We start from the raw sequence: 72,089 nt of genomic DNA, 5'->3' as shown, positions 1-72,089 counted from the left end.
GTTGGGAAACCACACAAATAATATATATAAAATAAATAATCTCATCTTTTTTCAACCCACACATAGATAATAGGACAATAGTTTAAACCACACAACTCATTTTATACTTCTTCCTATCATAATATAAAATCAAATACAATTTAAACACAAACAATATGCCATGGTCATACAAAGACTAGACTCTCCTAAACTATATGCGTGTGACATTAGTAAAAACATTTGTTTTATGCCCGAAGGTTGAGTAATATTGGAGTACATGTCGGGTCAAGCCATCACAACACTCTCACTAAAAGGATATACTACTAGGGTCTCATTGGGATAACTGAGTCATGCAAGATTCTTCATGCATCATCACTTATCAAATTGTAATTCATAACACTTCATGCTTCATGATTTATCACAATCACTTATCACTTATCTCAACATGAGTATCACACATTTACACAAGTCGCATACATATACACATAGATGAAATCAAGTCTAGAAACAAGGCTATGCTCGATGAGGCACATCCAAGATCCAGCGCGCCTGAGGCTGTGAGCCTGTGGAAGGATCATGCTCGATGTGATTCTCCTTGCGCTTGACAAGATACATTAAAAGGACCTCTAGAGCTCTCGCGTCTAATGTGACCAAGCCCACTTCCAACATGGTTGAGACTACAAGCAATTCATGGTTCCCATGCGCGACGAGTTCAAGCTAGTACCGACGTGGTATCAATAAAATGGGATCTGCATATTTTGCAATTTTTCAAATACAAGGACTCTACGATTTCTATGAATTTTAATTTATTAAGGGATATCTATATTCTAATTAATCCACGTTTTTAATCATGCAATTTACATTATTTTGCTACTCAAAGGTTTAGATAGATCTTTAGGATTCTCTCGGCAACTCCCAGACACTCATATATTCACAATTACACACAAGTCTTATGATACACACATATATAATATTCAGAACATCCAATTTCATGACGAATTACACTAGATTTGGGTTTAATCCCTCACCCACATACATATGCATACAACTTATGGATTGAGGGTCAATCCTGCTATCCAATAGCTACCTTACTCCCCTAAGCGATGTTCTCACCCCCTTTACCTTGATCTATGCTAGCTTCAAGATTCTGATATTTGAGTTCCTTTTCTAGCTGCCTCCGGTTCACCTTCGTTTTCAAATCACAATTATATGGCTAGATTACAAGTGAGGTAACCCTAGAGCAACTCACATATTTTAGAAGAAGCCCTAACCCTCTCTGGTACGTGTAGCCCATTAGTAAAACCCAACTAATTCACCTCTGAATTTTGAATTTGAAAAGATAATTGCTAATAATATCTTATCTTTATTCCCTCACAACATATTATCCCCATTTAGTTAATTAAAAAATATTTTTATTAATTTATTATGAAAAAATGGGATGTTACATTATAAATTTACAAATTGATGGTAGTTTAAATTATTTCACTTATTAGCCGGTCCAACCTTTGGCCATTTGGCTTGTCAAGCTTAGTGGGCTAAGTCAAAAAGGTCCAATTCTATTTAGTTAGTGCTTTTTAAGACCTAATCTAGCCTAATTTGTAGGCCAGGTAAAATGAGTCATAGGGCATTTATGGAATTGCATTTATATTATTTATCTTATTAACTATTTGTTTGATTAATTTTATATATTTTGTGTCTTGCAAAAATACATTAATGTTTTAAAAGTACATAAATAATAACTATATTAAGGATTAATAAATTTTTTTAGAAGTGTTAATGTGTCATCGACTCATCACTAACAATCATAGATAACACTTAGAATTGTAACTTAACTTTTTAAGGAACAAAAAGTAATTAAAAATGATCACATAAAAAAATAAGGACTAAAAATACTAGATTCAATTTTAATGGGATGAAAAACAATTTTTTTTATTGGAATCAAAATCAAATCTAGATAATTTTAAAGAAACTAAAAATATATTTAAGTCTATTTGTTTCTGTACTGTCCGGGCGGCGAAGCCGAGCTCCGAGCTCGGCATCACAACGCAACCCGACCTCAGACGCGCACCGCGTGGCATCAGCTCGGCATTTAAGTGAATCATAACTGATTCCCGAGGATCTCGCCCCAGACGAGGTCCGTTATCTAATCATATTATATCTTATCTCAGGCCCAAGGCCCAAGGCAACCCTAAATCACACCAAGGTACGTGCATTACTTATACGAGACTAATATTCACACAAACACTAACTTTAGCATCGGAGTATCTTTTGCAGGTACCATCCCCATCTTGGAGCACCAACGTACCAGTGAAGGAGGCTCACCGATCTTACCTGGCGGATCAACTCTACAGTAGATTTCCAGTAAGAACATTTGGCGCCCACCGTGGGGCCGATCGAGACAAGCTCTTATCGGCCACGCTCATGGTATTCACCAGAAGCCATTGTAGACGCGCAATAGACGACGCAGAACATTCAACTGCCATGGATAACGAAGCCACATTGAGGAGACTGATCGACCAAGTCGAGCAGATGCGACAGCAACATGATGCCGATCTGCGCAACATACGTGCCAAGCACGAAACTGACTTAGCGGCAATGTGGATCGCCAATGAAGCCGACCTGGCGGCGCTGCGCGTCGAAAACGAGCGTATTCGCGCTCAACTCCCTCGATGCCCCTCTGACCATCAGCCCCAGGCGAGAAACCTCCACGAGGGAGAAGCACACTCAGTCTCCCAATCCCGGACTACAACTAGGGTTCCAACCCCCAGACTTTCTTCACATCGGTCTCATGCACCGACGCACAAACCGATCCATGAAGTCAGCAAGGCCCCTACTCATATCGCAGGAGATCAGGCAACTTTCCGCCGCCACCCCTTTGTGGATGGCATCATGGAGACACCACTCCCTCATGGGTGGAAGCCTCTCCACCTTGATCGCTACGATGGCACGACGGACCCGGATGAGCACATCGACCTGTATACAACGCAGGTAAACCTCTACACTAACAATGATGCTATCTTGTGTAGGGTGTTTTTGACCTCACTTAAGGGGGCCGCGCTCAACTGGTACACCCAACTGCCTGCCGAGTCCATTGACAACTTCGGCACCCTAGTCAGGAGGTTCACTGCGCAATATGCGACGAGCCGACCTCACCATGTCACTTCAGCCGCCCTGGCTAGTCTCAGGCAAAACGACGACGAACCACTCTGGGCATTCATGGAACGATTCGCTGCCACCTCGATCAAGATCAGAAACCTGAATCCCGAGGTCGCCCTACATGCCATGCTCATGGCACTCAAACCCGGGCCATTCGTCGACAGCCTGTGTCGCGAGTCTCCCCACGACATGGACGAGCTCCGCGCTCGCGCTGCAGGTTACATCCAGATGGAGGAACACTCCGCCTTTTGTGACCAGGTTCGCGGAAAAGGACCAGCGAAGCCAGAGCAGGGGCACAACGATAAGATCAAAGTCAACAATGACAGCCAGTTCAAGAAGTCGGCTAGGGCAAACAGAGGGGGAGAAATGATTTCTACACTCCCCTGAACGCACCTAGAGTCCACATCTTGGAAGAAGCCAGCAAAAACAACCTACTCGCCCTTCCGCCACCAGGTCACACTCCCAACAGCGCCGACAAGTCCAAGCACTGTCGGTACCACCGAAACCACGGTCACACCATGGAGGAGTGTCGCACGCTCCGGGACTGTATCGAAGAGCTCATCCAGGCAGGCCACCTCGGCTAATATGTCCAGCGACAACAGGGTCACCGAGGAGGCTATGGAGGTCGGGGGCGTGGCAGAGGCCGAGGTTCAGGAGCTCGCACAGACCAATCCTCTGGCTCCCAACAAAATGCCGGCAGTGCAGTGCAGGCTGAGATAAGCCAGGAGACAGGGACAACCCCCTTACGAGGAGTGATTAACACAATCGCAGGTGGTTTCGCTGGGGGAGGCGCCAGCAGCTCGGCCTGAAAGAGGCACCTGTGGAATGTCAACTGCATCCACTCTACCACCTCGGCCTCGCACCAAAGCTCACCGCCGATCTCCTTCTTTGACGAGGACTACGCGGGGTCAGCCCAAACCAAGATGATCCCATGGTTATCGTGGTGGAAGTCGCCAACTAGGAGGTACAGAAGACACTCATTGACCAAGGAAGTTCGGCAGACGTCCTGTACTAGCCGACGTTCCTCAGGCTAGACGTCCCCCATTCTCTCATCCAACCTCACACGGAGCCCCTAGTCGGCTTCGCAGGAGAGCGGGTTCACACTCGTGGGTACGTAGACCTACTAACAACTTTCGGGGCACCTCCGGATATAAGGAGAATCATGGTTCGATACCTCCTCGTGGAGGCCAACACCTCTTATAACATCATTATCGGGAGGCCAACCTTGAATCAGCTTGGAGCGGTGATATCCACTCCACACTTCACCATGAAGTTCCCAGGGAATGACGGTAAGATCATCTCCGTCAAAGCAAATCAGAAGATAGATCGGCAATGTTACGCCGAGAGTCTGAAGATCTCCTTGTCCGGCAAGCAAAGCAAGGGGGGTCCCCCACAGTAGCTCCTTAAGTTCCATTTCTTTTTTCTGTATGAACGAAGTTGTGCACTCTTTTCCCGCCTCAGTCCTTGACTGAGAGGGTTTTTAACGAGGCACACAAAAATGATTAATAAAATCACTCATTTTGCTCAATCCATATTCTCATTTATTGATTTTATAAAGGACGAAATCGAACCTTGCTAAAATTACGAGGTCGAGTACGAACCTTAATACTGTTATCCGAGGTCGAGTCCGAACCTCGCTAAAATTACGAGGTCGAGTACGAACCTCGCTAAAATTACGAGGTCGAGTCCGAACCTTAATACTCTTATCCGAGGTCGAGTCCGAACCTCGCTAAAATTACGAGGTCGAGTACGAACCTTAACACCCTTATCCGAGGTCGAATTCGAACCTTGATGAAACACATATTACTCTAAATCCAAGGACGTGTTCGAACCTTGGTGAAATGTATAAATTTAAAGACAAGTACGAACCACTTATCCAAGGATGAGTTCGAACCTTTGCAACATGCTACTTAACAAACATACAAGATCGAATCCGAACCTTAGTGCAATTCACTCTACTTCAATTTGAGGTCGACTTTGAACCTCGGCGCTAATAAATCAAGGTCGAACTCGAACCTTCACGGAAACACTCACTCAACGATAAACCAAGAGTGAGTTTGAACCCTGACTTGGTCAACATAAGGCAAAGGCATCACCGCATACAAAAACATACAACAGACATCAAACGTGTGCCTCAAAATGCGCAAACAGTAAAAATCAAGAGCAAACGTAAGCAAACAAAGAAAATACGTATATACAAAGCCTTGTTTATGGAGTTCAATACATGAAAACAAAAGAAAAATAAAACACAAAAACATTAACCGGCCTACGCAGAGGCGTTTTCACTAGAGCTACCCTCGAGGTCGTCCTCCTTCACCAACTTCCCAAAGCGGACTACCTTCTCCACGTGCATGGTAGAGAAGTCGAACCCCGGGGCAAGAAGCCTTGCCTGGCGAGCTGCCTTGAGGAAACCGCACTTATGCTCAACAATGATAGCTTTTTCGGTTTCCTCCAGCTTCTTCTCCAGCTCTTTTCTCTCCGCCTCCTGCCTCGCCAGCTCCGCCTTCAAGGTGGCGACCTCCTCCTCTTTGCCCCCAATCACGACCTCGTCGCAGAGGCGCTTCTCGGCCGTCGTCGCTAGCTTGCTCTTCAGAGAGGTTACCTCATCTTCCAAAGAGCGAACTCGGCCACGAGAAGACGTCACCTCATCTTCGAGGAAGCGCACCCGACTCCGGGATGAGGAAACCAACCCCCGCAGCTTGCCCACCTAAGAAGCATAGTTCTCGTTCGAGCGCAGAGCAATCTCCAGGGACTTCTGCACCCTCGCGAGATCCCCCCTCGCAGCTCGGAGCTCAACACTTAGGACCTCGTGCTCCTCCTTAAGAACCTTATTCTCCCCTTTCAGAACCTTGTTCTCGTCCCTCAGGGGTTGAACTCGGCCCCTCAGTCTGGCTAGGTCCCCCTGCTGCTTGGACCACTGAGGCTTCCAGTGACCCACAATGGCCATAGCCCTCTGCAGAAGGACCTGGGCGGCGTCAAAGCCATCCACAGGCCCGACCTCGTCTATCAGCCCATGGTCTTCAGAGCTTAGCGAGCCTGGAGGGAAGAACTTCTCAGCGGTCACCCCCGCGCTCCATAGCGAATCCATGTCAGCCGAGGCGCTCACATGGTCCAATCGTACCTTGGAGAGGCCCCTCCCAAAGCGGTGGGCTATGTATCGGCTCCGGGAATCCCCCTACGACGAACCAGACGGTGGCGTCGAAGCTGCAGGGGTGGACACGGGGACCTCAAAACTCGGCCCCTTGCCACGAGCCTCGGCAGAGGCAGAAGCCGGCGTCCCCTGCTCGGCAACTGGGGGGTCGGTGATAGGAATCTTTGACCTCGCCTGTAAAAACCAGCACCATGTCAAAAAAGGAAAAGGGCAACATACGAGGAATCACAAAAATCAGGGTACACTACCTACCTCAGCAGCATGGGCGACCTGCGCGGCGGTTGGGGTCGCCACCTCGGCAACCCGGGCGGCCTGCCCAGCAGCCTGAGTCGCCGCCTCGGCAGCCTCTCTTGCCTACGAAAGACAGCCCTAGGTCAGAAAACAGAAAAAGCACAATAGAAGAAAACAAAAAGCCGAAGAGACAAGGCACTCACCACCTCGGCAGGATGAACAACCTGCTCAACAGCCTGAGCTATCTCCTCAACGGCCACCTGAGGAGCCCCCATGGGCGGCGGACTCTCAATAAGGTCCATCGCGCCAGCATCGGCAGCTTTGGAGGTCACCTCCTCGACATCCGGAGGGGCGGAGGTCCCCCCAACCTCCTTCGCTCCCCTCTTTCTTTTTCGGTTAACCCTCAGGGGGGAAGCATCCTCCTCTTGGGGCTCGGGGACCACGTGCTCGGTGACATTGTAGCGATGCTTAAGCTCGCGCCACAAGTTCTTCCCCATGATACCTACAAACAAGAAACAAAACACATCAGCAAATGTAAGCTACACAAACTCTAAGCCACCAAAAAACGAAATACTCACTCTCCAAGCCCCTCTCCCTATACGCCGAGTTCGCAAGCGACAAAACGAGCTTGCAATCCAACGGACGAGGAAGCGCGGCGAGGTTCTCGATGGCAGCCGCCTCTGAAGCCGTCAGCTTCACTTGGCCCACCCCATGAAACCTAGAAGGTCGGGGGCACCAATAGAAGGGAAATCTCGGCAGCCCCCGAAATAAAATGCCCCATCTTCCAAGGGGTCAACGTTCACAAGAGCGACTCGAAAAAACTCTTATTTGAAATTTTTGTACGACTGGGAGTAGAGAGTAAACAAACCCCCATCCCTACTCCCACTCAGAGATAATATGCCGTTTGGCGGAACGCCTACCTTCAACTGATAAAAATGAAGGAAGATGGGAAAAGACACCTCTATCCCCAAAACTGTACACAGGACTTGAAAAGCCCTAAAAAAATCCCAACTATTGGGGTGCAACTGGCAAGGAGCCGAGTTGACGAAGTTCAAAAAATCACACTCAAACTGAGTGAAGGGAAGACAGACACCTAAATCTCTAAAAAAACAATGATACATATAGAAATGGGGAGGGTCGGTAGACTTCCCCATGTACACACCCTCACCAGCCTGACAAGGTTCAAGCCGGATCATCCAGGAAATAGAAGGGTCACAAACCTTACACGACCGCGGGATCCCGTTAACCTCAAGAAAGGACCAAAAAACGCTCTGGACCCCCTCTATCTCACGCTTGACCCAGTCGTAGCCAGGGATGCCTGGCTCCGGGCCCCGAGGCGGAGGCGGATCCCTCTTCTCGGCAGCGGCTCTCCCGGTAGCCACCGCCTTACCGCGCGCCTTGCCTCTGGCAGGCGCAGAAGAGCCAGCACCACTCCCACCAGCCATTAAAGAAAAAGAAGATCTGGGGAAAAGAAAAAAGAGAACTGTAGAAAGGAAGTACCTGATACTCCTCCTCAGAAAACAACCCTAATAATGACGGGGTTACCGGAAATGGAGACGGAAAGCGAACGAAAACGAGAAGGCAAGGATCGAGAAGACACAGAGGGTTATCGTACCCAAGAAGCCAGAGAGTAGAAGAAAGTGGAATGAATGGGAAGAGACGCGGGAGAGAAAAAGAAAAGGGTTTTTTCCCAAATTTCAAAACGGCCATGCCACGTGTCAACCTAAGGGCACACCTGACAACACATTAATTGCAAGACCATCATTACATGACCGTCATTTCTCGTAACGCGCCACTTGCAAGTTTTCGGGAAATGAACAGTTATGACACATGACATCTCAACAGGCAGGCGTACACGAAAGGTCACCTCCCCCCAGCGAGCTCGGTCTCAACTCCTCGACCTACGGTCTTCGGAGCTCGGGGGGCTAGTGTACTGTCTGGGAGGCGAAGCCGAGCTTCGAGCTCGACATCACAACGCAAGCCGACCTCGGACGCGCACCGCGTGACATCAGCTCGGCATTTAAGTGAATCATAACTGATTCCCGAGGATCTCGCCCCAGACGAGGTCCGTTATCTAATCATATTATATCTTATCTCAAGTCCAAGGCCCAAGGCAACCCTAGATCACACCAAGGTACGTGCATTACTTATACGAGACTAATATTCACACAAACACTAACTTTAACATCGGAGTCTCTTTTGCAGGTACCATCCCCATCTTGGAGCACCAACGTACCAGTGAAGGAGGTTCACCGATCTTACCTGGCGGATCAGCTCTACAGCAGATTTCCAGGAAGAACAGTTTCTATTGTCTTAGTCTTTTTATGTTTTTTGAATTGTAAAACTGAACATTGTATTTTTTAATTTTCTGTTATTAAGTTATATATCTTTTACCTTTTTCTTTAGAATATTAATTCGTGCTCACAAAGTTACGTCTGTTAAGTTTTAGGTATTCTATGTAATGTCAATATTAAGAGCTTCAAGGATGTTTCATCAAATTGTGTGAATTAAAAATCATATATTTTTATTAAAATACTAAATTGAGCAATACAAATAGAGTAATAATTAAAATAATTAAAGAATAACAAAATAAAGTTTTCTAATAAACCTTAATATAAAAAAAGATAAAAATAGAATTATATTAAATATTAAGAATATATATATGATAAAAAATATTAAACTACTGACTATGTACAATAAATTAGTTAAAGATGTGCTTCTAACCTTTTTATTTTTTTATTTTTTATAATGTGGTATAAACTTACACCAACTATTAGTTTACAACCATCAAAATATTAGAATAATCTAGTTTATAAAGCTCTTTTAATTTGATCAAACTATTTATAAACTAGTTATCAAACAAATTTCAATTTTAATTTAGCTTAAACGTTATCCCAAATACATTTGCAGTAATTACTGAAGATGAAAAACAAAAACACTCAGTTCCTGCCAATAATGCCTTCCATAAATTTGGGATAAAATAGTGTATATCAAGTTTTTAGTTAGCGTGTGGATAAAATGATGGATAGTTGTAACAAAAAGAGTGCAGAATACAATGTCCCAAAAAAATATCAAGAAAGATGAAGTTTAGATCAATCATTCATATAATCTATTTTCATGTCTACGGACACCAACATAAAAATTTCCTTAAAATAAACCCCGAAAAGTATTCAGTGAACTTTATATATAAAACCTCTTAATTTAGCTGATCAAATTTGTTGTGTTGTGATCAACAATATCTTTGGAGAAATTTGGGTTAGTAGAATCTCTTGCAAATGCTGAATCTTCAAGTAACCAAGTTAGGATGTCGGTATACTCTTGATCATAAATTAAGTCACCAGATTGTGAACCATAGGGAACTAGTGCTTCTGACCCTGGTGCAGACAAAGATCTCATATCACCACTTGTGAAACCTAAGTTGTTTGCATCAATAGTTTGAGGTGATACTAAATCATTATTAATATTCTGGGTGGCAAAAGATGGCTGAATATTGATAGGACTAATTTGATGATGCATCATTGTCTTCTGCTGCTGTTGCTGCAATGTATCCTTGAACACTCCATATATAGATGGATCCATGATTGGCTGAGAGAAATTGTTGACAATGGCAATGTTAGAAGGATGACCATGTGTCACACCTTGTTCTTGATTGGAATGGTTAGCCTCTTTTTCTGTATCAAGGGTTGTCAATGTGTCCACTCTCACAAGTGCACCAGATTCTGTGTTTGGCAATGCCATCTCATTAGATGTACTCTTCACCTCATTCTGTTGCTGTGTTGTTCCATTAGATGTACTCTTCATCTCATTCTGTTGCTGTGTTGCTCCATTAGATGTATTCTTCATCTCATTCTGTTGCTGTGTTGCCCCATTAGATGTACTCTTCATATGACGCTTATATTTCTGCAGTCAATATTGCAGTCACAATGCCAATAAATTTTAGAGAAATGCTATCTTTGTCATAACCAAGTCCAATTATGAAAAATCAAATACACAAAACAGAAACTAACCTGCAAATGACTAGCAACGTGATCTCTTGTCAAACCAGGGATATTCATCACTTCAAGAATTTTCTTTGGCACAGCTTCTGAAAAATAATTAAAGAATCAGACTATACCTTATATAAGAATCACAAAACCGCCAAAGAAAATTCAGTGACTGTCTGAACAGAGAAAAAGAATCAATAAAGAATCATACTATCATCCCCAATTTGCTTCACTGCCTTGAGAAATTCACGATGCAGCGTTGGTGTCCATATTACACGTGGCTTTTTTGCTGGGGGTTGACAAGAATGTTCCGATTCATCGGATTCTCTTGAACTGCTATTGTTTTGGTCTCTAAATATTTCTGTGGCTTCAATAACAGTAGAAGAACCAAATTCAGAATTATTATTCTCCAATGTGACAAAATTCTTGTTTTCACTAAAGGCTTTCCTAGCTGCATGTATCCACATGTTCCTGAACTGATTCACATGCAAAGGCTTATTCCAATAATCACAAGCCCCATTTCTCACAGCCTTCGTCACGGAATCCTCAGCATTGTCAGCAGACATCACTGCACATTGCACTCGAAAAGTAAATCAAAGTTCCAACCAATATCTATACACACAAGAATTTGCAGAACAAGTATAGTTACAGACCGATAACAGGAATTCGAATATCCTTCTTGGCATGTTGAAGGAATTCATGGCCATCCATGTTTGGCATGTGAAGCTCCATGAGTATCACATCGATGCAAGTCTTTATTTCCCTCACAAGATTCAAAGCAAATGGAGATTCGGTGCATGTGACAACTGCACACAACATAGAAACTATTTCATCAACCAAAAAAAAGAGATTAATTCTCTGTCCAAGAAACAGTGAACAATTATCTTACCGTGATATTTGAGTTGACTACATATTTGCTTAGTGAATTCAAGAACTGAGGGGTCATGATCAATTGCAAGGACCCTAAGACCAGCTGGGAATTGAGAAACCTCAGACATTGCTCGGTGTGAGACTAAACTTGGTCTGAAAATTCTTGGAGAAAGAAAGCAAGCGAAAGAAATTGGAGATTGTGGTTTGTGTTTCAATTTCTTAGTTAAAGGGAAAAAGTATTCTCATAAAATCAATGATTTAATTAATTTAGAAAGTAGTGAATCTAGATAATATTTTTTTTTTGTAAATTGGTAATAATATTTTTTAATGAAATGCAAGGACACTCAAAGTAAAATAAAATACTAGTTCGTTGGGAAATCAATCAAGAAAACAACACTAAAATCAAGCAACAATTAGATTTAATTTGGGTTGAATTTAAAGCAAAAGGTACTATTTTAATATATAGATATATAGTAACCAATTTAAGATTATTGTGTTCATATTTTCTCGATCAATCTTTATATGTATGCATATATCTTTGTATGTATGTAAAAATGAAGAAATATGTTTGGATGAAAACACTCAAGTCAAACGGTGAAGTATATGTTTTTTTTCCGAGGGAAAAAACATAAAAGAATAATTTTTTTTTTGTTAAACTACTCAATTTATAAACACCCAATTAAATAGTAGTGTTCAAAATCAAACTAACCCAAATTGAAAACCAAAAATTGATCAAAAAACCAAAAATAGATCGAAAATATCAAACTAGTGATTCAGTTTTATTTTTTGTTTCTCTAGATTGCATGGTTGAATTCGGCTCGCCGTTTTGAATATGAAAGCGACCCAAATCGAATAAAATAGCACTGTTTAATAAATATATATATATTTTTTTATTTTCAATTACATACAGTAGATACTAGATATATGGCATTGATTGGGTACATTTGACATGTCTAGTTAAATCAATTTTTATATATTAAACAAGATTCTCTGTCTTGTGTGAGAGTGTTGTGGATTTTTAGAATTTTTAAATTTTTTTTATCTAATTTAATTTTTATTTATTATAATTACTTATGAATTAAATTTTAATATTTTTAAAATAAATTATCAATAAATAAAAATAATATTATGTAACAATATAAATTATTTATTACAAATATAACTTGTAGGGGTGGACAACGGGTGGGCTCAGTCGGGTTCGGGTGAAAAATGTTCAACCCGTTGTAAATCGACTTTGGAAAAATGTGACCCATATCCGACCAACTGAGCTTTCGGTTTGAGGCAGTTCGGATTGCAACGGATTCGGATTTGGGCGGGTGGGTACAATAAGGTTTGAGATTTTTTTTAGACCAAGTTATTTTAACGAAAGTGAAGCTTAAAACAGTAAAAAAATATTTTTAAAACAGCGTACAAAAATAGAATGAAGGTAACAATAGATGATGTAAGTAGATTCGTAGATGAAACATTTACAAACTAAAGAAGCAAAAACAAAAGATAACAAAATCCATAGTTGTTACATGCAAAAGAAATCCAAAGTTAGATTACAAAATCTATAAGAAACCACTGTCGCATAAGTTGTACTCAAAATAGAGATAGTGATGGAGGAAGCCCATGGGCCAAGGGCCCAACTACTAGGGCTATGGCAAGGAAGATACAAGAGGAGTGGGCCCAAGCTCAACGAAAGCCCATCACATTGTTTTGTTGGGCTTTGGTTCAAGCCCAAGTAGATTATGGTTAGTGTAGGATTGGGCCTTAGTGCCTTGTATTTCTTTTGGGCCTTGTATTTCCGGCCATTAGAATAGGAATTACATTTCATGGTCATTTAGATTTAGGGTTAATTTAGGTTAACATGTACACTTTCATTTGAATGTCATTAGTATTTCATTTGAAGGTGCATTTCGGCCATGTGCACACATGCACATGGTGTGACCGAAATGCAACTCAAATGGATACTAAATCACATCCAAATGAGTGCAGATGGAGGGGGTGGCCGGTTGGCACCAAAATTTGAATTTTAGAATTCAAATTTTGGCGCCTAGAGTTAAGTAAACCATACCATGGTTCTACTTAACTCTAGGTAAACCCAACTTAAACCCTTAACCTAATTTCTCCTATAAATCTTCCTATGGCCGAGTATTGTAACACTTTGGATTATTTGATGAGTTTTTCTCTCTTAAGAACTCTCCCTCTCCGAAGTCACCTTTTTCCTAAAACTCTACCCTACTTGAGCTCCTCTCCTTGTAGAGTTAGGGAATTCTCTTCTTCTTCGGACTTGGCTACATGCAAGCTTAGGTCACATTGTGCTTCTTGGAGTCTTCTTCCTTGAAGAACTTCTAAGGAATCCCGGAAGCATTGAAGAACTCATGAGATCTCCAAGTGGAATCTCATCAGATAGGAAGATGGAAAAGAAAGATAGAGAAAGAAACAAAAAGAAAAATCTAAAAATAGACTAGTGTGTTGAGAAATTGAATGAGGAAGGAGAAGACAAAAGAAATATCTAGGTTATGAGAAAAAGAAAAAAAAAAGTTACAAATTGATGGCTATATTATACTTGAAATAAAGACTTTTGAATTTGGACCATTGTTGTTTTTTAGCAAGTTTAAAAATTTAAAACCGAACCCGCTCAATATAACCTGTATAAAATTAAAATTTTAACCCGATTTACCCGTAAAACCCGCCTGAACCCACCCAAAAGTAATATTTTTTATCGGGTTTTTCGGGTTCGGTTCGGGTCTCGGTTTTATGTTCACCCCTAATAACTTGTATGTTAGATAGTACCAATTTATACAAATTTTAAATATGATTTATACATTCAAACATAATATTTATTAATATATTTATTAATATATTTTTAATTTTATTTTTGACAAAGGATTCTTAAACAAATAACATGATATTACATATATTTAACTATTTTTAATTTCACAACAAAAACTATTTTTAAATAGCAAATTTTTGAAGTTGTAAAAATCAAACCAAACCAAATTACAAAGGATTGGTTTGGTGTGATTCAGATTTCAAAATTAAAAAAATTAAAAAGAAAATGAGTGGTTATTTAAAAGGTGAGAAATTTGAAATTTGAATGCAATTGAAATAGAAAAAGAGAGAATGAATGAATAAATAAAACATTATTAAAGAGAAAGTGATTAGAAGTAGTTATAAGATAAATTAGTCCAAAATTTGTGTCTATTAAAAATAGATATCCCCTTTATCATAACTAAAAGGAAAAGCATTTCGTGCCTCTTAATATTTATTTTAAAAATAAAATAAATAACAATAATAGAATGAATACTTATTAAAAAAGAATTGTAGCTACAAAAAAAATATTGATTTTTTTAAAATTTTTTAATAACATAATGATATAATGGTTTACCAAATGTAGAGACTTTTTAAAGGAGTATCTTTTTATACATAACTATATATTATTATTATTATTATTATTATTATTATTATTATTATTATTATTGCTGTGACATTCTCTACCTCGCATGTTACCATAAGCATATAAATTAAAATATAAGAACAAAATTCGTAAAAGAAAAGTTAACTAAATAAAAGCAATTCCTCAATAGGGATATCACATAACAATTAGAACCACGATGCTCCGACCTGAATGTTGAATAAAGATAAATAACACCAAATGAAGTCTAACATCATGTACTAAACATAAATAAATAGCAAAAACTCAAATTCTAACTACGTCTCTATGTCACATCCTATTAAAACATAAAACTCAACACAAGATCTAGGCCTTGTCTCCAACATCATCAATGTCATCATGACTTTCACCTACAATAAGAAGCACACAAAACACAACAAAGAAAAGGGGAGTGAGAAACATCTCACTCTAACTTAATGCAAAACATAGTCAGATAGCCAAACACACAATATCAAGAGATAACAACCACAAGATATAACAAATAACAAGATATAACAATAATGAAGTAGCCTAGCATATTTAGTCAAGAAGTCATTATATAATTCATCACACAGTTACACATTAACACACATAATGCAATGAACATGAACTTTAATGTGCATATGCATCTAAAGTCAGTTAAATCACATCATGATGCATTACCCTAAGGCACACAAAGAGTAGCCTAGGAGAAATTGTCAGGTCACACCCTTATCACACTTTATATTAGGAGAAGATACACCAGGATGCGTTGGGATAGTTGTGTAACACAAGTTACACCCCATGCACACACACAAGCAGAATTGGAGCTCCCAAACCCGACTATCCTCAAGGTCATGAATCCCTAAGCTTTTTATATAATGGGACTTTCCCTTAACAACATATTCTGTATTGTACCCATCAAAACACGTATGCATATGATGTATGTCATATAAGACCAGTGCAATTATTATGTTATCACATTACCACAAGATCACAAGTACACATTGCACACATTCTCATATCACTACTAAGCTAACATGCTCAAACTTTATCCCTACTAAGCCTCAACTTAGAGTTCAGATCATGTGACCATCACATGGTTCACTCAAAAACACAATACATTGTATCCCACAAGAGTCACATGCTCATAGTTCAAACACAACAATTAATATCCAAAACATCATCCAATAACACCTCAAATAATTATGAAACCATCTAATCATATGTTAATACCTTAATCATAGTCACTAAGATATCAACACCAAACTAAACATTTAATTTGGTAACTTCACTAGTCTTGCAATGTTATTGATATTACACATTAATTCCTTAAACATTGTTATCACTAAAACACCTCAAGTCGTTAACAATTAACTCACATCATAACTTATTCACAATTGTTTTTTGTTAAGAAAGATGACTTATCCAAGTGGGTGAGAGGGTGAATTGGATATTAAAAAAGCTCTTTCAGATTTTCTAGGCTAAAAAACTTTTCTAAAGCTTTCCAATGAAGTATATTGAAATATAGTTGTATATAAGATATGGTGTTAAGATGCCTTGTACATGCAATATCATATTTTATTAGTCTTATATGCAAAGTTTATGATTCATGCCTTACAACATTAAGCATATAATCAAATTTGTAAGAGTGTAAAGACACGTGTAGGGATAGAGAAAAATACACAAGAAATTTATATTGGTTCAGTCACATCCACTTGTAACCTACATCCAGTCTCCAATCAACCCAATTGAGATTTTTCACTAATCTCTAATGTCAAAGGATTTACAATCACACTCACACATGCAATTCACCCCTTCACTATTAAAGAAACACTTCTTAAACCACAAGGAGCAATTTCTTGTAGTACCTTACTACAAAATTTTTTCCTTCTTGAGAAACGCACTCAAGAAATCTACTTACTATACAAAAGGATTAAAAAATGAATTCACCTAATGTATAAAACATATCAAATAGGTGAATCAACTAGTGTAGCTTAGCCTATATATCATGAAGATGATGATGCTTAATTCAATTCTTAGAATTCTTTCTTAAAGTTCTCACAAAGGGTATTAAACCTCTTTTTTTAGAAAGAAACATTTTTTTAGAGATTTATTTATTATCAAAAGTAGTATCACAAGGATTTAAGTTCTTTGAGCTCTAAAAGTGAAAAATGATATATAAAGTTTTTTTGATAGAAATAATCGATTATTCGTATGAATAATCGATTATTTTATTCTTCACAGATATCAAAATCCACCAAGAATAATTTAATCGATTATTTATTATGATAATCGATTATTCCAAAGAGTTACTTTTAAAATAATCAATTATTTCACTGAATAATCAATTATTATGGCAATGCTTCTCAAATTTTGAAAAATAGAACAAATAATCGATTATTTTAACTAATAATCAATTATTTTGAGCAAAAACTCAATACTTCGATTTTTCCAACCAAATATTTTTTCAAATCAGTTTTAAAACTTTTTTTCATCATCAAACATCATCTATATGAAGATTTAAAGCTAAGTTAACTAAAAAGCATGAAGCAAACATGCAACAAAGCATAAACACATAACAAGATACAATTTGCACTTTTATCATTCAAGAGACTTATATTTGTAATCATACAAAATGTCTTCATCTTGAGCTTGGTTAATAATTTTCTCCCATAACTTGTCTTTCCAAAACATTGATATAGGTACCTCAAACTACTCATAAGATCAAAAACTTAAAGGGTAAAGTCATTAACCATCATCATTCACATACTACATTTTCATAACTTAGTATTCTATGATTTCTAAAGTTATATACACATTATCAACTTGATCTTAATTTTATTAGAAATCTAAGATAATTATCTACAATTTCTATGTTGACTTCAAGAGTTAATTCTGCAATCTATTTTTAAAAATTACAAAATTGCAACATTTTAGCTTAAATGACAAGTTGATCGTTGCTCACTAATTTGACCATCACTTGAGTTTTGGACCTTCGTTTAGGTGATTCAAATGAAATTTGAAAGCTAACATCTAGGGTTATATTTTTCATGAAGACCATAAAAGCAAATTTGCTCATCTACTCGCTTAAGCAAGCCAATCATGCGCTTAAGAGAGGTCTGCTCGCTCGAAGTGAGCTAAAATTTGCTTCAACAAACTGCTATCGAAACTCTGTCACAAGTTGCTTGAAGCGAGCTGAATTTGCTTAGAGCGAGTCTAAGGTCGCTTGAGTGAGCTATGATAATCCAAAACTCGATATTATACTATTCATAGGTTTCTAACCTTCACTTCACCATTCCTTAACACGTTCAATCCAAATCTAATCAATAAAATGTCAAATTATAACCTATTACTATAATTCATCAATTACTCAAATTCACATGCTCATTTCAATTATCCCATATTAACTCAATACACTCATTCCCTAGGGTTTTTAGAGGAACCCATGGTCAATCCAAGATTTACAAGATTAGTAATTACATATCATTTAACATACATACCAATTAACAACATCAATTAGAATACTAGAGAATCATATAAAACATAGAATTACAAGTCATGATTAGAAATTGAGATAACTCTTTCATACAACATGTACGACAAAGAAAGAGATTGAGGGTCAATCTTACTACCCAACATATATCTCATGTTCAGAGCAAGACTACTTACTCCCTTTTACCTTGATAAACACTCAACAATGAACGCAAGATTTTAGGGTGATTGCCTTATTGATCTTAGATAGTTCTTTAGTTTCTTTAGAGCATAAAAAGACATGTGTAAGCATGAAATACTAAAAGAATAACTTTTTATAAAAAAAAATGCTCCTTCACTCATTTTGTGACATCCTCTAGTTCACATGCATAATATAATAATTATAAAAAGAAAATATTACTCTTGAGTAACTTCAAACAAAGGTAAAGAGTATCCCATTTGAAATTCAAATAAACTAAACCAATGCCTAACTATAATAACTTTAAGGAAAGTAAACTAAAATTCCTAAAATAGAAAGCATGAAACATGATTCAATATCTCTGATATCACAAGTATCACAGCTCTCCCTTCAATCAATTAGACTCCTCCAAAAAGAAAGAATCCTACAACCACATATAAACATCCATAAGGAAAAATAGATGAGTGAACACATATTTCATTCCAACTACCGTGTAAAATAAGGTCGAGTAGCCACATACAAATATTATATATAAAACCAATAATTAAACTCCTCATAAATCCATACAATAATTTGAACTCAATTTATATCTCATTCAATCACGATATCAATCAAAACACAAGTTAAACACAAACAAAATGTTATGATCGTACATAAACTAGACTCTCCTAATCTATATGTATGTGGCGTCGTGAAAAACATTTTTCCCTACTCGAAGGATGAGTACTCTAGGAGGATGTGCCGAGTCAAGAATTCACAATGCTCTCACTAGAAGGATATACTAGAAGGATCTCGTTGGGATAGTTGAGTCACGCAAGATACGTCCACCCCATGCACATAATGGGCAAGACTGGGGCTTCCTTAGCCAAACTATCCTCAAGGACTATTTTCCAAGCTTTTACACTAGGAGGTTTTCCCTAGCGGTGTATTCAGTATCGTACCTATCACAAAACACAAATGCACATTAATTGTTGCATGTTTGAAAAGTGTACCAAACATTACTGTAGTAATAATATTATCGCCCTCAGGGATTGAATTTGTTGAATACTAAATTATTAACTTACGTTAATTTTGAGCAATCGAAAAACAGATGGAACAACGAACATAGAAAATTAACAAAAATTTACTCAATATTAAAATTGTTAGAGAATTGATTTCACATTCTTTCCTATAGATTCTTACCCTTTTCAATTGATGTAAGAATCGTAATTACCCACTTGAGTTTATTACTAGTTGTTTACCCGTAATCCCTTAGGCAAGTAAATCTATTCATTGAACCCTAATCCTCAATTCCTTAGGACAATTATGAAATTCAATAGAATCATGAAGAACAATTTTCATCTCAAACACAAACTAATTAGATATGCCCAACTTCACAATTGTGACAAAACCTAATCTGTTCTATCTATAATCGTAAACAATCCCCAATCTCCCAATTGTAAAATTGTTCATAGAATAAACATTAGAGTCATGGATAAAACACTAGGATGATTAAAATTAACTAAACATCAATTGAAAAGGTTCAGAAACTATGATCCAGAATATTACATCAATACTCTAACAAAAAGAAAATTAGTTCTACATAATGTAAAAGGAAAAACCAAAAGAGACTGATGAGTCATTCATCTTCTGATGGTGAGTTGATCTCCTCTTGATGAGTCGTTCCTCTCCTTGACGATTAGTTTTTTTTTTTCCTTCTAATTATTCCTCTTTTATTTTCAAACTTTTTTTAATTCCTAAGAGTTGTCTTTTCCTTTTCTTTTCATTTGGCCCAAGCCTACAACCTGCCTATGGAATTTTCTTACTTCAACTTTTCCATTTTGATACTTGCTCTCTTTAAATCATGATTTAAGCACCTAAAACACTTATTTACAAAGAAAAATAAGAAAACCAAAAGTGTAATATAAAACAAAGATAATGCATGATAAAATCATTCAAACAATGCAATAATATATGCAAATGGCCTAAACTAAAGTATGAATGCAAAGACAATTTATACACATATCACACATGATACATGATATTCAAAACTCAATGCATTACTATACGAATTCACTTACCACATATCATTCATAATACATTATGGTTTATCACTTATCACAATTATTTATATACACAAACCACCTAGACATACACATATATAAGTAGGTTTAAACAAAGAATCGCACCTTACGAGACACACACTATGCCTAGTGAGACATACCCTACACTCAGTGTGTGTGAGGCCGTGAGCCACTAGAAGGAAATCATGCTCGACGTGATCTCCCCCACACTTGACAAGATGTATCTAGAGGATCTCTAGAGCTCTTGTGCTCATGCTCGTGCCTAATGTCAATAACAACACAAGTACTTTAGATTTTCTTATGAATACCATGAAATTTAATTCAGTCATCTAAGAGTCCTTGGAGTGATTACAAGTTTTAGGCATTATGTCTCGTGCACAAAACATGAGACCTGTATTGTGACTCACATAACTTGGTCATTTCTTAATATTTTTATGTGATTCTTTAGTTTAAAATATAGCCCCAAATGTCTAGTTTCTAAGCCAACAAAGGGAACTCTATTTGGTTAATCATGTAGAGAGAAATTACCTAAATACTGATATATGTTCATACCATAATTTATGAATTAAACAAATTGCACAAAAACTCTCAAATCATATATAAACCCTAACTCCTAATATATCTATACACATCCTTTTATTTTAATTCTCAATTCAATCGATTACAAACATAAGTAGCACTTAAAATATACTTTTATACCATCAATTAGTCAAACGCATACATTATTTTCATAATTCATCATCAATTTTATCAATTTTCACTCTTCTTTGGAATTTAAGGGTTTCTATGGGCACTTATAAATTTACAAATAATCTAAATCAATACAATTCATTTCATATTAATACAAAGATCATCCACAAAGCATACGAATCATGCGTAGCACAAATTCTCATCATACAAATCAAAACCATAAATTTCCCGTAGAATTAGATATGAAAGCAAAAAAGGATTGTAATTCCCCAACCTAACACATTAATTGACTCTAAAAGAGAAAACTCTCACTCTCCCTTACCTCGATAAATGCTAGAAAAAAGGTGTGGATCTTTAGGTACTCTAATTTTCCCAATTCTTTATAATGCAAGTGTAGAAAATAGAATAATGAAAAGTGTATTTGAAAACTATTGTAACCCCCTTTTTAAAATTTAGTCCACAATATTAACCTTTCAATAAGACAATTTAACGGTGATTCTCTTTTCCCTCCCTCAATAATATTAATACTTATAAATAATATGTAAAACAAAATATTTCTCCAACTCAATTATGAAATAAAATATATAAAATATATATTTTTAAAATACATTTAATTACATAATTAACTAAAACACAAATTTTCTCCAAACACTTTTGATAACAAAATAACTTTGTAAGCCTTTCTTTATTTTAATTAAAAACGCTAATAATTATTAAAATCCTCCATAATATTTTATAAAATCTCTTTAATTAATTAAAATTTTTAGAAAACTTAAGGTATTACAACTAAAAAGTGGTTATTTAAAGAGGGAGGATTGGAAATTGAATATCTTTGAAGTAGTAAAAAAGAGAATAAATAAATTAATAAAAGATAATGAAAGAGAAAATGATTTAAAGGTAGTTATAGGGATGAATTAGTAAAAAAATTGTGTGCACTAAAATAAGGTAAAGTTTATTTCTTAGATGTTAATTGTTTATTTCTTAATATGATTAATAAAATAATTCTTTTATTGTATTATTAAAGATAAAATAAGAGAAAAATAATTATGATTCATAACTTAGCTAATTATTTATTAAACATCATATACTAAAACGTGATATATTTAAACACATTTGTGTGATTGATACATGTGTTTTAAACTTTGAAAGTTTGTAACATGAATTTGACATATCTGATTCAAAATAACTATGATTAGATTCAATATTTATAATAATGATTTAATATAATTAGTGATTTGATAATTTGGTTCCTCTAAAATAAAAAGTACACTTATTTTAAAGGATAAAGTGTAATGATAATTATTAATTATTATATTTTGAAATATATATATTACGTCAATTTTATTTTATAAGAATGAAATATCAAATCATCTTGGATTAATATAAAATTTTGTATATATGATCTAAGAGTAAAGAACTTTTAATTTAACGGTTGAATTTACAAAATTCACATTTAATATAAAGTTATTAAGTGATATAATACTTAATAAAAATTATACCGATATTATTATAACTCTCCCTCTATATATATATATATATATGAGAAGGGTTCAAATGATACTGATATAATTTTTACTAAGTATTATACCGCTCAATAATTTTATATGAAATGTGAATTTTGTAACTTTTACCAAGTATTATTTGTTGAATATTACATTGATATCGTTTGAACCCTCCTATATATATATTATACATATAATTAATTATAATTAGAATAAATTTTTTTTATAATTAGATAAAAAAAACACCGTGAATCAACTTTAAGAGGAAATAAGTTATTAAAAAATAATTATATATTTAATTTTTCAAAATTTTGAAAATAACTTATTTTCATAAAAAAAAAATTATATACAAATTTAAATTATTCACAGGCAGATTAATTTTACACAAATACTGCTTAAAGTTGAAAGAATAGTCGATTTTCGAAGCACACTTATATCTTGTAAGTTCATGCTGTGTTATGTTTGAGAACTTGCTTGAGTTGAGCTTAAAGTTGAAAATGAGAAGAGGAACGTTCCACCAATGATCGTTAGGGTTTGGTGGCATCATCATTCTTCATGTCTTTCCTGCGCCGATGTGTTTACCCTATCAAGTATCTACCTTTTCTCTTTCCCCTCCATTTTGACTTCCATTTTCATGCATTTGCATATATTCATTGCTTGTATTTCTATTTCATATAAACCTAAATTCATAAATACTGTTATCTCTAATCATTGTCAGTTTATGTTGTCCTTTGATATATACTTGAATCCCCCTCTTTTTTTTTTTTTTTTTTTTTTTTATTATTCTACTTCTATATGGCATAATAGAAATAAAATGTTGGTAAAAAAAAAATTGCTTTAATTTTGTGGTGAAAATTTCAGATTTTCAGCCATGTATAATATACAGTTGTTATTGTTCCCTTATTCTTAGGAAACAAGGACATGGCGTGGAGCTTTCAGGATTATTATTATGTGGGATAAAACATGATACCCTGAGTTATTTCAGTGGTGAAAACCTTGGTGGGTGTTATCCTGCTCTGTTAGGTGCAAAATGGCTTTGTTTAAGAGAGAAAAGTTACCATACTTCGCCCGTTGTTGGAAAATTCTTTCTGGGTAGTCGTGGGTTGTCTTCACATGTTAGTGAAAGAAGTTGCAATGAAAATGTTTTGAAAGAAAAATTTCGGGAACTTGAGAAAACCCTCTCAGCTAAGCTTACTGAGGATATTACCATGGAGGAAGAAGTCGATCAGGAATCTAATCCAGAACCTAGACGCCTTGATGATCCTTTGTCGGAATCTGAGAATGACCTTTACCTTAGCTATCGTGAGCCTTTAAGAAGAAAGGCTTCTTTGGAATTGTTAAGAACCATTATGGACAGTCCAGCCTGCTACATTCCCAGTATTGTGAAAAGATTTGTTGAAGCAGAGGAGGATTTGAGCCATTTAGAGGCTTCAAAGATTGTATTTATTCTCTGGAAGCATCACATGTATTACAAGGCATTGCAGGTGCTTTCACTTATTTCTCTTAGGTCTCTTAGCATGTTTTCTTTGAATTTTATGAGTGGATTCATAATGGTAATTGGTTAATCAAAATGCTAGTGTGAGGTTTTGTTCTTCTATTGTACTTTTAAATGTGTATATATATTTAAATGACAAACTATTGGTGTCAAGTGTCTTCTTGGAGTTCAGTATGCTATTAGAATACCGAATTGGTTTGTGCGCTTCTTGGTTCAGAGGTTCCAGAGACCAGCTGTATCCAATGAAGCTGTATTTTATTTTTAATATGCTGTATTTGATTTAATACACCAAATACATGCTTTTGCCCAACAAGTTATTGAAATAAATGGTTTGACTTGATATTGTAGCTTCGATGAGTAATGTGTTTTCTAGGGTTACTGCTTCATGCAATGGTTCACTGCTGTACTTAATAAAATAAGCCTTTCTTCCTAGTCTATATTACCTATGTTTGAACTTCCATCTATTGTTATCTTTTTTGCAGATGTCGGAATGGTTGCAGACCACTAAACAATTTGAGCCCACTGAAAATGACTATGCTTCGCATCTTGATTTAATAGCCAAGGTCCAGGGAGTTGATGTTGCAGAGAAGTACATGGAGAATGTTCCAGACTCTTTCAGAGGTGAATTATTGTACAGAATTCTATTAGTAAACTGTGTCCGTGCTGGCAACCGGGGAAAATCAGAGGCAGTTTTTGAAAAAATGAGAACTTTAGGTTTTCCAATCACTATCTATACTTTGAATCAGATGATCATTCTGTACAAGAAGTGTGACAGAAGAAAGATACCCGGTATATTATCATTTATGAATAAGGAAAATTTGACTCCATCACATCTTACATACAGGATCCTGATAAATACCAGAGGTGAAACTGGGGACATAATAGGGATGGAAAAGTTAATTGAGGATATGAAGTCTCATGATTTGCAGCCTGATATTTATTTCCTGACAGACTTGGTTAGATGGTATATTTCCGAGGGATTGAAAGATAAAGCAATTGCTATATTTAAAGAAATTGGAGAAGGAAACTCACATGAATGCATTAGGGCACGCAATAAACTGTTATCTCTCTATGCTTCACTTGACATGGCTAATGATGTAAGTAGAATTTGGAACCATTGCAAGTCATACCCCACAATGCTGGAGTGTGAAGCTGCTATAGGAGCATGGGGCAAATTGGGCCAAGTTGAGGAAGCCGAAGCAGTATTTGAAATGGCGATGCAAAAATTTAAGGGCCTCTCATCCAGGCTGTTTTCTGAACTTCTGAGAGTTTATGCTCTGAATAACCAGATATCTAAAGGTAAGGAATTTATTGAGCGAATGAGACATTTTAGATGTTGGTCTGGTCCACTGGTTTGGGATGGACTAGTGAGATTCTATGTGGAAGCTGGGGATGTAGGGAAGGCAGCTTCAATTTTAAGTAAGGCAGCCGAAAGGCAAAGTGGGGGCGCAGTAAAGCCATTATTCAACTCTTACATGGTTGTGATGGAACAATATGCAAATTGTGGAGATGTATATAATACTGAGAAGTGGTTCCATAGAATGAAGCAGTGTGGATACACTGGTCGTCTTAGGCCATTTCAGATTCTGATCCAGGCTTATTTAAAGGCTAAAACTCCTGCTTATGGACTCAGAGAAAGAATGAAGGCTGAAAATGTATCCCCAAATAAAGAATTCAGCATACAGCTGTCAAAAATTGATGCACTAAAGAGGGAGATGTTGCTGAAGATGTCTTCCACTTGATGCCTCCATAGTATTTTTCTCACCTGAGCTCTTTTTGAAGAGAACCAAGTAAGATGCTCTTAATAAATGTGTTGGGGGAAAAGAAGAGTGGATGGCTTTGCCTGTACTCAAATTACAAACCAGACATGAGCATTGCTGACTTTACTTTGGATCATTAGGTACAACTTTTTCATGACAAATGGACCAGTTCTACATTCAACAAAGATACAACCCTTTAGTAGAGATTTTTCCTTAGTTTTGGACACAACTCCTATGAAGGTGTTATCGTGTTAGTATTATCATGGCTTTTATTGCTGGATAGGTTACCAACTAGAATGGCTCTACATTGGCGGAACATTGTCCTTAATGTGCAAGAAACCAAATGTGTTTTATGCAACTTGGCTCGTGAAGTTACATGCCACTTATTTCTCTTGTTCTTTGTCCTTTAATGTTAGGTTTGCTTTCTATGCTTGGAATGGTTTTCAGGTCGTTTCGCTGTCCATGGGAGCTGCACATTATTTGCTGTCCATGGGAGCTGCACATTATTTGCACAATATGGCAGCAAGAAAATAACATAATCTTCTAACTAGCTTCCTTTGACTTTCTACAAATGATGGATTCCATAAAATTCCTGTCTTGGATATGGTTGAGAGCAAAGTCAGATAATCCAAATATTGCAATGATAGATTGGCGCCCCAACCCTTTGGAAAGCATAACTCGATAATACCAATATAATTTTTTGCATTTGCAGCTTTTCTCTGATTGCCTTCATGATGGTTTGAGGTTCCGAGTTTTCTACACGATTGTATTGATGTCAGCATGGAGTAACACATCACACGAACACGGACATCTACAGTAAACAGAGGCAGTGATTCATTCCTCCATACAAAGTTGACTGTTATTCGACATGATTTTTTTTGAACTCTATTTTGATAGATTGTTTGGTTGGAATACTAAAGTAGACAAATTGGCACGTCCGTACAGATTAGATCCATAGATACCTTTGGGTCTAAGTTCTTCGGTGAATTACTAGGTGGGGTTCAATATTCTGCTGTGGAGTTGGAGCCCTACTGCAATATTCTGTTGTATTTTCAATGTGACGTTGTGTCAAATTTGCGTTCTGTTAGTGTTTTCACACTTGTGTTTAGCACTTGCCAGTTTAATAAAGTATGCATTTTTTAAACACGTTCTTTTGACAAATTTAGTGCTAGGAGTTGCCATTTTCTGCCATTTCAGGTTTTGGGTTCAATTTTGACTCGACCCCAATCCAAATTGCTTTAAATATCTTTTCAGCTAGTTGGGGCTTAGCTATAAGTTCGTTATCCTCTCTTGGTGAATAAATTCTAGAGTCCGCATGAGAAATCAGTTTAACACTTGAATACGGGGGAAAAGGTAACATTTTCAGCTTACGAATTTTATCAGTTATCTAGTATGGACTTTTTGCTTGGAGCTTCAACAACTGTCGCCAATATATAGTTAACAGTTAATTAATACAGTAACACTTGTAGATTGGGCTGCAACATTCAGCATTCAGTTTGTGACTTTTTAAGAAAATGCTGTTTAAAATCAACAAAAGAAAATTGAAACCAAAATGGAGATGGAGTTACACCGATCGTTTAAGTGCCTTTCTTAATGAAAAAACTGATCCTCTGTACAATCGTTGTAGTGGCGCAAAACCATACATCTCTCCACTTGTTCATATCAGACACTTTTCATACAGGTCTATAATTATAATGCATCCCCTTCTATTTTCTAAGGATATTTCTGCCCTTACTTTTGCAATAAAATGTTGCATCCTCGTAATTTTCCTCCCTGGCATTGACTCTAATGATGCAACAATTGACGAACTCAACCCCATTACAAACAGAAAAACAATCTGTGGACACCTAGACCATAACCCCAGCACCCGAAGTTAAAATAACCCAGAAACAAATCTTCCAAGGAAGAAGAAAACACTCCTCAGTCAAACAAATAAACTATACAATCATAAACTCCTTCAACCATATTAAAGAAAAGAAAAAAAAAATGATATACAACATGAAAAAGGACCAAGCATTACTCATTATTTAGCATCATATAGAAAGGCAAGACTAAACCAACAAAAGGACTTTCACCTCATGGTTCAGCTCACAAAAATCAATCAGAACTTAGGAAGTTCCGTCTATACCAAAGTTTAAAGAAATCAAAAAAATTACAGCAACCATTATCATTACCATTATCTCACAAGCCAGATATTACTTGGCTCACAAACTCGAGTCAATCACTAAAGAAACTCACTCGCAGCATTACAGCACTGCAAGTAGTGAATAAGTGACTGACTCCTTATACTGCAATTGAAAACCTTAATTCATTACCCATCTTCTTCTGCAAAATCGAGAACCTGACAAACATCTTTCTCATCAATGCTGAAAAAAGGCTTCTTCCCTACCAACTCCGCAACTCTTTTGGCAGCCCCAGAGTCTCTGGGGCTATCATTCACACACTTAACCGTCCTAATCTTTGGAAGCACTGCCACCGCTGTGGTCGTCGCCGTGGCAGTGGCCATAGTTTCCTCTTCTCCCCCATTCTTGGGAATCTCCCACCTCTTCTTAACCCTAACCTCACTCCCTCCCTCAGGCAAAGACCTCTTCTTCACATCACAACAGCTATTATACCTACTCGCCACCACCCTCCCCTGCCTCAACAACCCCTTCTTGTTACTCTCACACACCGCTTTCACTTTCTCCCTCTCAAACAACTTCCTCGCCTGAGCCTGACCCACCAACGCCGCTTCATCTTTCTTCTTCACTCTCCCAACCGTTTTCGCCCTCGCTTCCTCCTCGATCTCCGGAAGCTTCCAGAAGCACGACTTCCGCCGACTCTGCACGGTCGCCGGCGTCGCCGCAATCTCCGCCGGTCCCAGACTCATCCCACGCCGCCAACTATTGTTATTATTGTTGTTATTACTGATCTTCACCTTCGCCTTCGGCGTTTCCTCGGGCTTCCTCGAAACGACGGCGTTGGGGCGCGGCTCCATGAACTTGGCCGGCACCACCCTTCCGACGAGGCGCTTGGCGCGCTTGGCCTTCTCGAGGCGGAGCGCGTCGAGGCGCGTGGTGAGGCGCGTGATCTCGCGCTGGATGGCTTCGATCTCGGCGTCGATGGAGGTTTTCTTGGAGGAGTGATTGGGTGCGGGCGGGCTGAGGTTTTCCTTGGTGCAGTCGGAAGAGGACCAAGAAGTGTTGATGGGGAGGAAGGGGTCGTGGTCGTCGAATGCGGCGTTGTTCCACACTTGAAGCTGCGTGGCGTTGTTCATGTTTTGTTGAATGTTGAAGGACGAGGTTGAAGGTTTTGGAATCTGATTCTTGTTCTTGTTTTGGAATGGGGAATTATTTGTATTTTGAGATAATGTGACCGTTGGGGATGGGGATGGGGAAGGAAGAAATCAAATTAGACGTTGGGGGGAAGTGGGGAAGGAGAAGCGCTCCATCGTGGCCGTTGGATGGGAAAACGGCTCCTCATACACGCTCCGATACGATTTAAAGAAAATTTAATTATGTAATTGAGAAATTTTCATGTTTTTTTTTACAGTATTTTATTTTATTCTCCATAAGTGCATGGTATAATGTCTCATGAAAGAAATTATTAACTAGTTCAATACTATAAATTTTTTATAATTTCAACTAATTAATTAATATACGATGTAATAACCTGTTTTGATTCTTATGTGGTACGACATAGATATTAGTAACAAAAAAATATTTAATTTAAAACTACATGCTTGTAAATATGAGAAACGTGTATTATATTATATCTATACTAATATATAAAATGAATATCTTTTTCGGTAATTATCTTGGTCTCCACTTTTTCTTACTATTATACCCTTTTATTTTAAAAAATTAGAAAGAATATTTTTAATCAAATTTAAAAACTTCAAACTAATAAATCTATACTAATATATAAAAGGGATATCATTGTTAATAACTATTTTTGGTTTTTATTTTTATACGGATCATTTTATCATTTATTTATTTTTTAATAATTATTTTTTTATGAGTAACTTTTCATTTTTTTCATTTTTTTATTTTTTTTAATACAATGCAGGCACGTAGTGCCTTTTTTCTACTAGATAAATAATACAATCGTATAAATAATTTTACAAGAAAACATATCTTATAGAAAAGAATAGAGGAACAAATATGCGCGAACTATTTTTGTTCCTTTCGATTCGTATAAACATATCTATACTAATATATAAAAGGGATACCCTTTTCGGTAACTACTTTGGTCTTCACTTTTTCTGACTATTATACCATTTTATTTTAAAAAATTTAAAAAAATATTTTTAATCAAATTTAAAAACTTTAAACTAATAAATCTATACTAATATATAAAGGGGATATCATTGTTAATAATTATTTTTGGTTTTTATTTTTATATGGATCATTTTATCCTTTATTTATTTTTTAATAATTATTTTTTTATGAGTAACTTTTCATTTTTTTTTCATTTTTTCATTTTTTTTAATACAATGCAGGCACGTAGTGCCTTTTTTCTACTAGATAAATAATACAATTGTATAAATAATTTTACAATAAAACATATCTGATAGAAAAGAATGGAGGAACAAATATGCACGAACTATTTTTGTTCCTTTCCATTCGTATAAAGATATCCCCTTTGCATGAATTATCCAATACGAAGTGTCTCGGTCCCACTAGATAAATAATACAATCGTATAAATAATTTTACATTACTTATTACTATTATACTTTGAATGTAAAAAAAAATCTTATATCTTCTAAAATTTCTAATATTTGTCTATGTATAATTATTAGAGACACGAAGTGCCTCGACTCGTCTAGTGTATATAAAGATAAACTACATAAATATATGCAATATAAATATAGTAATTAATTAAATGTAAATCATACAACCTAAGTTGTCAATTAAACAATTATTACTATCTATGTAAATCCACCTTTATTAGGTAGTCAACAAAACATCCTGCTCCAAGTTACTGAATGACTTCTACTACAACACTCCATACCTATCCGTGTCTTGCTTTCATATCATGTATGATTATTACAATCCAAATCACATAGAAACACGCAAGGATAAGCAAGAATGTCACACTTACATCCCATATCCAACAACACAAGGCATCATCACATGTAAAAAAAAAAAATTCATTTTTTTTATAGTTTTATTTTATTCTAAATAATTGCATAGTACAATGTCTCATGTAAAAAATTATTAGCTAGTTCAATACTATCAAATGTGTATAATTTCAACTAATTAGTTTATATAAAATGTAATGATCTGTCTTGATTTTTACGTTGTCTAAATACAGTTACTAGTGGCAAAAAATATCTAGGCCTTTTGGCCTTAATAAATTAAAATAAATAAATATTTTCATAAATAAAAATAGTTTAGAGAAAATTTTATCGAAATAAATTATTTTGGCCACATGGACATATATAAGGAAAACGTCAATGTGTTGGACGACAACTAATTACAAGGAAAACGTCAACTCCCTTGACATTTTCTTCCTTGTTCGAAGTCGTCTATGGAGGTGACGACTTGTGTTCAACGTGTTCACAAGTTTAAGGTTTTAAAGGTTAAAGATTTAGGATTTGGGCTGTAGTGTTTTCGGTTTATTGAGTTGAAGGTTTAATGTTTAGTATTAGGTTATAGGTTTTAAAAGTTTGGTGTTAGGGTTTAATGCTATAAATTTTAGGGTTGAGAAAATAAGGGTGAATGTCTAAGGTTTAATTTTATGGTTTATATAGTTGAATGGTTAAGGTTTAATGTTAGGTTTAATTTTCTTTTAATCATAATTACTACCAATGCACAATTCTCGATATAAATTAGCAAGTACGATTAATCTCCAACTTAGTTGACCACATTGGTCTAAATCAGTTAGCATTACCAAATATCGCATCGATATTAATGTTGAAGACTTGTAAGAGAAAAACATACTCTTAAGCAATTGTAAAATATAAGCTCGAGTATATTGTTCCATTTGTTACACACTCTACATATGTATGAAAACATTAAAAAAGTATTGATTAACCAAAATTATCTTCAACCATCCACCTTTAATTGCATTTGGTGGTGGTGTAATTCCTAATAAATCTTGAACAAGTGGAATCCATCTATACGTCGAACAATCAGTAATTGGGTCTCCATGTACCTTAAGACCAAACAAAATTGAAACATCTTCTAAAGTAATTGTACACTTCCCAAATGTCATGTGGAAAATGTGTGTTTTGAGTCTCCATTGCTCAACTAGTGCTGAAATTAAGTGGTGGTCAATAAAAAAGTATGACATCTCTGTCACTCCGAGCATTCTTGCTCGTGCAAAAAAGGTCTAACTTCGTCAGGAATTGACCCATCTTGATGGTCGCTTTTGGTAGCTCTTCTAATACAAAAAACTCTATTAGATTGACCATTCCATACGTGCTCAAAAACATACAACTGATTGCATACTCAATAATGAATCATCAATGGGTCCCAGATTAACTTTTTGACGAGGCATTATGAAATTATAGTTATTAACTATATAGTATCCACAATTGGTAAATCAAAATTAAAAACTAAAATGACAAATAAATATTAATTTGGTATATATACACACAATTATCAAATATAAAGTCAAATCTATAAATTAATCAACTTCATTATACACAATCAAGAAGTGCACGCGTAAAATCGAAATAATAAATATTTAAGCCCCTAAATAATGAAAAATCAATTAAACCCTAAATAAAATAATTTTATCCTCCTTCATGAAGATCAAATAATTAAAACCATAGAAACAAAAAAAAAATTTAAACTTCAATTTAATTTACAAAAAAAATAATTTCATATAAATTAAATTATATAACACATAACAAAAAAATTCATTCCAAATCAAAACTACAACTAATCACTCTTCTATTTCTCAACATCAACATCAAAAAATTAAAACCATGCAAAATTACAACTATTCACTCTTCTATTTCAAAAAACACTTAGAAAATCTAAACTCCTAAAAGTTTGAATCATCAACAACATCAACAATTTTTCACATAATAAAATCTAAAACCTACAAATATACATGAAAAAAAACAAAATATTATTATTATTATAAAATTTTACAAAAAAAAAACACACCTCACTAATCTCCTCCTCCTTCTCTAAAACAAAACTAAAATTTGAATCATTATCATCAACAAATTTTTCATATAAAAAAAATCTAAAACATAAAATTATACATGGAAAAATAAAAAATATTAATATTAAAAAAAAAAAAATTACCTTCTCCTTCTTCACCACTTTCTTCAAACAACTCTCATTTTCTTTTTTGTCACTTTCTCCTCTCCTTCTCTTCTCTTCTCTCACACTCAGCCATGCTAACATTTTCTATTTCACTGATCATTCATGGAAGCTTGCAAGGCTTCACTTGTAGTGACAGTTTTTGGCATGCATGCAAGTCGTCAACATCGGTGATGTTTTGCGGCTTTCCATGTGGCAGAAACAATTTACTTTGATAAATTATTTTCCAAATAATTTATTCTAAAAATTAGTTTTTTATTTTATTTTATTCAAGTTAAAAAGCCAAATATCTAACTTAAGACTATAGGTTTACAAATACGAGAAACATGTACTACATTACATGTATACAAAGATAAACTACATAAATATATGCAATATAAATACATTAATCCAATAAATGTAAACCATGCAACCTAAGTTACCAGTCAAGAAACTACTACTATCTATAAAAGTCTACCCTCATTAGGTAGTCAACAAAACATCCAGCTCCAATGCCACTACATGACCTCCACTACAACACTTAACACATATCTCTGTCCTACTTTCATACCACGTATGATCATCACAGTTCAAACCACATGGAAATATGCAAGGGTAAGTTAGAGTAAAAAGAAATAACATATATACAACATAAGAATGTAACATCTACATCCCATCTCTAGCTACACAACATAAGACATCACATTACACAACATATATCAACACAATAACTTAGTTTCAACACAACATTTCATCATAGATCAACACAGCCTATGAACAACACAATCATCTCAACACATCATATGCTCAACACAACAACTATATGCACTATCACGTATTTCAACTTGGAGATATCCTACAACATAGGATGAGCAATTTAAGTGGCTTGATCCTACCGAATTGACAACACATGGTGATCTTTTTGGACTTCTTAGATCAACAACGTATTGGATATAAATCCACAACACAACTCATTTTGTCAAGTGTCGCCACTTAAACAAGGAAGTATAGTACTATTGTCAGGGTAAAATAGTTGGATATAGGCCTACACAACATTAGTTATCTTAACTAAGACTCCTATGGGATTAACCCACTAACTACCTTCCAAATACTAAGCACTTCCGATACTCAATTAGGAACTAAGTTTTTGACTTTGTACTTTACTTAATTGGTCACTTGTAATTAGTGTAGCTTGACTTGACTCTTATATTGTGATTGCTTCACTGTAGACACCAGATTTTATCTGGGATGTCAAGACTAAGGACAAAGGATTGCTAGAATGACATGAGCGACCCTCAAGGACCCAATAGAGCGCCTAAATGGACCAGGACAATACTAGAAGGCCCAAGAACCTTAAAACCCTAGTTTTAGGCTCAGAACGACCATTCCCAAACCCAAAACGGTCGTTCCTAGCTGAAAAAATAGCCTATAATCCTAGTTGGGAACAAGTCATTCCAAAGGTCCATTTCATGTGTAAATTCATGGGCCAAAATGACTGTTCCAAGCCTGGTAATAGTCATTTCATGCCCTCAAAAGTCTATTTAAGCGTTTCTAAGGCACGTTCTTCCACAAAAACTATTTAGTCGACCTAATTCTAATAGAAACTCTCTCTCCTCCTTCTCTGTACTTTCTTGAGTGTTTGTGAGGCTTTTGTAAAGGTTGCCAAAATGCACCTTTTGTATCAAGATTTGAAGTCTCTTTTATAAAATCTTGCTTCGAAGGTATTTTCATCAAAATCTCTCTCTTTCTCTCTCTCTCTCTCTATTATTTATATAATTGTTTAATTCATAATATTATTGCCATCATGTAGACATCAATTATGTTAATAGCTAATAAAAGGGATAAATGTTTAATTATTGTTCATTATTATGCTAAATTTGTCATAGGATGTTGTCGGTTGCCTAATACCTTCTCCTCACGTAACTGACTCCCAAACCTTATTCTGACCATGAAGGCCACAATTAATTTTCAAAAAACCTTTTTCCTTTTTATGATGTTTTCAGAAAAAATCAGTGACGACTCTTTAGAACCTTTTTTTTTTCAAAAAAACATTGGTGAATGATTAGTCTGGTCCCTAGTCATTCCTAAACCGATGATATTTTCAAAACAAGGTCAAAACCATCTATGGGTAAGATCAGGATTTTTTGGGTTTCGAAAGATGACGACCCCACTAGGGAAGGTTAAAAAGGGTCAAGCCCATTAAATGACAAATTTAGCAAAATAAAAACAATAATTCAAATATTTACCCCTTTTATTATTTTTTTTGTAAATATTTATCTATTTGTTTATCTTGTTTGTAAATATTTATTTGTTTATTTTAGTGTGACTTTAATATCTATTGTTTGTTTAAATTCTGCACTTTGTTTGAAATAAAAATGTACATAAACAATTGCACACAATAGTTCCCCCTACACTCGAGGGCTAAAGCGGATAGCCATAAGTAGTGGTTGATGTACGACTAACCCAAGTGATGGCCTTGAGCTTGTAGGTCATTGTCAGAAGTTACACTTAAGGTGATAATCAATTACTTTAGCTCGAAATACTATTACGGATCCTAGAGTATGTCAGGTGACAACGATAGAGATAATGTGTTCCTATAATGGGGGCACCTTGGGGTTAAAGATCGGTGTGAACAATTAAAACCACCTTATACCACACACCTTTCTTTGTAGGGACCTCAACCTATGAATTTGAACATGACTGTTCGTGGGTGTACGTTTTATGAGCATATGTGTGTTGCATTTGCTTGTTTACATTATTTGTTTTTAATAGGAGTGGATTGCAATTTTAAAACAAGCAAACAAATAATAAAAAATAAAAAATAAAAATAAATAAAGAAATTAATACCCCTTTGTGCATTCTTAGGCCATTATTCTATTAACATCATATAGGTAGATTTTTTAGTAAAAAAATGAATAAAAAAACCCTATCTTTACCATGCATCATCTCTCCTTAGATAACAAAAACATGATGAGGTATAGGCAAAAAAAATGTCATACATTTTTAGGTGAAGACACCCAATTTCATCCGGACCTAAAAGACAAGGAAATGAACATCTGTTATGAAGGGAAGAAGCTCCTAAAGCATGAAGACAACACGACATGACAACAAGGAAACTTGAAGTCCAAAAAAGTTCATTTTAGTAGCCCAGAACGGCCTGTTTAAAAATCGGAATGGGCCGTTCCCAAGTTAGAACCGGTCGTTCCTAAACCGGAACAGGCCGTTCCAAGATACTAAAAGACTCAAAAACCCTAATTGAGAACGGGTCAAAACGGGCCGTTCCAATGCAGTTCGTTATGAGACACGTTTAAATCTGGAACGGACTGTTCTGACATGAGAAAGGGCCGTTCTAGGTTCAAAATTAACTCATAACTGAATGATCTAGAATGGGCCATTTCGATCTGGAATGGGCCGTTCTGGTCAGGTCTGACGTTTATAAATAGTAGACTCAGACACTATTCTCGGGGTCAGAAAAATTCATCTAGGGCACCAGATATCATGAAATTTCTCTTTCTTCCCCCATTTGTACTTCTTGAGATCTGTTAGGCATTTTTGTAGTGTGAAAGGTAGCCAAAAGGTTCCTTGAAAGTTTTAAATTTGAAGATTTAACAAGAAGCTTCATTACGAGGTTATGACAGATGGTGACTCTGCTAAGAAGCTTAAAAAGGGTCAAGCCCAAATAAATGATGAAATTAGTACAATAAGAATAATAGTTCAAATATCTATTCCCCTTTTACTTTGTTTATTTTATTTGTTTGGCTTTAATATCTACATGTTTGTTCAAATTCTATATATGTTTGAAATAACAACTGTACACAAACCATAGCATATAACGGTACCCCGATACTCGGGGGCATGAGGGTATTAAACATAGGGAGTGTTTGACGTACAACCGGCCCATGTTTGGCCTTGGAGCGTACGAGCCTTGTCAGAAATCACACTCAAGGTGATAACTAGTTACTCTAGCCTGAAATACTGCGATAGACCTTAGAGTTTTCCAGGTGATGGCAACAAAGATACTAGATCCCTATAATGGGGGCACCTTGGGAGCCTTTAAGACCGATGAGAATAGAATTGTCCTATACAAAGCACTTTTTTTGACAGGGACCCCAGACCATGAATTTATACTGCTCGTGGATTTGTTTGCTTGAGCATATGTTTGTTGCATAGTTATTTGTTTAAACCATTCGCCTGCCATTTTGTCGTAATCCCCTTTTTCCTAAAAAAAATATAAAAATATATAGTCAAGCTTTTGTATGCTATACATATATTAGAACTAGTGAGGAATGGCCGACAAAAAAAATCAGTGCAACCTCTGTCATATCATAAAATTTTACGAAAAGGGACACCGATGATGACCTACCTTCGTACAGATCAATATAACCTTTGTCATATCGTGAAATATTACGAAAAGGAGCACCTACCTTCACAAGGACAAGCATCATCTTGTCAGGAATCTTCTTTGGTAGATCTATAAGAAAGTGTAATAGAAATCCGTTGTTATCCCTCGAAGGTGGCTTTTCAACACTCCGTACTCACAAGGATCCAGAAGAGAAGGGCTATGGAGTCACTGGAAGAAAGAAACCACGAACTAAATGAAGAACTCAGGAAGCTCAAGGAGCAAATGGCTCGAATATGAGAGACCATGAGCAAGCTCCAGCACGATGACAACAGTGCTAGTCACATAGCTAGGTGACGCTTCCAAGGACCACCTGAATTCCTTGGAAGAGAGGCTAAGAGCGATGGAGGGTCATAGCTTTGACATCCAGGAGGCTGCAGAAATGTGCTTGGTGTAGGATATCCAATTCTTGCCTAAGTTCAAAAGCCTCAACTTCCATAAGTACACTAGATCCAGCTACCCCAAAAGGCACCTAACGATGTACTGTCGGAAGATGGCCGCCCATGTAAGCAACGAGAAGCTCCTAATACACTACTTTCAGGAAAGCTTATCAAATGCGGCCCTCAATTGGTACATGTGGCTGGAAGGAGGAAGAATCCAGACATGGAAGCAGCTCGCCGACGCCTTTCTTCGATGATATAAATACAATATGGACCTCATCCTCGACAGATACGACTTGCAGGGATTAAGCAAGAAGGGGGAAGAACCTTTCAAGGCTTACGCACAAAGGTGGAGGGAGCTAGCCACACAAGTAGAGTCCTTGCTTTCCGAAAAGGAGATGGTGACTTTATTCTTCAACTCTTTAAGCAAACCCTATTATGATAAGATGATAGGAAATACTTCGACCCTTTTCGTCGATATAGTCATCATAGGTGAAAGAGTTGAACAAGGCTTGAAGAGCGGGAGAATAGGAAAGGATCCGGTGAACTATGACTCCAAGAAATCCTACGGGGAGAAAAAGGAGGAGGGGGTCAATGCGGTCACCATGACAACCAACCCCCTAAAGAACCGAGGTGCACCACAGGCCGAGTCGTGGAGAGAGAAGACGGTGGACAAAATTCCTACCACCTATACGACATTGTTTCCTCAACTCTTAGAGGTTTCCATGCTGGTACGAATTCCACCGTTGAAAAGATTTAGCCCCTCTTACCCTTCATGGTACAACCCTGAGGAGCATTGCGATTATCACTCTGGCTCCTTGGGACATTCCATGGAGCGATGCAAGGCCTTGCAACTTTGAGTGCAAGGCCTAATAGACGTCGGGTGGTTAAAGTTTAACATCAACACACCCAGCATCGACAAGCAGCCGCTCCCTAAGTAGAAGATTAATTAAAGGCCAAGAGGTGGTGATGTTGGAATGCTGCCGGAGTAGGGGTCTCGTTAGGATTTTTTCTTTTCGTCTATTTGTTTTCTACTTATTCACCCGCAACTCCTGCTCAACGTTGTGGGTTTCCACAATAAAAGGGGCATGTAACATTTTTTTCTTTTAATAATGAAACATATTTTTTTTTTCGTAAACCTCGCCCACATTTTTTTTTCTTTTCTCATCCGTTTATTTATTCACTTCCCATGCATTAAATCGAAACTTAAATACAGCACCTAAAGGAACATGGCTAAAGGGAACGAAGTGGAACAAAATCCTAGCTCGTGTGATGCATCACTCGAATGTGAGGAGGATCTGTCCCCCGAAATGCGCAGATTCATGGACCAAGAAGATCGTATAATTCAGCCCTATCAAGAGGAAGTTGAGAAGATTAAATTGTGGAAAGAAGAGGATAGAAAGGAGATATCGATCTACACGAAGATGACAAAGGAGGTCAGGGACCAATTGATCGACCTTTGAAAGAATACGTCGATATCTTCACTTGGTCTTATCACGACATGCCCGGATTGGACTGAGAAATCGTTGAACATAAGTTGCCCATAAAAGATGGAATCTTTTTGGTAAAGCAAAAGCTTCGAAGGGTCAAACCCGAGTGGTCCCTTAAAATAAAGGAAGAAGTCCAAAAATAACTAGACACCGGGTTTTTGGTCGTATCCCGGTACCCTGAATGGCTCTCGAATATAGTGCCTGTGCTAAAGAAGAACGGGAAGGTGCAGGTCTACGTGGACTATCAAGACCTGAACCGAGCCAGTCCTAAAGATGACTTCCTACTACCGCACATTGACGTACTCGTAGACAACACGTCTACAAACACTATTTTCTCATTCAAGGACGGTTATTCGGGATATAACCAGATCAAGATGGCCATCAAGGATCAAGAGAAGACTTCTTTCATCACTCCCTAGGGCACGTTCTGTTATCAAGTAATGCCTTTAGGCTTGAGAAATGCTAGAGCAACCTATCAGGTGGCGATGGTAATTTTATTCCATGACATGATCCATAAGGAGGTAGAGGTGTATGTAGATGACATGATCGTTAAGTCAAAAGACGAAAATGATCATCTTATCCACCTAAGATAAACCCTACTAAATGTACTTTTAGAGTCCGATCGAGAAAGCTCCTCAAGTTCGTTGTCAGTGAAAAAGGAATAGAAGTGGATCTAGACAAAGCCAATGCCATAATAGAAATGTCTCCCCCAAGGATAGAAAAAGAGGTTAGGGGATTTCTTGGAAGGGTGAATTACATGCAAAAGTTGTCATTGTACGATATTTGATTTTCGATAAATTGTATGTTGATACATGTTGTAGAACCAGTGAAATTGGTGAACATGAGTAGATGTATGATTTATATCACATGTTGTATGAAATATAAAGACTATAGTTCTATGTATGTTGATTGGATATGACATATGTAGATGCTTGTATGGTGTTGGATGATGATGAGCATATGCGTATGTTGTATATATGTATGATGTTGTTGATATTTATATATGGACCATATGTGATGTATATAGATGATGTATGGTGAAGTGTGGATGATGAAAATGGAGTATAACACTAAGGCATGTTGGCTAACTTGGGAATTAAGGAGAGAAAATTGATTTTGAAAATTGAAAATCTCACATAGGAAATCTTGGAGTAGTGCTCATATATTGGAAAACCCTTCTTAAGTAGGTGTGTCTCTTGGAATGGGTTTTGAGGTGTGTTCATGTCTCCTTTAGGTCCTTATTTAGTGGTTGAGTAAGGTAGGAGGTGGAAGGCTATAACCTTTAACCAAGTACCTGGAAAGATTGTCTGGTTCCTTAAGGATGACCAATGGATTAACTTCACAGGTGACTTGGTAATGCATGCCAAGATTGTGGAACACCTATACTCAATTGTACAACTTCTAATAGTGGAATCGAAGTTTAATAGTTTAAGTGACGAAATTTGAGAAACCAGAGGAGGGATTGTTATCCTATTTTGCTGTGATCGAGCCAGTGTTTGGGTGCGAAAAAAATTGGGTATTTTGGTAAGGTGCAGTCATTTAGACTACTCATGTTGTTAGGAGATCTCCGTAGTTGAATGCTTGATGACGCATTATTTGAGGTGTATACATATGATGTATGGTGTAGTGCGTTCAAATGCATTATTGGATATCTTGTTCAACATGATTTGGATGAAATATATGTTGACTTGAGAGTATTTGACTTTCATATGTGTTTTTGGTTTGATGTTGTATGTTATAGAATATTCACTACAAAAAAAATGCTATTTAGTGGGGGTTATTTTACGGGGGTTTTAAAAACCTACTCAAATTAACATGACTTGCGGAATTTTTGAGAAACGCTTAAAATTCTAAATATATTGGCGGTTTCTATATTTTTTTGAGGAGGTTTATGCCCTCCTAAATTCATATACAATTTTTCGCGGAAAAAATTTCACCATTTTCCCTCTTTTACTTTTCCCCAATTTTTTTCACCCAATCCCTCCTTCAATCACTCTTTCGCTCACTGAGTTTCGCATCCATCAACCATTTCGTGCTTCAACCCTCTCTTCTCTCTCGCCCTCAAAATCCCCTTCCTTCTTCCTCAGGTACCATTTTCTCTTTCTCTTTTCCATTAGGTTTTCATTTCGGATCTCTCATTCCACGTCTTTCGCACTTTATTCCGCATGCTGGATCCGGTTTCCTTTGTCATGAAGAATTGACTTAAATTAATCTGATTTCATCGCGTCGCTGGTTCAATCGATGTTCAATGTGCTCGTATCATGTATGAAGGTTACACGAATAAGATACTAGTCTTCGTATTCTGTTTATTTTTCCGGAATTGCGTTTTCTAAGTTATTTGCCTGACTTCGATTGGTGACTAACTTCACAACTCAATCAATCCATTGCTATAGCCTATAGTATTGACTTTGTGTCCTGGTTACACGAATAAGATGCTAGTCTTCTATTTATTTTTTAAATTTTTTTTCTTTTAATAAAGGTTTGATGATAGTATTTACTGTTGCCTTATATTTCCAATCCAGAAGACTCTAGATTTCACGAGGTATTTGTTTCTTTGGGCTAATTTCAACAGGTTAACATGTTTTCTGTGGGAATATTTGTTGAGCTAGAGGATGAGAGAGCTCCATGAATTCACAGCTCAGGTAACATTTTGTCATGTATTTTACTATTTTATAAAAAGTTAAAACTGCGAAGAGTGATTTCAGTAATGAATTCTCTATTTTTCTCTTTGTTTGTTGTTTTCACAAATTCCACATTTCAATATTCTTAACTTTGTTATTGATTTGCATGCATATTAAAGGAACAAATTGAAGTTGGTCTGACCCAAAGCACTACAGATGAATCTGAAATTTCTCATAATGATGTTGTTGGTAGAGCGTTTGGGCCAGAACACTCTGGGAGAGTGAGATGCTTGGGTATGGGGGCAGCTCCTACTAATACATTTCGTAATACTAGACTTCGAATTAGTGATTTGAGCCTTTCTTCATTCCAATGTTGCTTCATCATCATCATGTTCTAACCAGTGCAAACAAAAGTTCAATCTTTTGGAATCCCAACTACAAGGAACCTTGAATGCGCTTAAGGCCTATATGATAATGAAGGAAGGAAAAATTCCTGACGAATTGGCTAGTTTCTTTCTTTCACAGGTAAGTATTATGACTTATTATTTGGTGATTGAATGTAATATTGGATGTGATTGCATAGGCTTAGGTTACTTGTTTTTTCTTTCTCTTATTTGTTGCTTCAACACCATATAGAAGTGACAATTTTATTCAATTTTATTTCTTAAGATACTTATTAGTTTGATCTTGGAGATTGCACTTGAATTATGGAATTATATATTAGGACCAAATTACACTTCCTTTATCTCTAAATTGTACTGATACTAATTTATTTTTCTTATTTCAGCCTAGTGACGTTGGAAGTGAACCTGAATCGGCGTTAGAAGAGGATCATCTGGTGGTAGCAACTTGAATAGCCAGTCTAATATTTAGACCTAGTTTCTTATATTGTAGACTGCTTTAGGTTATCAATGTTGAATTTATAAAGTGTTGTAAAAACTTAATTTCTTTTGGTTATATATTGTGGTGTTGTATTTGTTGTCAACTTGGACTTCTGAATTAGCTTTGATTGTTTACTCTTTTGTAGTTATGTAACTTTCATTACTATCAATCCATTGTCCATTACTATTATGGATGGAGCAGAAATTTGAATTTAAATTGTCCACTCAATGTGGTCTTGTTGTCACAGATATCAAATATTTGATTACCGTTGTCTTTTATGTTGTTATTGTCTTTTTTATTTGACATCTTGTTGTCTATATTATGGGTACGTTTATTGATAGTTTGTATTCCCATTAATTTCTTTTTTTTCTTATAAAAAAGTTAATATTATCCAATGGAATTTGGATTATGTTATGAGTACCTCCTTAAAAAAATAAAATATATTGTGAAATTAAAAAAAAAAACATCATTCAAATTGAGGAGGTCAAAAACCCCTGCTAAACAAAACGCTGCAGAATGGAAAAGGTAGCGGAGATTGGTAAAAATCGCCGTATAATGCTAGTGGCGAACGTAACTGCAGCGTTTTTATAAAACGCCATCACTTATTTTGAGAGAGGCGAAAACCGCCGCAATATGAAAAAAAAATTGCCGCAAAATGACAAATTTCTTGTAATGATTTTCTATACTTACATATTTTTTGAACTTTAACTTACCATTTTGTTACTATGTTGATTTGGATTACAGTAATCATATATTGTATAAAGTAGATTATGTTCATGCTTGAGGAATTGTTACTGATAAATGATGTGAATTTTTGTTGATGTCAATGCTACTTTAAGTAGCTCGTATTATGACATAAGATTATTTTGAAATTTTTTTATAATGCATATAATTTGTCTATTAGTATGTGTTTTACTTTTTATATTTACGTTCTATATGAGGTGAAGAGCTTGGAACTTGTTATGCAAATAGTTTTATATTGACGTGTAATGAACAAGATATATATGAAAATCGAATTCTATAAAATATGAACAACTTTTATATTGACGTTCTGTATAAGTTAAATTTAAAAATAATGCATAGTATACTAGAAAAATAATGAATTATATAAAAAAGTTATTTTCATTTTTAAATACATGTATCGCTTTCGTAAACGTAATTGACAGTACTTGTACATATTGTTATTACTTAACATAATTTTTAATAATTAAAATTATTCAAATTTTATTTAATTTTAACTATGTCAAATGATAGATTTTAAATAAAGTTTTTATTTTATATGTTGATAATGAAATGTTAGAAATACTTCATTATATACCTTTGATCAATAATGTCTTAATAAAAAATAAAATGAAATTTGATAAATTGTATTAAACTAATAAAATATAAATTTCATTTTAAACTTTTATGTTTTTTTTCTTCACTTCGTAGACTTAGGAAGTAGGTAATGGGTGTGAATACGAATATGAAACATGTATAAGGCTTGTGTTGTTGTTGTTGTTATTTTAGTTTTTTTTTTTTTAATTTAAATTTTGGTATGAAAATGGGTATTATATACTATCTACCTAAATTCTATCCATTGTCACCCCTTCTTCTTCACAAAAAATATATATTTTTATTAATAATATTTTAAAGAAATTTAAAATATATTAATTATTTGGTAAATCATGCATTAGAATATTATAAACAAATACGTAATATTTTCTTAAAAAAAAACCTTATCCTACTTATCAACACTTTCTCTTTTTTCTCTAAACCTTTCATTTAGCCTTTATTTATTTTCACCAATTAATGTCATTCTTATAGCTTTCTTTTTATTTATTTTTTCTTGTTGTATACAATTTCATTTTCTTATCTCCTATGTTTTATATAAGGTGAAGAGCTGGCAACTTGCTATGCAAATAGGATTGAAAAGAATATTAAACAAAATTTATTATTTTAATTTGATAAATAACTTTGTATTTTAAAAAGTTAACAAAATAAACTTTAAATAAAATTATAACAATCTTAATAAATTATTTTTATTAATTTAAAAGAATCTCATTTTAAAATTTGTTCGGATATCTAAATAAATGTTCAGTTGCTCTTATCTTAAAGAAGATAACAATGCCTGAAAGATAAATATCCACATCTTTATCTTGAATTTGAGGCTATTATTGATTTTCATGATAGGCCAACATATATACTCTTATGTTTTCAACATGCACCACTAACATACACCATTAGCAGGAAAAGCTTATTCAAGCAAATACTCATATTCAACATCCACCACAACATGCACCACTAGCAGCTTGTACTAAGAGTTCATTCTAAATGACAAACCAGACCCACCTAACTTCTCTTCTATGACTTTGGTTAATTTCTCTGCCATTGAAGGAGAGAGATAATTAACCCAATCTCCTACTTCACCCTTCCTGAAATAATACTTATTTTCAACGGTCGTGGCACATGTCCCATGCTTGTTTACCTCCAACTCCTTCATTTTCTCAAAGCTACACAACTTGGTTATGCCCTCAATCACACCACTGCTTTCTTCCTCCAATGTGAAAGGACAACCCAAGAATTCAGCCACCCTTTTGAGGTGAAAATTGACATCTTCTATGAGATCCTCATACATCAAGAAGAGAACTTTGTTTGGACTCTCTACGCTCTCCTTCCAATAGCCAAGCATGTGAGTCCAAAATGGGCCAAAAACAGACACCCCTTTGCAATACATTTCAAAAGCCTCCTCTAGTGGCAATGTGGGCAATGACCCTGGCTTGGTTTTGTCGGCAAAAATCCAAAAAGAGACAAAAGTGTCAAAAGGGTTTCTACATATGTAGATCACCTTGCAATTGGACTCTTTGATTGAACTAGGCAACGAAGCAAATGGAACATGGGTGCCAAAAATTCTTGGCTCATGCATGTTGGATAGATCAGGAACCTTGTCATCATGGTTAGCATAAACTGTGAACTCGAAAAAGGGGACAAGGTCATGGGGGTTGGAAGTGAGAAGAGGGTGGTTCTTGGTGAAACAAGAGAAGTGGTGGCGGTTCATAGTGGCAAAAGTTAGGGCCTTCAACCATGTGGTGCCTGATTTTGGCACAGTGGCCACAAGGACATCACTATCCTTGGCTTGGAAGTGCTTTTGAAAAGTGATTATGGCTTGGATTTGACGTGATGAGCACCAAAAGCCTTGGAATAGATACACGTAGGGTGTTCTCCAACCTCTCTCTCTTGGAAGGGAGAGAAGTAGCTCCTTGGTGGCTTGGCTTAGTTTCTCATCTTCTTCAATTGCTTCATCCACACCACTTGGTTGGAGTTTTGGTAACTTGGTTGGAGCCATTGGAAAAGAGTGATGAGAAGTGATGGTAGTTTAGGTTTAGATAAGTATGATAAATATATGGTGGCATGACGCTTTGGCTGTCGCGTTATTTATAGCAAAAATCTTACTATAAGATAGCTGGTTCAAGTAGAACAAAATAAAATAATCATTCTTATTTAAACCTGACAAAATGCACAGATGTTGACAGAAAAATGATTCACTAATATGTTGGACTCACATAACAGTATTTTGGATGTGAAACATTAATTTTCGACATTTTTACGGAGGAAAATGATCGGTCGACATCAAATTCTAGTAGATATAGCCATGGAGATAATTTTAGGGAGAATTGTAAGTATGAAAAAGATAATACGACACGATTACAAGAAAGATAAATATTCATATATGAAGGAATGTCTAATATGCAGAGATATCTACATACCATTATTCTTTTATATTGGGTAAATAAAATTAAAAAATTTAAATATATTTTTAGTTTATGTAAAAATTTCTATAAAATGAAAAAGTTTTGATTTTGGTTCTTATAATTCTTTTTTGTTGTTGTTCATCCCTATAAAATTTAGAACTTACATTTTTAATATCTATTATTATATAATATCATTTTTAGCTACTTATTATTTATTTATCAAAATGTTAAATGTCTATTATCTCAAGTGTTATCTATAATGAGTCAAATTAAGTTAGGATTGAGCAAACTTACATAATACAAGACACTTAGACAATTTACATAAAATAATTATTTTTCATCCTTTGTTTGTCTTCATTGAATCCTTGTTAAAGCTCTAAGTCTTTGTCTTCATCAAAACTATATAATTGATCTTCCTTTGAGGTCATGCTCATGAAATGTCTCTTTTAGTAGGGTGTCTTTCAACTTCATAGATTTAGGCTCGTTAATATATTTAACTTCCTTGGACAGATTGTGAAAACCTTAAAACTTTTACCTTTTGTGCTTACCGATTGTCTTGTTAGATTAAAGTGTTCTTGAATTTGTGTGTTTAGGGTTTTTTGGTGAAATTAGGTTTTCATGGTTGATTTGTAATTATATTGTAATGATAAATTGTATGTTTGCATGCTAAGAACGACATGATTTATGTTAAGTGTGAGAGTTTTAGAGAGCAAACCTTATTCTCTACACTATTGGTGCTAAGTGAAAAAGCATGGATGATACACTCTTGCTTTCAAATTCACAAGATTTGACTGTTTCGAAAAATCAATATTGAAAACCAATCAAGAACTCAAAAAGTGAAAATCAAATAATTACGGGAGAGAAGAAGAAGAAATGGAGAGAATTGCCACAATTTCGAAAGAATTAATAAAATCAAAGAGAATCTACCACAATATATAAGCAAACCTTGATAAGACTTGTAGGTCAAGCCAAAAACTCAAAAGAAACACAAAATTCTTCTCTCACAAGCTTTAATGCTTAATTCTCAATTAATTTAAAGTTTAAAAGTTGTTTACAAAAGCTTAAATGAGCCTATTTATACTCCCAGCCTCTACGTAGGTTTTAATTAAGATTAAGGTGTTTAAACATGCTCAAATGGGAGTAAAATAGCCCTTACACATAACTAAATTTTAAATTCAGTAACTTGATGATAGAATTCCGTTAAACCAAACTTGTTCACTTAGCCAAATCAATGGATTTTGCTCAAGTGGATTTTGCTAAGCCAAATCAATGGATTTTGCTAAGTTACATAACTAAATTTTAAATTCATAAGTAACTTGATGATAGAATTCCGTTAAACCAAACTTGTTCACTTAGCCAAATCAATGGATTTTGCTAAGTTAAATAGCTTTACCATACTAAATTAAAAAAATGTAGTAAATAGAAAGAAAAATTTGCTCAATGAAAGAGTTTTTCGTAACAAGTTCAAAACTTTAATAGGAACATAAAGGGAAATTCGACCAAAGGACTTTTGCTTAGCTAAAATTCTAGTTAGCGAATGTTTTTTTCAGTAACTAATTTTGTTTCTAATTTCCTAGTAACTTTCTTCCTGTTGGCTATCTTTTCAAAGTCTTCATGTAAATAATTGATTTAGCCTTTATCTTTGAATCTCCAAGGTCTCGCAAGAAATCCCCAACTTGAGTTTTAATTCCTCCCTTAATTAGCCTTCCTATCCGTTTATCATTTCCTTTTTCTTAAAGAGATTTCGCCCTCAAATTTAGCTCTATTATTCCTACATGAAGAAAAAATAATTATTAGTTTTCAATGGAATAAGAAAAATCCTACTTCTATGGAGACTTTAACCCTTTGAAAGGAAAAATATATATTATACATGTACTTGTATATGCACATACTCCCACTACAACAAAATAGATTTTTAGTAATATTTAATATGATTTTTAGTCGTAATAAAAATTGTTACAAAATCTTTTACCGGCATTTTCACATTAGCCATTATATGCAGTGTCGCTAAAATATTTAGCGGCAATTATTCAAAATGCTGGTAAAAATCCTTATAATGGTCGAAAAAAGTGTATATCTTTTTGTGACATTTTTTACTTTCTAATCGATGTGGGACTTGTAAGATGAGTACAAATAAATAATTACTTTATCTCTAGTTGATGTGAGACTTGTAAGATGAGAGTTATCTTTCTACTTATATATTCTTTTTAATTATCTTATTTCTAGTTGATGTGGGACTTTAAGATGAAGGTTGTCTTCTAAATAATATATATATATATATATATATATATATATATATATATATTATTTTCTTATTAATAGTCGACTCCCTTAAGTTTAAAGATTATTGAGTTTGATAATAGTGAGTAATTTCATACTAATTTAGAATAAGTTATAGGTCTAACTCAATTCTACATAACAAACTTGTAAGGTGAGAGTTATTATTCATTTATATACTCTTTAATTATCTTATTTCTAGTCGATGTGGGACTAAAGTTTTTCTTAATAAATAATTGACACTAATAGTAAATTTTGGTGTGATATAAATATATTTTTAGTGACAATTATATATTAGTCACTAATACTTTTATTAAACAATAAAACAAAGGCAATTAATTTATTGCCGGTAAATAATTGTCGGTAAAAATAAATTTTGTTGTAGTGTCCACTACCTCTCTTTTTATACCAGACCACCAAAAACTCTTCTTAAGATCCTAGTACATCTTAGTCATGTTAGGGTGCAGACTAAGCCTATTTTTGTGACCTTCTTCCGGAACGATTCTTCTCATCTTAAAATTTTGAGGTAGACAAATTTTGCCTTGAAACATCAAGATCCCATCTCCACTTTACTCAAATTGCACGAATTTCTGAATTCCTAATAACCTTATGAAATTTAATAATTCTAAGTCCTACAATTGTTTCTCTTTCACCTGCTCCAAAAACTCATTAGTAATATGGTCATCCCACAACTAATGTCACTACAAGAAAAATACAAATTACCGACAGATGCAAATCCGTCAGAAATTTAAATTTAAATTTTTTGACGGATACAAATCTGTAAGAAAATTTATATTTCCGACAGATATATCCATTGGTAATTTTCAATGGATACAAATCCGTCAGAAAATTTATTTTTCCGACGGATAATTTTCGATAGATATAAATTTGTTGGAATTTATATTTCTGACGGATATATCTGTCAGTAATTTTTGACGGATTTATCCGTCGAAAAATTTATATTTTCAATGAAAAAAATTGTAGAAAGAGTTATATTATTGATGGAATATTTTCAACAAATTTATATTTGTCGAAAATATAAGAATTTTTTACAAAAATTAACAATCATATATTAAAAAAGATCAATCAAATTTTAACACCGGTATAACTTATATTAAGTGTTACACTGCTCAATAACTTTATATTAAATGTGAATTTTGTAAATTCAACCGTTTGATTGAAAGTTCATATCATTTTATATGTGTATATCAAATTTTGTTAAAATTGAACAACAACTTGAAGGTAATCAAAGTATTCATATTTTAGTATATTTTGAAATGAATATATTACGTCAATTTTGTTTTATAAGAATGAAATATCAAATAATATTAGATTAATATAAAATTTTGTATATATGATATAAGAGATATGAACTTTTAATCTAACGGTTAGATTTACAAAATTCACATTAAATATAAAGTTATTGAACGGTGTAACACTTAATACAAGTTATACCGGTGTTATTAATTATAACTCTCCTCATATTTTAGTATATTTTGAAATGAATATATTACGTCAATTTTGTTTTATAAGAATGAAGTATCAAATCACCTTGGATTAATATAAAATTTTGTTTATATGAATTAAGAATAAAGAATTTTTAATTTAACGGTTGAATTTACAAAATTTACATTTAATATAAAATTATTAAACAGTGTAACACTTAGTAAAAGTTACACTGGTATTACAAAATTTACAAATTTTTTTGGCGATCTGATAAAATTGTCATAGTTATCGCAATTCCATTAACGGCCAAAAATGAGTATATTTTTTGGCATTTTTTTTTCTGACTGTTTAACACCCATTATTTTGAATATCTTCCTTCGTTTATTTCAAGTGTTATAGGTACGTGTTAACTTAAGGCGTTTCTTAATGACATACTTAAAGCATTTTTTTTTAAAAAAGAGCACTTGAAACATTTATAAGTTAAAAACACACTTGAAGCATTTGCAACATTAATTTTTCAAAGTTCAAATGCTCTATTTTCGTTGACATCGTCACCAAGAGATTGAATATCAATGTCAAGCACATCCTAAACCATGAGTCAATACAAGAAGGTTTTTGCTTCTATAAGAATGAGAAAGAAGGAGAAGATGTTACGTTTTTCCTTTTGTTTTTTTAGTATCCTGGTTTATTGATTTTATTTGCAATTAGATTAGATGGAAATCATCCCAATTAGATATGAAATTAGGATTGTAACTGAGATTTTAGAGTTTGTATTCTCCTTTCGTGGTGCTATGTAAGATTATTAAGTGGTTGCGGGATGATTTGAACCTCAATTAGAAAATTAAATAAATCACTATTGTAAGGCAGAATTTCCAGTTTTCATATAATGTGTCTGTGACACACACAAGCCTGGTTTTCTTTGGGAAAATCATGAGATAGGACCACTTTAAAATGCATAAAAATTATGGGAGAATGAAAGAGAAAGAACCACACAACTCGGTGTTATGGCTTATGCGACTCGGAGTCATTGTTTTATGTGTTAATCACTTATATATTAGTATAAAAAAATTTTACATCGATAACCAATCATATTTTTTAATAGTATTATGTGAGTTATTTATTTAATAAAATAAAAATAAATAAAATAATTTAAAAGATTTAATTGATTATTATTGTAATAGTATATAAATGATTACCTCGTGTTTTATTATCTTCTTGAAGTAAATTGAAGTTACCTAATCTCTTTTATTGCCTTTTAAATATTTTCAGTTTCTTCACTTATGCAGAAAGTACTGAAGCTCATGGTGGGGCCAGTAGAGGGAAATATATATACTATTAGAGTTAGGTCAAGAATTCATGGCGTTTTGCACGGAATTAGATGTCCTTATTGCTACTCCCTGAGCCAAAAGTTTAATTTGAAAAAGACAGAAAAAAAAACACATAACAATAATAACGTGAATAAACAATTCCCTTTCTTTTCCTTTTATTTCATTTTGATTATTGTGTGTAAATGTCACATGATAGTAATTACCACATTTGCATCAAATTTTCCAATAATTCCAGAGGGTTATGTAGAAGTTTAATTCATATTTTCATATTATGATGGCCATCAACTGAATATATAAATGATTATAATATATATATATATATATATATATATATATATATATATATAAAAGAGGGATTTGTTTATTCCAAAAATAAGTCTACCTAAACTTATTCTGTTCAATAACTCATATTTTATATCAAATTTTACCGATCTACCGTTGAATTTAAAGTTCTTAATAGATAGATCAAGTCTACAAATTTTTAAAAAATTTGAAAATCATGTGATACTTCATTTTTATTAATTCAAATTGATGAATAATCATAAAATTATTTTATACATTAATTTGAATTAATGAAACGAAGTATCAAATAATTTCCAAATTTTTAAAAAATTTGTAGATTTGATCTATGCGTTAAGAACTTTAAATTCAACAGTTGGATCGTTAAAATTTAATATAGAACATGAGTTATTAAATAGAGTAAGTTTAGGTATAATACGGCCTCGTGCACAATGCTCGCGGTCAGAAAACGAAGTGAAAGTAGCCTACTAGAGTTTCGGATAACTGAAAATGTCTCTTTCTCCATAATTTTTTATATTTCTTGAGAATTGTAAGGTGAATTATAGTGTATCAGGCAGTCAAAAAACACCTCAAATCTATCATATTGGAAGCACTTTATAAAAGCTCGTTTAAGAGTTATTTCCATCAATTTTTTTCTCTACCATTTTATTATTTCTGTTATAAAACATTATTATAAATAAAAGCAACCATGTAGACTTCTTGGGATTAGTCGTATAATTTTAAATTAAGCATGTAAATAACCATCAATAAAAGAGACTAAATATTCGAACTCTTATTGTCTATCTTGTTATTTTCATCATAGGGTATCAATATATGGTGCGTAGGATGCTTAAATATTCTGGCCATGAAGGCCATAATTGAATTTTCAAAAAAAATCTTTTTTTTTTATGTTTTGAGTAAAATATTGATGGCGATTCCTTCAAACACTTTTCTAAAATCATTAATTAGGAATTAGTGTTTATGTTTAAAATTAAGTTCATATATAAGCCATAAACTTTTGGACAATATGGTGTTTACTAGTTTATGCTATTATTAAACTTTGGGTTAATTATGATTGTTGATATTGTTAATGTTTAGTAAATCTTTATATAAAGAATTATTCTAGGTACACATAAACTTAGATTATCTAAGGTACCCTTACAATTAATGTAGGATGTGACTTAGATATTAAACATTTTAGGTATTCCCTTGCACAATATAGAACCAAAACACTAAATACAGTTTAACCATTATAATTATAATAAGTAATTATCAATAAGGATTTTATATATATATATATATATATATATATATATATATATATATATATATTTATATTTTATATATTTGACTCAAAAAAATACTTAATTCCTGGTTAATTTCATTTTAATCCTTTTAATTTTAGTTATTTTTATTTTGATCCTCTCAATTTTTGTTGTTTTTTTTGTGGTCCTTTTTTACTTTGGTCTCTATAATTTTCTCACATTTTTTTTGTCATTTTTTAACATTTTTCCATTAGAGTCAACAGTCAATCTAATAGTAAAAGTAAAAATAAAAGAAAATAATTTTGAACGGATGAAAATGAAAAAAAAACAATAAAATGGGTTAAATGCAAAAAACCTCCGCCTTATGTAGACTTAAAAAGTTATTAAAGTTGGTTAAGGGGGTGTATTGGATTAGGATTTTAAAGGATTTTTTTAGTTAAAAAAAATCCTCCGGATTTTAAAGGACTTTGCAGGATTTTCATGACTTTTATGATTTTGCAGGATTCTCCAAGACTTAAAATCAGGATTTTAATGGATTCTGCAAGACTTTTAAATCAAGATTTTAATGGTCTGTGAGATTTTGTGGAGTTTTGACATTTGATAAGATTTCAAAAAAATTTCATACATTCAAATTTAAAAAGAGTCAAAGACAAAAATAATAAAAATAATAATAATGTCTAGTTAAATAATAATAATAATTATTATCCATAATATATGTTGAAAACTAGTTATATAATTATGGATAAGAGACAAAATTAATAAAATTATATTATTATTTTTAGAAGCACACCAATCATACAAGATCGAATATATCTTGACTATCCAAATGGATCAAATACCTCAGTCATTATAAAAAAAAACATGTAAAAACGAAAATATAGAAACATAAGATAATTTTTTATATAAAAAAAAAATTAGTATATTTGATACTGAGAAAATATTTAGATATATAAATTTTTTTATATAAACAGAAGTATTTAGATATAGAGAATATATATATATATATATATATATATATATATATATATATATATATATATATATATATTATTTTAGTTATATATTATATGATAATTTTTAACGATATTTATAAATGTAAATTATTCTAACAAATATTTTAACAATATTTCTTTTTTTAAAAAATAAGCAAATGAAGGCATAAATCCTAAACCCTAAAAAATTAGATACTGCAATGTCTTATGTTAATTTTCTTTTTTTAAAATATAAAAAAATCTTAATTTCACAATATAAAAATAAAAAGAAAAATTCATAGTAAAAAAAAATAATTGTTGAGTCATAAAAGGAGGAGGGATAAGAGTAACAAATTCAAGGGAAGGAGAGAGTTCGCAGTTTTTATGCTGAGAGTGTTCTTCCCCCAACTAAGATCCATTTTCATCTCATTTTACTCATAGAAACCTAACAAATTCATCTTATATATATATATATATATATATATATATATTGTAGAGATTATGATATCAATTTCATCTTTCACCTTTTTCTTTTATTGACGTGTGTTATAAAAAAATTACCACTTAAAAGTTAAAATTTCAAGCATTTCTTTGTGTTATATAAAGGAACAAATTCAACTCATAGAATAAAATAAAGCAAGTCAATTAAAGAGAACGAACAGAAAAATAGAGCAAGTCAATGATACTATCATTTACATATAAGAGTTTCACAAAATAGGGGAATGAGATGAGAACAGTACTACAATATTATATATGAGTAATGAACAATAGTGTAGTATTATTAGTAGAGAAAAAATGGAGAAGACAGGAGTATAGAAAAAAAAGATGAAAAACCCACTTAAAAATTCTTGAAACACTTGAAAAATCACTTCAAACAATCCTTCAAAATCCGATGGGTTTGGATGAGATTGTTTTATGAATCTGGTATTTATAAATAACACTAGAAAGTCCTTCAAAATCTCTTTCACACAATAATTCTTTAAAATCCTTATATTTTTGAATACCAATGGACTGTTTTTAAGTCGTAAAAAATCTTAAATGAATACAAGTGAATTTTAATGGACTCTTTAAAAAATCTTGAAAATCCATATTGAATACCACTAGATTGTTTTTAAGTGATATAAAATCTTGATTGAATACCAATAGACTTTTTTACTTAAAAAAAGTTTTTTAAAATTCTACGAAATCCTAAACCAATACACCCCCTAAAATTATAAAATCATAATATTGACAAATTAAAATAACTCAATTAATATTTGGGAACCAAAGCCTCACTTAATACTTGAAAAAAAAAAAAAAAAAAAGAGCATTGAAGTAACAAAATTAATATGTACCTAGAGAAAACCAATGTAGACGTAATGACAGGTTTGTAATAACTAGTATATTTAATGAAGATAATAAATGTATGAACATGCACGTATATAATTACTTATAAGTGCAAATGTTTTAGGTACTCCCTTCTTTTGTGCCAATATATAAGGGGGAAAAACTTAATTTCACTCGGTATAAGAATTCAATCATTTAATTTACATGATTTTACACAAAAATATACACTACATTTTTTAAAATATCTTTAATCACATATAATACATAATGCTCTCATTTATTATTAAAGTATTTTTGAGTTAAAAATATTAAATAAAGTTGATTTTATTAAAATTTACTCTAAATTTTTTTTATAATTATTCATCAATTTGAATTAATGAAATGAAGTATCAAATAATTTTCAATTTTTTTAAAAAAATTTGTAGATTTGATATATACTTTAAGAACTTTAAATTCAACGGTTAGATTGTTGAGATTTGATATAGAACATGAGTTATTAAACAGAGTAAGTTCTTAAATTTATATAATATAAAATTTTGTATATATGATCTACGAGTAAATAACTTTCAATTTAACGGTTGGATTTACAAAATTCACAATTAATATAAAGTTATTGAATGGTGTAACACTTAGTTAAAGTTACATCATTCAATAACTTTATATTAAATGTGAATTATGTAAATTCAACCGTTAGATTGAAAGTTCATATCATTTTATATGTGTATATCCAATTTTGTTAAAATTGAACAACAACTTGAGGGTAATCAAATTGTTCATATTATAGTATATTTTGAAATAAATATATTACGTTAATTTTATTTTATAAGAATAAAGTATCAAATCATCTTGGATTAATATAAAATTTTGTATATATAATCTAAGAGTAAAGAACTTTCAATCTAACGGTTGGATTTACAAAATTCACTTTTAATATAAAGTTATTGAGCGATGTAACACTTAGTAAAAGTTACATTGGTATCGTTTCAACCCTCCAATATATATATATATATATATATAAGTTTAAGATGGAATAGTGTTGGATGATCATATTCTTTGATAAGACGCAGTTTACAATGAAGTCTTCGATCAAATTGGTATTTTTATTGTCTTTCATAATTATTGCCTCAGGTAAGAAATCATATCACCTATGATCAAATGAGTCAATTTCCTATACAATGTTTCATTGTGATTTTTCCCTCACATCAATTATATCTTTTACTCATCACTTACAAGGTTGTTCTTACGTTCATGTATTGTTTGCGGATTCAGATTTGAGTATGAAATCTGAAGCACAACACCCAACTCCTGGACGAGGTTGTAGGAAAAACTCAGATTGTAAACATTTTTGTCCAACTTGTCCTAAATGCACTTGTGCTGATGGCATGTGTTTGTGCAATCCACCTGTATCCGATAATATTTATGATGGTGCTCCCCCTATATATTGAGTACCCCAATAATGCAGATCAAGAATGATAAAGGATTCATTTGAAAAATTGTAAGGTCAAACATTAGCTTATGAATGTGAAATAAAATTATCTTTTAACATTTTCCTTAATCCTTTTGATCTATACTTATTTTAGATTTTGTTTAAATTAAGATTTCTTTTTCCGCGGGTGGGAAGGGAGGAGAGACAATACATAATCATCACAATATAAAGAAAAGAAAAAGAAAAAAAAATTGCACTTACCTGCCTTAAAATTTGTTTTTCCTCTATTTTTTAAAGACTATACTTAGAATAACGTCATTATTTAAAATGAAAAAAAGAAAAAATAAAAATTAATTTATACTCTATCAATTATATATATATATATATATATATATATATATATATATATCTTTCGTTAAGTATAATATTCTTTTTATGAAAAATTTTATATTTTAAAAACTTTAACATAATAATTTTTCAATGAATTTTTTGAAATTGTTCTTTAAGGTTAATATAGTTTTTAAATCATAACATGATATAATTTACGAGTTAAAATTTAATAAAATATTAAATTTTATTTTAATAATTTATTCTTGGTTAATAATATACAAATAATATTATCTTATATAAAAAATTATATAAGTTATTTAAATAAATAAATAAGAAATTTTAGTATTTAATTAAAAATTAAAATAGAGATACGTCATTTAAAAAAATCTCAACAAAGATCGATGCAATTTTTCTAAAAAAAATATTATTATTAAAATTCATCTGATAACAAATATGATTCACTACAATAAAACAGGTCATTAGAGTCGGTTCAAAGGCAACTCTAAAAAATTGACTCTATTCCAACACTAGTGCTAATTTTATGTCCAAAAACAAGTTAATAGTATTTAAAAATATAATTCATTTATTAGTCGATGCTATGCTTAATTTATTTTTGACTTAAGTATTATTTTAATTCTTATAAAATGAATGAATTTTGATTATTATCACTAAAAAAAATTTCTTTAATTTTTATTATTAAAAGTTTATAAATAATATTTTTAATTCTTTTAAAATAAATTTTTTTTGATTTTTTATTTATTAACGTTTTTTTTTTTGGCGATCTGATAAAATTGCCATAGTATCCCAACTCCATTCACCGCCACAAATGAGTATATTTCTTTTGGCACTTTTTTGTTAACACCCATTATTTTGAATATGTTCCTTCGTTTATTTCACGTGTTATTAGTACGTGTTAACTTAAGGCGTTTCTTAAAGACATACTTAAAGCATTTTTTTTTAAAAGAAAAAACACTTAAAGCATTTATAAGTTAAAACCTCACTTGAAGCGTTTGCACCATTAATTTTTCAAAGTTCAAATGCTCAATTTTCGTTGACATTGTCACCAAGAGATTGAATATCAATGTCATGCACATCCTAAAGCATGAGTCAATACAAGAAGGGTTCTGCTTCTATAAGAATGAGAAAAAAGGAAAAGATGTTACGTTTTCCTTTTATATATATATATATATATATATATATATATATATATATATATATATATATTATAAATATCCTGTTTTATTAATAGAAAAAATTGTAACTCTTAATTTTATTTATTAAGAACATAAACATTTAACTATTTCTTTTATTTTAAAAAATATGGTGAGCCAATTCATCTAATCCACCAACTTAAAAACATAAAATATGTAACTTTTTAATATTTTTTTATTATTTAACTTTACACCTCCAACTTTCAATTTAGCACTTTTTTTTTCTTTTCATACTCCTCTTTCTCTCCCTCTTTCAGTTTTCACATGCACTATATTGTCTTCCCCCCGCTCCTCACCTATTTCAGTAGGTAGTTTTAACTCTTTTGGTTTTCACATTACTCTTTTCACCCCTCACATTTTTATAAATTTACACACTGATCTATACACTAATAACTTTTAATTTGACGGTTGTATCGTTAAAATTTGATGTAAAAACATGAGTTATTGAGTAGAGTAAGTCTATTTGGACTTACACCAAGAGTAAGTTAACTTGGACTTACTCTACTCAATAATTTATATTTTACATTAAATTTTAATGATCTAACTGTCAAATTAAAAGTTCTTAATGTATAGATCAAGTCTACAAATTTATAAAAAAAATTGAAACCATATGATACTTTGTTATATAGATTCAAATCAATGTATAAAATGCTCTAATGATTATCCGTCAATTTAAATTAATGAAACAAAATATCAAATAATTTTTAATTTTTTTTAAAAAAATTGTGAACTCGATCTATGCATTAAAATTTTTTAATTTAATGATTGAATCATTAAAATTTGATGTAAAACGTGAGTTATTGAGTGAAGTGAGTTTATCAAGACTTACTCTTTTAGTAAGTCACTACTAGAAAGGTGTTGTTCTACATCACCAATTCTACATAGGTTTTAGTAAAAACAATGTAGAAACAAAATGTGATGACATTTTTGTAATTAAGTGTAAAACTTAAAGCATACTTACATCAATTTTATGTGGAAATGATGTAAATATTTAGTATTTTATGTAGACACCTAATTTCATCCGGAACATGCAAACAAGGAAATGGGCCTTTAGTACAAGACAAATGAGTTTTAGAAGGCTAGAATCACTACAAAAAAATCAAGTTTTAGCTACCACCAAAATCGGTCGCTATTTAGGTAAATTCAGTCGCTATTTCATTCAGCGACCGAAATAGCGACCGACATTTTTTCCGTCGCAATTTAGCGACCGAAAAATGAGTCGCTAGACAATACAAATCCGTCGCTAAAATTTTGGTCTCCTAACTTCTGGAGACCAATTTTGCGACCGAATTTTTTGGTAGCAATTTCCGTCGCTATTTTTTGCATTTATTTAATAAAACCATTTTATGAATCTGTCGCTAATTCGGTCGCTAAATAATTGATGTAGCTACGGATAATATCGGTCGCTATTTCGGTCGCTAAAAAATTGATGTAGCTACGGATAAAATTGGTCGCTATTTCGGTCGCTAAAAAACTAAAATAGCTACGGATAAAATCAGTCGCTATTTCGGTCGCTAAAAAACTAAAATAGCTACGCATAAAATCAGTCGCTATTTCGGTCGCTAAAAAACTGAAATAGCTACAAATTATATTGGTCACTATTTCGGTCGCTAATAACTGGAATTAGCTACAAATTGTTTCAGTCGCTATTTCGGTCGCTAAAATATACCAGTATTTTTAAATTCTTTTTTAATTATTAATTTATACCTGTTAACGAATATGAAATTAACAATATATTTATTACACAATTTATAATAATAAACTAGAACATACTAAAAGACATAATCTTATCGATGAAAATTTATATTATAGTGAAAACTAAATAAAATATAAGTATGTCAATATAGTATGCTAAAAACACAATAATAACATAAAACGTTTAAACTTCAACAAAGTAATAGTGAAATACAATAAAATATCCTGAAACAAGTAAAATAAAGAAGCTTAATTAAGGGTCTTCTGCTATGTCATCAAGAGCATCATCAACAGCATGGTCAGGATCATCTGGCCTAGTACTCGGTGCAGGAGGGGTTGGCCTTAAAGGGTCAATGTTGAGATGGCATAGTATATACTGCATCTGCTCATCATGCTGTCGTATATGCTCTTCCAATGCTTTTTCCTTTGCTTCCTTTGCAGCAAGCTCAGCATTTAATTTAGTTATCCTATTTTGCATTTCTTCAATCACCCCTGCAGTGACTGGTGATGGCTGTGACTTAGAAGATTGTGGAAGTGTTGAGCGAATGAAATCATCGGTCAATCCAGCAAGCCCATACAAGTTCCCCTTCGGATTCTTTTTAACCACCTGCAAATAAACTTCATTATCACTAATACAAGTAGAAGCAGAGCCCTCTGTGTCATCCTGTGTAGCTTGTTGCTTGACTTCAATTAGACGCTCGTTATATTTCTCCTAAAAAAAATAAAAAATATTATTTCAACAAAAATTTCAAGACAATATATTCTTTGATTTTAATTCAGCAAATAATTGTTATTTTACAGCAAATAATTCAGCAAATAATTCACCCTAGTCAACGTCATGATATTTTCTACAGGATTAACCAATCACACAATATATATCCTTAAAGCAAATATAGATTCTTGAACACGTATCCAGAGGAGCTTTTTTTGTATGAATCTATAGAACTAGTTATAAGTATAACATGCGTAGAAACATGAATTATTACACAAATGAATGAACAAACGTGCATGAAAATATAGAGCAAATCCAAAACTGATTCAGAAAAGTAAGACATGGTGAGCAGTCCCGTAGTTTACAACTTCAATCCATAATTGTCCATTAAACCACTCTCTCCCTCTATTTAAAGGCACAAAGTTTAACGAATAGTCCTCTAATGTTTTCTAACAATTCTCACCTTTTTAATACATTAACATAATGCCTCAATCGTGTGTGAGAAGGGACGGTGGTAATTTGGTGTCAGATATATAGCATGTAATTAATTCAACTCAATTCACCTTTAACCTGCTTAAAAAAAATGAGTTGATTTGATATTAGATTAATTTTTAATTTCTTTGAGTTGAAAATCTCAACCTATGTATAATGAATTCACGAGTTGGGTTGATTAAAATAATTAATAATAAATTATTTAATAATTAAAATAAATAATGATAAATTATTTGAATTAAATTAAAATTTGGAAAGTGATAATTTATCTTTTTTAAAAAAAATTTACATAGTTACCACCAGTAATTAACTGTCATTTTATAATTCTAGTTAATTCAATGGCTAGTTTTACCAAACGCATTTAATTCAATCCACTTGCTTATCAGCTTTTAGCTAGCTTATTTATTTGATTTGTCAAAATAACCTGTGGCTAACTTCAAATGATATATGGCTCTGTGGTTGTTTTCTCTTATATCTAGAGGGGATAATTTATCATGTTTATGATAATGAGTAGTTATTATAATATAGTGGTGATCAATATAAAAATTAATATAAATTATATTGTTTGTGAATTATATGATATGAAAGAACGTGCATAATTTAAATAAAATTTTTTAAGTATTATAATATAATATTTAATATTTTTCGGGCCTATTCCTTTAACAAACTTTTGGATCCATCTCCCTGTTTTCCGATGTCTTTTTGGTGTTTACTTACTACTAGTATGAAATGCTGATACATTTTTCATAATCTTTCAGTGAACCATATAATAGGATCAATAAATAAAATAGTCATTTTGAATAATCGTCTCCTATTCAATCTATTAAATTATAGCATTTTTAGAGTTTTTTTAATGACAATTATTTTAAAGTAGGAGTGACAAAACAGGTAGCTTGCTCTGTTTTAACCCACTCCTCCACCAACCCATCCAAAAAATAGGGTGAAGTGGGTTGGCTTACTTGCTAGAGGTGGACTGAAACTTAAATATGCAGTGGAGGAATTAAAATTACAAATTTATAAAATTCAGATACTAAAGTAATGGAATTAAATTTTGAAAGATTGAAACTGTAGATTTGATATTATAAGAGGATAAAAAATATAATTAGCCAAATAAAAAATAAAACATGTTTTTTTAATTGAAGTAAAAACAACAAAACAATAGAAACTTTGAATTCAATAGGAGTGTCAGGTTGGACCAGACTTATTCAACCCAAGTTTTTAAATAACCATTTTTCAAAATCCGAATCTAATCTAATCAAGACTCAGAAAATCTCAAAAATACTCATAGTCGTATTCTAAAATCTTAAAAATACTCATAGTCGTATTCTCATAGAATTGGGTCCCTATTTCACAGGTCAGTCAAGTATGTTAAACAAGGCCTAAATTTTATTTATACACGACTCACCCAAAGGAAAAGGGAAAATGTTAACGCGGCTACATCCCATTTCTGGGTGTACGGTGTAAAAAAAATAGAAGAAGAAATAAAGATAAATTGATAAATGGAACGAATCATATGACAAAATAAAAATTGATCACAAACAAAAAGGAAAGTCAACAAAAATTACAGAATAAAACAAAACATGGAGAGGAACTTACAGCAATGTTGCGGGCTTTATCACTGACCCATTCTCCAGTCTTAAGTTTTTTTGTCTTTTCCACTAATTCCCAAGCAGTAGGGGGACGATTTAGCTCCTTCGCCTATATAAATTTAAATATTGCAATTCAACCAATCAATTATATTAAATTGAACTAAATATAAATAAAGAATTGAAATAAACTTACCAATTTTTCAAAGTGGGCTCCTGCAGATATGGAGCCACCAGTGTAAGCTGTTGCTCCATTCTCTACAGCCCGATTCCCTTTAGCAGTATTACTTTTGTTTTGAAATTTTTCAGAAGCCCAATGTTGATCCAAAATAGCCCGATTCCCTTTAGCATTTTCTAGTCTTGTTTACTATCTATTTTATTGAATCTTAGTCAACATTATTAAAGATTAATTATTTTTAGCGTAGTTTGTTGTTGGTATATACAGTTTTATGATGGTTATATTTCTCAAGCAGGAAACTTGAACAAGAGTCTGATTTGGGAGAATAATGTAAGAAATTATTTAATTTTACATTTTATTATTTAAATCAATTTTTTAATAATTCGGAAGAAATTTTGGATTAAGAAATAGTCACTAAAACTAGCTAACTGCATTACTAAAGAACCCATTCACATATCCACAAAAGTTCAGCTTAAATTACAACAGTCAGCAGCAAAATATACCTAGTAGCAGTAAAAGAAGGCACCGTTGTTGATTTACATCAGACGAGCAAAGTTTCTAGTTACTCTTCTCGAACCAGAAATTGAATAGCATACCTTATAAAAAAATTGATTTACTTGTAGAGAATAATTGCAGAAGTTGGTAATCTCCTAACTCTTTATTTATTTACTCAAGATGTTGAAAAAAGTAATACATATCAGAAATCAAACTTAAGCAAACTTCTCAATATCACACCACAGAAAGTAGAGCAACAAAAAAAAAGCAGGAGATACTAATTTTATCAATTGTTCGCAGGACCAAAAACTCAAATTTTGCATAAAAAAATGGATACTTTTGCAAAGAGTTGAAATAAGCTTTACTTTTGAAATTTTCCCCACCAAATTCTAGAAATACCAAATTTTGTAGCCATTATGAACAACGATTTTTAAGTGCAGTGCAACAACACGATATTGGACAACCAAGAAACAAATCAGCATACTAATTGTGATAATAAAAAGACAGACACTTCCACTAATCACACTTCTTCATAATACTATACTTCAAACAATGTACAACCGCTGGAGCTGAGCTGTTTAGATATAAGGAGAAATTTTTTTAGAGTTTTTCTACTTAAAATATAGAGTTTTCTTTCTAGTAAAAAGACTGTTCTAAACATGCATCCAAGAAAATTTTTAAAATATATATATATATCAATAAATGGATCAATCTGCACCATTTCTACACATCCCTTAAGAGTAAATTGCTGAAGATGTCACAACCTTTTTAAGTCTGACGTTGCGACAAGATTTTTGGAGTGCCAGAAATTCAGATTTCTCAAATGAGGCAAATATTGTAAAAACATAAAAGGAAAAGAAAATTGCTATCGTTTAATTTGTAATTTTCCTTTAACAAAAAGGCAAATAATTAGGTATGTTCGTAAATCAATCGTTAGAACAGCGAGAAGAATGAGTTTAAATAAATAAAAGTATAAAAAGTGAGGGAGAATGAAAGCGAGAAACAGCGAGAAGCGATGAAATACCTAACAGAGAAGGAGGCGTGGTGGCCGGCGAGGGGCTGTTGGAGCAATTTAACGGAGAAGGAGGCGTGGTGGCCGGCGAGGGAGTGTTGGAACAGAGAAGAAATTAAGAAGGAGGAAGGGGGTGCTAGGGCAAGAGTCAGAAGGTTCACAACAAATTTCACTCGTATAACAAATATTAAGGAGAAGGAGGAAGGTTTCACAAAACTAAATTATAAGAATAAAAAAAAAAATTCTTTAGGAGATTTTTTTTAATTTTAATTTGTGCTTATTTATTTAAAATAAATAAATAAATAAACATTTATTTTAAAATTTAATTTGAATCAAACATATTATTATTGAATTAGATTAAAATAAAGGAATTATTTTAAATAATTAAATAATATTTATTAATAAATAATTAAATAATATTTATCTTAAAAATAACATAATTAAATAATTATATTAATAAATAAAGTTTATAAATAATTAAATAATATTTATCTTAAAAATAATATTATTTTTAAATGTTGGGTTGTTAGATTATAAAAATTAAATCATAATAAATCAAAAGATTATAAAAATTATAATTCAAATCAAAAGAAATCAAAAATACTAAATACATTAAAATATTATAATTAAAATAAATTCAGTATTAAATCAAAAGAGTATAAAAATCATAACTAAAATTATAAGAAATATTCTATTATTGAATATTTGTATCAAAGAAATTGCTACAGATTTTAAATTTTATTTATTATGTTTTATAATCAAAACATATCTAATATTAATTCAAAAGATTATAATAATTATAACTCAAATCATAATAAATAATTTGATATTAAATTTATTATATATTAAAATTAATTAAATATTTTTTATCAAATAAACTGATACAGATTTTAGATTTTATTTACTATGTTTTATAATCAAAAGAAATCCAATATTAAATCAAAAGATAATAAAAATTATAACTAAAATCTTAATAAATTTTACCTAATATTAAATTTAGTATATATTAAAATTAATTAAATATTTTTATTTAAGAAATTATTACAGATTTTAAATATATATTTTAAAGTTTTTATTTTATTAAATTAATTGAAAATAAATTATATTTTATCACTTTTTAATAAAGTAAGTGAATGATAATAAATTAATTAAAATTTGAAAATATATTTTAATTAAAAATATTTTTTTTATCAATACAGTGACTTAAAAAAATTATAATAAATAATGAAATTAAATAAATTAAATCTTATAATGATTATTTTTTTAATGATACTAAATTAAATATTCTAATTATTTTACAATAAATTAAAATGAAAAAATAATAAAAAATTTTAACTGATATTTCAAATAAAACACATTAAAATATTATAATCAAAACAAATCCAGTATTAAATTAAAAGATTATAAAAATCATAACTAAAATTATAATAAATATTCTGATATTAAATTTAGTATATATTAAAATTAATTAAATATTTGTATTTAATAAATTATTACAGATTTTAAATATATATTTTAAAGTTTTTATTTTATTAAATTAATTGAAAATAAATTATATTTTATCACTTTTTAATAAATAATGAAATTAAATAAATTAAATCTTGTAATGGTTATTTTTTTAATGATACTAAATTAAATATTCTAATTATTTTACAATAAATTAAAATGAAAAGATAATAAAATATTTTAACTAATATTTCAAATAAAACACATTAAAATATTATAATCAAAACAAATCCACTATTAAATCAAAAGAATATAATTAAATATTTTTTTAAAATTTAATTAAATATTTTTATCAAAGAAACTGATACAGATTTTAGATTTTATTTATTATATTTTATAATTAAAAGAAATATAATATTAAATTATAAGATAATAAAAATTATAAGCTTCTGTATTATATATATATATATATAATTATTTTCAGTAATATATCAATGAATCAAACTGGCGTAGCGGTTTCGTAGTTGGCCCATGGTTACCCACAGGACCCAGGATCGAAACTTGGCTGTGTAACTTTAATGAGTAATTTTAGTCTATTCATAAAATTTAATAAAAAAATTTAGCGACCGATTTTAATTCGGTCGCTAAGTTTGTTTGTATTTAATCGGTCGCTAAAAATTTCAAAAGTTAAGTATTAGCGACCGAATTTAATTCGGTCGCAATTTTTTGATAATTTTTTCAAAATCGGTCGCTAATTCCGTCGCAAACTACGTTCCCATGAAACAAAATTAAACAGCGACTGATTTAGCGACCGATTTTATTGCTACCGATAAAATCCGTCGCTAATTCCGTCGCAAAATAGCGACTGATCAAATTCGGTCGCTAAATCCGTCGCTAAACTATTCGGTCGCTAATTCGGTCGCAAAATAGCGACCGATAATTTTCGGTCGCTAAATTCGGTCGCTATTTTGTATTTTTCTTGTAGTGAATGCAACGTCAAAACAGACCAGGATAACATAAAAAGGCCCGAAATCCCAAAAGGTCGAATTAGGAGCACGGAATGGGTCATTCCCAATTTGGAACAGGTCGTTCCAAGCTTCTAAAATGGCATAGAAATCCTAGGTCAAAATGGATCGTACTCAATTTAGAATGAGCCATTTTGACCCAGGTTGTTACGAGTTAGTTTCAAATTCGGAATGGGACGTTCTAGTTTTGGAATAGGCCATTCCAAATTCAAAATTTGCTCAAAACAAACTCATCTAGAACGCCTCGTTTCAATAACCATAATGGGTCGTTCTAGTCAGGCTTGATGCTTATAAATACGAGCCTCGTGCACAATGCTCAGGGGCCGGAAAGCGAAGCGAAAGTAGCCTACTAGAGTCTCAGATAACTCAAAATATGTCTTTCTCCATATTTTTTTTTGTATTTCTTGAGAATTGTGGGGTGAATTGTAGTGTGCCAAGCAGCCAAAAAGCGCCTCAGGTCTATCATATTGGAAACACTTTATAAAAGCTCGTTCAATAGGTATTTCTATCAATTTTTTTTCTCTACCATTTTATTATTATTTTTTTATAAAACATTACTATAAATAAAAGCAACCATGTAGACATCTTAGGATTAGTCATGTAATTTTAAATTAAGCATGTAAATAACCATCAATAAAGGGGACTAAATATTCAAACTCTTATTGTTTATCCTGCTAATTTCATCATAGGGTACCAATATAGGACGTCGTAGGGTGCCTAATACATTCCCTACACGTAACAGACCTTCGAACCCAATTCTAGCCATGAAGGCCATAATTGACTTTCCAAAAAACATCTTTTGTTTTTTTTGATGTTTTGAGTAAAATATTGATGGCGACTCCTTCAAACTATTTTCTAAAATCATTAATTAGGGATTAGTATGGTTTCCAGACATTTTCTAATTGATGAGATTTTCAAGCGAAAGTCTAAACCATCTATGGGCAAGATCAAAATTTTTTGGGTTTCGATATATGACAACTCCACTAGGGAAGCTTAAAGAGGGTCAAGCTCAAATAAATGATGAAATTAGCAAATTAAGAATAATAATTAAAATATTTGTTCCTTTTACTTTGTTTTCTTTGTATGTATTTATTTTATTTGGCTTTAATACCTAAATGTGTGTTTAAATTCCGCATTTGTTTGAAATAAACAATTATACACAAACCTTTGTACACAACAGTTCTTTCTATACCCGAGGGCATGAGCGTGTAAACATAGGGAGTGATTGATGTAGAACTGGCCCAAGAATGACCTTGGACCCTATGAGCCTTATTAGAAATCACACTCAAGGTGATAACTGGTTACTCTAGCCCGAAATACTACGTCAGACTTTATAGTTTGTCAAGTAACGGTGACAAAGATACCTGGTCCCTATAATGAGGGCACCTTGGGAGCCTTTAATGACTATTGAGGAAAATTAGAACCTTCTTATACAAAGCACTTTCTTTGACAGGAACCATAGACCATGGATTTGAACATGATTGTTCACAAGTGTACGTTGTTTGAGTATATCTGCATTGCATTTCTTGTGTGCTAATTATTTCAAATGGATAAGGATTATAGGCAAACAAACGAATATTAAAACAAATACTAAAACCTTCCTATATACCCTAGCATCATCAAAAAAGCATCATATAGGTTAGTTTGTTTCAAAAAAAATGTATAGCAAAAAATATCATGCATCATAACCCTTAATCAAAACATGATAGCACTTAGGCAGAAAATCACATGTCATGCATTTTTCTTAGAATAATAGTTAATCAAACATTCATGATCCTAGATATGGAAGGTATAAACAATAGCATGCATGGATCGTTAAGGAAAGTGAATATTCTAAACTATGCAATGCCAAGAGTTAGTAGTTTGTGCGTTTTAATACCAAAAGAGGCCAGAGCAGATTTCGAGAAACATTATGGAAGAATCCTTGACTTGTTGAAAGTATTTGTTGACCCCACTTTTCTAAGAGACTTGGTGCACTTTTGGAAGCTGACACTTTGCTATTTTCAGTTCCCGCATTTCGATCTAGTGTCCACCATCAAAGAATACAACATGATGATCATATGGCCCTAATCCGAAGGGATTTACTCCATCAAGGAAGGGTGTATATCCTTAGATGAGGTAGCTGAAATAATAAAGCTACCCCCTCATTTATCTACTCTAAAGGGCAATGGGACAACCAAAGGATGGAAGCTCTCTATCCTTGAAGGAAACCTTTCCTCCCTATCTAAACAAGAAGATTGGATGCACTTCAATAAGACGCTCACCTTGATCATGTTTGGGAAGATCCTTTTCCCATTTCATGAAAAGGTAATAGATCACGTCGCGATTGACGCCTTCTTTGCCTGGGATGCACACTTGAGGAGCCTTGTGCCTGCCATTCTTACCAACATCTTGATTATTTTGGACTTTTACAATCAAAAATCAAGAAAGAAAATGAGATGCTACAACCCATTGCCTTATGTTTGGGCATACACCCATTCCTTCGCCAAGGGACATATGGGAAAGCTACCCAACCCGTTGAGAAGTTTTCCTAGAATTCCTATATCGAGGAAATATGCCATGGTTTGGAAAGCCTAATTGGAGGATTGCACCGAAGACTTCTTCACATGGATGTGTTCATGGTTTCGACCAAGTCAAGTACTAATACGATGTGGCAAGTTCCCTAACGTACCTTTGATGGCGCTAAGAGGATGCATAGCCTACTCTCTGACGCTAACATTAAAGCAGTTAGGGAGGACATAGACTTTGCCAAATTCAAGAAACATTGGAGGGTTTTTTTCTTTTACTCCTTCGATCAACAATAACTGATAGACACCATCAAGGAAGCCTAAAACAAGCCATTCTACTTTAGAGATGACGAACTCGGTAAACCTCGGATAGCTTCTTCAAATGATTACAACCACTAGAGAAGTGAAAAAAGAGTTAAGGGCACAACCAAACCGGTGAGCTAGCACGAGTAATAGCAAGTCGACGCCTTGACTAAAAGGATAGAAGTTTTGGAAGTGTAACACCCCAATTTTCAAAAAGGTTATTATTATTATTATTATTAGATGGTATTTGGTCATAATTATTTTAATAATTATAGAGAAATATTGTTTTGTACGTTTTGAATAATTATTATTTTGGACAATTATTTTGTACGTATTAAATAAGTATTTTTATTAGCATTTTTTAAATAAATATTTATATGTTTTAAGAGAAGGTTAATTTTATATGATATTTTGTTATTGAAATTATATTATTATATTTAGGGTCAGAAATATATTATTATTATAGAGAAAAAATATTTTATAATATACATGTATTTATTTTATTTAATTATTTTGAGGAAAATTAGAAGTGGGTTAGAAGAGAAGGAAAATGGGTTGGGTTGACCCAGTCCAATGGATTAATTTTAAGAAAGGAGTCAGGTGGTGTTAACCCTATCTGCCTCATTTGCGTTCGGAAGGGTTAGGGAAAAAAAGAGGAGAAACAAAGAGCTCTAAGGAAGAGTACTCAGGAACGATCTTAGATCACACCAAGACCATTCATCTTCTGCTCATCCAGGTACGGGGGAAAAGAGAATTATTTATATGTAGAGTTACATGAGGGAACTGGGTAGAGGAAGAGCCCTTAAGATTATGAGTAATTTTATAATTATTTCTGTTTGGAGAATTATTGGTTTTACATGATTCTGTATGAATTTAGGATCATGAATATATATATTATTTGTAAAAATGATGCTCTCGGAGAGAGAACGAAATTATATAGAAAAGTGCCTGTAAGCTAGGTTTTGGAAAAATTGGAATATTTCTGTTTGAGAAATTGATGATCCCATTAGATTTTGTATGTGTTGAGGATTAGAAATACATATTTAATTTGTAAAAAAGATAATCTGAGAGGGAGAACGAAACTGTAGAAAGTGCCAGTGTGTTAGGTTTTGGAATAATTGGGAATTTTACTATTTATATTAAGATTGTATTAAATTGACAATTCCATTGATTATTATATTAATTGGTAAAATTGATGACTTAGATGTGAATTGCTTGAGATATATGAAACCCATTATTTTGGACTTATCTGATGTGTGTATGGAATTGAACAATGAGATGTTGTGTGGAATGTGATTGTGATGTGATTGTGGTTCCTCACACTCATGCTTCAGGGACGAGCGTACCCCTTGATGATCAAGGATGATACGAACCTTGGGTAGGTGATGCTTCAGGGACGAGCGTACTCCTGGATGATCAGGGATGATACGAACCCTGGGTAGGTGATGCTTCAGGGATGAGCGTACTCCTGGATGATCAGGGATGATACGAACCCTGGGTAGGTGATGCTTCAGGGACGAGCGTACTCCTGGATGATCAGGGATGATACGAACCCTGGGTAGGTGATATTTTAGGGACGAGTGTACCATTGGCATAGGGTGGGATGTGTGAGACAATTAATACTTATGTCGGGCGTGGCATGACCTTGGGCAAGAGATGCTATAGGCGTGACCTTGGCATAGGGTTGATTGTAAGATTTGTGATGATTGTTGTGATTGCGAATTGTGACGTGATGATGATGCGCGATTGATAAAGTTATGATACATTGAAATGTTTATGAATATTTTGTTAAGTATCGAGTTATAATGAGATGATATGTTGTGTGTTTGTATGTACTTTACATATAGATGTTTTCTTTTCTCACCGTACAACTTTGTGGATGTTTTAGGTGAGGAAGATCCGGCTGCGAGTGGCATCTAGAATGCCAACAGTTAAATTAGGGGTATGCTCTGATATTGTGATATCGGGGCAGAGGACTTTTAGGAAAGAATTTTTATATGGATTTGGAATTGTAAATATCATTTTGAAAATAATTTGTAAACTTTTATGTTTCATTTTCTAAATCTTTAATATTCAAGGTTATT

At 33.0% G+C, this 72,089-nt stretch overlaps 4 protein-coding genes and 2 long non-coding RNA genes across 7 annotated transcripts; 2 read left to right on the top strand and 4 right to left on the bottom strand.

Moving 5' to 3' along the window:
- Positions 1–9,197: 9,197 nt before the first annotated feature.
- Positions 9,198–11,637, bottom strand: LOC109788215 (two-component response regulator ARR14). Its single transcript, XM_020346896.2, has 5 exons — positions 11,390–11,637; positions 11,154–11,306; positions 10,712–11,068; positions 10,525–10,601; positions 9,198–10,417 (listed from the first exon to the last, which is right to left on the bottom strand). The coding sequence occupies exons 1-5, from the start codon at positions 11,496–11,498 to the stop codon at positions 9,719–9,721; spliced, it is 1,395 nt and encodes a 464-aa protein (XP_020202485.2). The 5' UTR covers positions 11,499–11,637; the 3' UTR covers positions 9,198–9,718.
- Positions 11,638–14,415: 2,778 nt separating this feature from the next.
- Positions 14,416–21,591, bottom strand: LOC145952726 (uncharacterized). Of its 2 annotated transcripts, XR_014430234.1 has the most exons (4): positions 21,516–21,591; positions 20,609–20,765; positions 19,153–19,381; positions 14,416–15,159 (listed from the first exon to the last, which is right to left on the bottom strand). It is a non-coding gene; the product is annotated as an uncharacterized LOC145952726 (long non-coding RNA). The 2 variants fall into 2 exon arrangements; XR_014430235.1 differs by lacking the exon at positions 19,153–19,381.
- A 1,516-nt stretch (positions 21,592–23,107) lies between these two features.
- LOC109788211 (pentatricopeptide repeat-containing protein At1g80270, mitochondrial) lies at positions 23,108–27,094 on the top strand. The gene is made up of 3 exons (XM_020346893.3): positions 23,108–23,285; positions 23,606–24,179; positions 24,673–27,094. The coding sequence occupies exons 1-3, from the start codon at positions 23,251–23,253 to the stop codon at positions 25,930–25,932; spliced, it is 1,869 nt and encodes a 622-aa protein (XP_020202482.1). The 5' UTR covers positions 23,108–23,250; the 3' UTR covers positions 25,933–27,094.
- A 794-nt stretch (positions 27,095–27,888) lies between these two features.
- Positions 27,889–29,398, bottom strand: LOC109788222 (uncharacterized). Its single transcript, XM_020346901.3, has one exon. It carries the CDS (start codon positions 29,204–29,206, stop codon positions 28,262–28,264), a length of 945 nt encoding a protein of 314 aa, XP_020202490.1. The 5' UTR covers positions 29,207–29,398; the 3' UTR covers positions 27,889–28,261.
- A 15,698-nt stretch (positions 29,399–45,096) lies between these two features.
- Positions 45,097–46,368, bottom strand: LOC109788224 (cytosolic sulfotransferase 15). Its single transcript, XM_020346904.3, has one exon. The coding sequence runs from the start codon at positions 46,287–46,289 to the stop codon at positions 45,261–45,263; it is 1,029 nt and encodes a 342-aa protein (XP_020202493.1). The 5' UTR covers positions 46,290–46,368; the 3' UTR covers positions 45,097–45,260.
- A 10,112-nt stretch (positions 46,369–56,480) lies between these two features.
- On the top strand, positions 56,481–57,142 carry LOC109788213 (uncharacterized). The gene is made up of 2 exons (XR_002238710.2): positions 56,481–56,715; positions 56,857–57,142. It is a non-coding gene; the product is annotated as an uncharacterized LOC109788213 (long non-coding RNA).
- The last annotated feature ends 14,947 nt before the right edge of the window (positions 57,143–72,089 follow it).

The sequence above is a fragment of the Cajanus cajan genome, chromosome 10, assembly GCF_000230855.2.
Source record: "Cajanus cajan strain Asha chromosome 10, NIPB_CcT2T_4, whole genome shotgun sequence".
Classification (NCBI taxonomy): Eukaryota; Viridiplantae; Streptophyta; class Magnoliopsida; order Fabales; family Fabaceae; genus Cajanus; species Cajanus cajan.
This window is presented reverse-complemented; position numbering and strand designations above follow the sequence as displayed.

Bases quoted from the DNA above. Each gene is read 5' to 3' on its own strand.
- LOC109788222 (XM_020346901.3), bottom strand. From the start codon at position 29,206: ATGAACAACGCCACGCAGCTTCAAGTGTGGAACAACGCCGCATTCGAC.
- LOC109788211 (XM_020346893.3), top strand. From the start codon at position 23,251: ATGTCTTTCCTGCGCCGATGTGTTTACCCTATCAA. The intron at 23,286-23,605 runs GTATCTACCTTT...CCTTATTCTTAG, and splicing joins CGATGTGTTTACCCTATCAA to GAAACAAGGACATGGCGTGG. The intron at 24,180-24,672 runs GTGCTTTCACTT...TCTTTTTTGCAG, and splicing joins TGTATTACAAGGCATTGCAG to ATGTCGGAATGGTTGCAGAC.
- LOC109788224 (XM_020346904.3), bottom strand. From the start codon at position 46,289: ATGGCTCCAACCAAGTTACCAAAACTCCAACCAAGTGGTGTGGATGAA.
- LOC109788215 (XM_020346896.2), bottom strand. From the start codon at position 11,498: ATGTCTGAGGTTTCTCAATTCCCAGCTGGTCTTAGGGTCCTTGCAATT. The intron at 11,307-11,389 runs GTAAGATAATTG...TGTTGTGTGCAG, and splicing joins TAGTCAACTCAAATATCACG to TTGTCACATGCACCGAATCT. The intron at 10,418-10,524 runs GTTAGTTTCTGT...TATTGACTGCAG, and splicing joins ACGTTGCTAGTCATTTGCAG to AAATATAAGCGTCATATGAA.